Consider the following 72,089-nt stretch of genomic DNA (forward strand, 5'->3'; position numbering starts at 1 on the left):
AGACTGTCCAGTTTGACCAATGTACATGGCAGAGGGGTATTGCTGGCACATGATGGCATATATCACATTGGTAGATGTGCAGGTGAACGAGCCTCTAATATTGTGGCTGATGTGATTAGGCCCTATGATGGTGTCCCCTGAATAGATATGTGGACACAGTTGGCAACGGGCTTTGTTGCAAGGATAGGTTCCTGGATTAGTGGTTTTGTTGTGTGGTTGCTGGTAAGGAGTTGCTTCAGGTTGGGGGGGCTGTCTGTAAGCAAGGACTGGCCTATCTCCCAAGATCTGTGAGAGTGATGGGTCGTCCTTCAGGATAGGTTGTAGATCCTTGATGATGCATTGGAGAGGTTTTAGTTGGGGGCTGAAGGTGATGGCTAGTGGCGTTCTGTTATTTTCTTTTTGTTGGGCCTGTCCTGTAGTAGGTGACTTCTGGGTACTCTTCTGGCTCTGTCAATCTGTTTCTTCACTTCAGCAGGTGGGTACTGTAGTTGTAAGAATGCTTGATAGAGATCTTGTTGGTGTTTGTCTCTGTCTGAGGGGTTGGAGCAAATGCAGTTGTATCGTAGAGCTTGGCTGTAGACAATGGATCATGTGGTGTGGTCTGGATGAAAGCTGGAGGCATGTAGGTAAGTATAGCAGTCAGTAGGTTTCCGGTGTAGGGTGGTGCTTATGTGACCATCGCTTATTAGCATTGTAGTGTCCAGGAAGTGGATCTCTTGTGTAGACTGGTTCAGTTTGAGGTTGATGGTGGGATGGAAATTGTTGAAATCATGGTGGAATTCCTCAAGGGCTTCTTTTCCATGGATCCAGATGATGAAGATGTCATCAATATAGTGCAAGTAGACTAGGGGCATTGATGACATCTTCATCGTCTGGACCCATGGAAAAGAAGACCATGAGGAATTCCACCATGATTTCAACAATTTGGACAGTTTCTACATAAAAGAATAAATGGACACAAATCAGACATCAAGAATTATAACATTCAAAAACCAGTCGGAGAACACTTCAGTCTCTTTGGTCACTCGATTACAGACCTAAAAGTGGCAATTCTTCAACAAAAAACTTCAAAAACAGACTCCAACGAGAGACTGCTGAATTGGAATTAATTTGCAAACTGGATACAATTAACTTAGGCTTGAATAAAGACTGGGAGTGGATGGGTCATTACACAAAGTAAAACTAGTTCCCCATGTTTATTCTCCCCCCCCAAGCCCCCCGCTGTTCCTCGGACATTGTCAACTGCTGGAAATGGCCCACCTTGATTATCACTACAAAAGGGTTTTTGCCTCCCTGGTAATAGCTCACCTTACCTGATCACTCGCCTTATAGTGTGTATGGTAACACCCATTGTTTCATGTTCTCTGTATATATATAAATCTCCACACTGTATTTTCCACTAAATGCATCCGATGAAGTGAGCTATAGCTCACGAAAGCTTATGCTCAAATAAATTTGTTAGTCTCTAAGGTGCCATAAGTCTTCCTTTTCTTTTTATGTATATATTCATGTATCTCAAAATTGGTGGAAAAGATAATTATGAAAACACGTTGCCTGGTCCTGTAATTTTTATCATTTTTACATGAGCCACAGTATAATACGCAGTAGCTTGTGCTTAAGAAAAAAAATCTTTCTTTGAATTAAGTCTGCAATCATCACATTATCTACATATATTTCTACAGCTGGAAATCTGATTGTAATGGAAACTGCTGGTGGATTTACTCTCCTTTACTGCTACCTGCTGTCTCCCTTCTCTTGGAAAAAAACCCTGAGATCTGTAATTTACAGTTCCATTGCCCATGCTGACTAATATGTCCTGTGCTCTGGTTCCATAGCTCTTGCTCTCTGTGACTAAGTGACCACATATAACTATATTTGTTAATGAGTTCATAATATTTCCTTAATCGGTTAGCTAAACAAATACTCCATATCTTTGGAAGCAGGGATACACTTTATTACTTCCACATATGGCTCTAAAGGGATGTGATACAGAGGAACACAATGTGCTTAAGCTAACAGGAAGCTTAAAAAAAGAAACAGAAAAAGCTCTAACAAATTTGTTTGTCTTCCCACTGAGTCTCTTGTATAATTCACTTCAAAATCAGAACAGTGATTAAATACTGGATAAAGGAAGAAAAAAATGTGGAGAAGTATCAAAGGAAAATTGTGTGTCTTTTCATGTTGTCTTTGGATAATTAGATGGTGAAGACCAAACTCTGTCCTGGTCTAAGCTCACATCTGGGTCAAAGGGAGCTACTCCGGTCTTCCCTAGAGGTGAATTTAGCCTATTAAAAAGACAGGGAATTATTATATTTTTTAGATTAGCAAGGCAAACAAGCTGGACATTTTAAAGTACTGTCACTCTCCTGATGAAACACAAGGCCAGTCCTGGGACTTAGCCAGATTTACCATGTCCTTTCTCAGGTAAAACTCCCATTAGAGCCAGAGGTGCTGGGACAATTTGTATAGAGGGGTGCTGCGAGTCAATGAATCAAACTATAAACACTGCATATGATGGAAATCATTTTAAACTGGGGGTGCACCCTCAGCACCCCTAGTTCCAGCCCCTATGATTAGGTACAAATCCTTTACTTAGGGATCCTTACTTAGGGCCAGCTTGTGTCCTTGTAATTTGCATGTGAAAGGAGCCATCTATGCACAGATCTCAACTCTGGAACCCAAAGTGGAGAGGAATCAGGAGCTTCCATGGTAATTTACCTCCACCACCTACTTCCCACCCTGCCCTGCCTGCAGAAAGTTCCCTGAGGCACCCTAGGGAAGATCTATATTGGGGAAGAAGGGAATTGTATGTGCACTGCTCCTCCACACAGCTAGGAAATGCATGTGAGTCCCTGTGAGATAAGGAACTCAGTTACACACAAGCTGCCTGCACTCTTATGTGTGTCTTATAAGGAGGTTAGGCAGAGGCTAAGTGGCTTGGAGCCATATAAAGAGATCCTCCTGTGCTTAGCACCATGCATCTATGGAGGGGACAGCAAAGGGCCAACTCTCCTGCCATTCCACTGGAGCAGTGGATACAGAATAGCCCCTTTTATTTTTTACAGTGTAAGGAGGTTTATTTCATCTTTGTTCTTCCGCTACCTCCTTGGATTTTCCTAGCTGCTGAGGATATGGGCTATGGTTAGTTACCTCTTTAAGCTCTGAATTGCAGTATCCTGCCTGTTCTGACTCATTTGATTTGATCTTTCCTGGATACACTGATGCATTTGCTGTTTTATTTAATAAAAGAATTTCCTTTATAAATATGGGGGGACTGAAAAGACTGCTGAACATTTTCATCATCTTTCTGAATCACTGCAGACTGATTCATATAAGAAGCCTTACCACACTATATTATACTTAATAAAATATACAGAGAATTAATTTCATTATAAAATGTACCATATTGGGCCTCAAACATTTATTTTACTCATTTAACTTAATTGCAATATTAATAATACACAACATACAATGTATTTTACATTTTTGTGATCAACTGTGTGGCTTAGCAACCTGTGATATATGCGACCTAGGTTTGATTCCCAGGCCCCATATATCAGCATTGTTGGGGAGCAGTAGGCAGGGAAGCAGTTTCTTCTTTCTGGGAGGCAGCATGGTCCTATGTTAAGGCACCAGAATGGGCTTCAGGGTACCCGCATTTTGCTCCTGGCTCTGCCATTAATTTGTTCTGTGACATCAGGGAAATCAGTTAACTTCTCTGTGCTTCTGTTTCCTCTTCTGTAATATGGGGATGACAATGCTCATTTGACTTTGCAGAGCACTTTGACTTTGCAGAGCGGGAAAAGGTTGAGTATTAGCTTCCTTGAAATACAGATAGACTAGCCTCAATTTAAAGTGGCCTCTCTGACCAAATTGGGAATGGCAGTGAGGATTTCTAAATGATATTCCATCCAGCCTCACTCACACAAGGAAAGTGACTAGGATATAAAGGAGAAAGGATTTTCACCGATGACCAAAAAGTTACATTTTCTCAGTTCACTAGTATAAATCTGGAGTAATGTCCTTGAAATTAAAGGAGTTAATCTCAATGTAATTGAAAACTGCAAATGGCCCCTCCTATTTAGATATGAATAATATTCCATTTAGGGAAATGAATGAAAAGTTGACACTAGAAATCTTCTTAAGACTGTTCTGAGGTCTCAATAACAAAAAAGAAACAAACCAAGCCAATGGAGTTATACCCATGTAAAATCACTGAACATGAGATCAGAATCAGGCTAGTTTTTATAGTACGGAGGCATTTTTATTTCAAATTTAAACACTGCCTAGTATTTGTATCTATTTATTTTCTAGCTATAGAGCTAGAGAGAGAATGGAAATTCTGTTTTATGTAAGATTTTGAAATTTTCAAATTTGTTTTTGTTCTGATTCAGAATAAACCCCCAACATTGAAAAATTCTTTGTGAAAGATTCCCCCTCTCCCTATTTTGTTTTGGCAATCAAAATGTTTCATTTCCATTCTGACATTTTTATAAGAAAAGAGAAGAGAAAGCGTGTTTCTAAATTAAAAGTCATTTCAAAAGGAAAAAATAAAAATGTTTCAATCCAAAATGTCAAGATGGCATGTTTCGATGTTGTAAGAATATTTTTCCCTTTTTTCCTTTGAAACAAAATTTTGATGAAATCAACACAATTTCAGTGTCTGGGTTTTTACAGAACTCATTGTATTATGAAAGATAGTTCCCTTGAAGTTTACTGACCAGCTCTATGTAGTGCCTGTAGTGAGGTCATAAATTTTTCAGAAAATCTTCTGTGGTACTGAATAAAAATAGAGAGTGAATTTCAGCACTGTGCGGAGGGGCCAGTTCAATATCCACATACTATTTAAATGATCAAATAGTGCTCAAGTGGTACATAGGCTTTGAACTGACCTTCTACATAGGCTTGAATTTCACTCTACAATGGCTTTGTATATATCAAAACACTTGTGATGTGGAATATTTCACACGCTGGTTAGCTGGCATCAGATCCACCAGCAGATGGCATAAAAGTGCTTTAGTTAAGACAAAACACTAAGGAGATATTACAGTAGTAACATGAATACAGACTAACACAGCTGCTACTCTGAAACCTAACATTTTTTTAGAAACACATTGAAACCAAGCCCCAAAATACAGTTAGTAATCTCTGCTCATTAGCATCCAAGGGCTTCTGAATCAAATGGGAAGCATTTTGTTATTTATTAAGAGAAATGAATGCAAGCTTTCGAGGATAATAGAACTATGAGCAATAAATTATATCAGTTTGTAAAGGACTAGTTGTGCCAGACAAACCTGACTGCTTTATATGACACAATGACACAATGTAATGGATGCAGAGCATGCAGCAGATGTGAATGGACTTTAGTAAATCTTCCCCATCTGTAAATTGGGGAAAGTAATACTGACCTCCTTTGTAAAGAGCTGTGAGAGCTACTGATGAAAAGCTCTAAATTAGAGCTATGAGTTATTATTAAAGCATTTCATACAGTGCCTCACAAAATCTTGCTGAAAATGTAATTCAAATAGACTGGATGTGAACAGGGTCACATGGATGGAAACCTCTTGTATTGTGATCGAGGGACGTGATCGTTCCCCTCTATTCGACACTGGTGAGGCCTCATCTGGAGTACTGTGTCCAGTTTTGGGCCCCACACTACAGGAAGGATGTGGATAAATTGGAAAGAGTACAACGAAGGGCAACAAAAATGATTAGGGGTCTAGAGCACATGACTTATGAGGAGAGGCTGAGGGAGCTGGGATTGTTTAGTCTGCAGAAGAGAAGAATGAGGGGGGATTTGATAGCTGCTTTCAACTACCTGAAAGGGGGTTTCAAAGAGGATGGCTCTAGACTGTTCTCAATGGTAGCAGATGACAGAACGAGGAGTAATGGTCTCAAGTTGCAATGGGGGAGGTTTAGATTGGATATTAGGAAAAACTTTTTCACTAAGAGGGTGGTGAAACACTGGAATGCGTTACCTAGGGAGGTGGTAGAATCTCCTTCCTTAGAGGTTTTTAAGGTCAGGCTTGACAAAGCCCTGGCTGGGATGATTTAACTGGGAGATTCTATCTTGGTCCTGCTTTGAGCAGGGGGTTGGACTAGATGACCTTCTGGGGTCCCTTCCAACCCTGATATTCTATGATTCTATGATTCTATGATTCTATGTAGGGTTTTTTTTTTAAAATAGGGTTAATGATAAATGGAAATGAATCAGTTGTGGACAAATGTCTGTGTATATGTGAGGTCCAGTGAGGTGCTACCGACATAGAAGGTGGGCCAAGTGTTGTTGTATATCTTCTTTAAGAATCACTGGGGCTCTATGTAGATTCAAATCACTGGGGCTCTATGTTGTCTGCATAGATCTGATTGCAGGAGAGGAGTCTATAAATGTTTTGTTGTTGATTTGAGACAGACACAATTGTTCCTTGGAAGGTTGCACCCTGAAAACTGCTGATTAAGATAATACATTTGGGAGCACATCATATTTTGTGCACAACTTTGTTTACTGTATTCAGACAAATTACATGGTACACTTTTAAAATTTTGGAAGAAATTTTGAAATTCAAAACTAAACAGAAAAAATGTCAGTGCTTTTTTGTGAAAATGTTCCCCAGTTTTATAAAAAACTCTATTGGAGTCCAAATACTGCTCCCTCAGCTGCTCTTGGCTAAATGCAGAATATCTGCTTTTATGGGATATGAAGAACTGAGGTTTCCTTAAACTCAGAGAATGGCTTTGGAACCAAATGTGTGTCAGGAAGACAATTTGCTATTGTCATCTTCCACACCAGAGAGTTATACTAGATCTTTTAAAAGGTAAAAGAATTACACAAATCTGAAAAAGCAAATGATTTCTCTTTCTTCTAACTATTTTACAAATATTAAAGTTCATGTTGTTACAATTCTTGTGCTGACATTTTTTTAATTAACAATGGATGTGTGTGCATTACCAGAATTATTGAACACAGTAGAAACATATTACAAATATATTTCATTTTGTTGCATGCTGCTAAACAAATATTGTCTACAGTTTGGAGGTAGTTGCATTTCAGTTGTGGGCCAAAAGGTCCCTTTACCTTACCCAACTTCAAAGAGTGTTGTGAAGTGTAATTAGTATTTACACAATGCCTTGAAATTCCTGAGAAATAGTGTTATAATAAATGGAGCACACACTTTAAATATTCATTTTTGTTCTTATCAACATATGATATTTGAAAGCAAACTGTTTGCCTAATCCATCCAGTTTGTGCAACAGATTCTAAAAAGCCTTGGCAAATGCCAGTAACATCCATATTTTTATGATAAACTTGTAACAGGGATGCTTTATAATAAATTATCATGCTTTGTGACACAGAAGTGCTACTTGATTTTAATATACTACACCTCTTTTTTGGCAGTAGCTGAAAAAGCAGCTTAGTCCAGACATCATTTTGATACAGTAGCTTTTAGACCCCATGCTAGCAGGACAAAATATGGGTAGATTTAAAGATAAGTATGTTATTTATGAACTGGAAGCAACAGTTCAATAATTCAAGTCCATTAGTCATCTACTCAACTAAAAGTCAGTTTAAGGGAGAGTTACGCATGCAGTCATAACAAACAATAGTGACTTCCCACTTCCTAACTCTGCTCAATGTTTGTACAAGAGGTTTAAAAACAATGCAAATGTGCATACTCTTGGTTTCTGTGGGGTTTGAAATCTTTGTGTCCTTTAAGTAAATGTCAGAATTGTTGACATACGTTGTAAGAGAAAAGACCAGTAACAAACAACAGATGCCTTATTTGGACAAAGTTCAGAAGGTTTATAACTATGAGACAGATGCACCTAAATATTCTATTGGGAAAGTAACTTTTCTGACCTTGAATTTCGAAGACGTTCTAAAACCAAATAATTTTGTGATCTGTTCTAGAAATAATATGGAAAACACTTCTCCAGCTACCTGTATTCCACAGGTTTGAATCTCCTCTAACTCCATGGATCAGGACAGAAACAGGGATGGTTTTTAAATGGAAGGGCACAACTTTATTAAAAATCTGTATATTGGAGAGGGGCAATATCTCCTCAAACCAGGCGTTTTAGGTGGGCCCATTGGAGGCAGACACACACACACACTCCTTGATATTGCATGCCTACCTCAAAGCAGGGTTTAAATAAGTGATTTTGTGAAACAAAAGCCATTCTAGCTCACATCTCCCTAGCTGGCCAATGGGGAGCAGAACACTCAGGGAGTTGAGGGGCCTAACCCTGTACACACTCCCCCTTTTTCACTAAAGTCATCTGGCAACTTGCAGACCCAATCAATTTTCCCCATCCATTTAATCAATAGGTGGCATTGTCAGAGTGGTGTGACTATATTAGCTTCAGTGGAGTTCCTCCTGATTTATACAGGCGAAAGAATCAGGCAGACTTAAAATAGATTTGTACAGTATCTTTTACTTTTACACTATTCATAATTTCTTGGCAGGTTGAACAGCACCAGCACATCATTAGTTTGACAATTAGGGTGGTGGTGGTGGTAGTGGTGAGGATTTCTGGCCAGCCAAGAAATATGAATGATCATTGTCTTTACAGATGGAAGATTTGGCAGCATATGCAGAACTCTTAAAGTCTTTGGAAGCAAAGTGTAACAAGGAGATAATGTGGGTGGAAGGTATTGCTAATGCCGACATAATTTCTCTTACAGACATGGATGTAGAGCAGCATATATTTCAGATATAACAAAAGCCTCTTTTACATGGAATGTAGAAAAGTGCTAAAATGGCCTTGAGGGGGAAAAAAGAATCTAATGATTGTGGAAATGTCTTGCATGGGAAGGAGTAGAAGCCCCACCACTGGGGATATTTAATAGTAGACTTCTCTAGTTCAGGCCAATGCTGGTATAGACTTATCCATAGAATCAAGAAGCCACAATCAGTTCCCCGAAAATTCCCTTTGCACTCTTCTGTCTTCAGCACATCTCAGTTGCTGAAGAAAATCTAACCCACAAACTTTTTCAGAATAGAGAATGTAGCCAACAAATCGTATAAGCAAAGGTGAAGAGAGAATTTCCAACTCATCAGAATGGCTACCATCTTAGAAAGGCCCTCTTCTTCAATACATTCCTTTCCACTGGGTCGGAAAGGATTGGCTCCCTAATTCAGCACTTAAGCATATGTTTTAACTTTAAGCATCTGAGTAGTTTTATTGATGTCAGTAGAACGACTAATGTACTGAAAGTCAAGCATGTGCTTAAGTGCTTTTCTGGATCAGAACTCAGGAAAACCACTAGTCCTGAAGGTCACAAAATCTGGGCTCTTGTATCAGGGCAATGGTCGGATTAGTGTAATGACTAACAAAAAAGAAAGAAGGCTAGATCCTCAGCTGTGGTAAATCCAAGTAGCTCCACAATGGAGCTAGGATGATTCACATGAGCAGAGCCTCAGAAAGAAAGTCCATAGTCATTTATGATTTAAAGAGTTATTCTTTGGTTATGTCAGTGTAAAATCAGGCCCAGAAGATACAGTTAGTTGGAATAATCATCAAAACCTTCTGAAATTCACTAATCATTATCTCTTCCTGGTATTTTAATGTGAAAGACTAATATGTAGGTGTTCAAATAGGTTAATTATTGTGCCAACTTTGACAGATAAAAAATTCTCCTGAAAATTCTGGATAAAAACATAGAAAATCAAAGACTGCATTAAGAGCATAAGTATGAAACAGGATGCAGAACAGCAATTCTTGTCTGTCTTTTGAAATAAATTTCATACACTAAACAAATAGCTTATGAATAAACTTTGACCACTGGCATCTACAGAACCACATTAATTTAACTACTACCCATCTGTGTAAGTCAGAACATCTATCTTCTGCCAGCAAAAGACTTCAGACTAGACCTCTGAGGGCCTTAAGATTTCATAACTGTCTTGGCACAGGGACAGCTTTTGCAGAAGAAAAATTTGAGAAAAGATAAATGTCAGTTGTCCTGTGCATTTTTGACTGAGAGTCAATTGCAAATAAAACTACCAGCAGCACAGGAGCTCATGTTGCTAATGAGAAATCTGTTAATAAAAGAGTAAAAAATTGCATAATGACCTGAGTGAATAAACACATAAAAGCTAATAATAATAATGACAACTGTAATAATTAATAAAATATTATTTGTAATGTGATAGTATTTTCAGGGTTCAGCCAAGTTTCAGGCCCCATTGTGCTCGGTGCTGTCTAAACACAAGGGAAGATATCACAAACAGTTACAATTTCTAATTTGAAAACTTATAGAAATGAGTGCAATACAGAATAAGATCGAAGTAGGGGGGAAGGGCAAAGGTAATGACAATAAGATCATGAGGTTACATGGGTTAGGTATATGTCACAGTGTCACTGGCCCCTTTAAGGGGAGATGGGCCCAGCACTACCTGTGACCTAGCCAATTTTCCTCTCCAGGTGGGGAGAATGAAAGTCATGTGCCCACTAGAGTAAAATGACCCAGTCGGGCCTTTGGTATATAAGGTAGAGTCAAGGAGAGAGAAAGTGCAGAGGTGGATGTTGACAGATGCCTGAAAGACATTGCAGGAAATAAGAAGACACCTGCAGGGCCCTGAGTCTGCAGTGGGAAAGACACCAGTAGAAAAGGAGGCCTGTGAAGAAAGCAGAGAAGGCCAAACTGCAAGCAAGAAGAGCACAGACTTGCCCAGTTTGGGACTAGCGTAAAAGAAAGGAATGTTAAAGAGAGGACAGACCCTCAGGGAAGAGGAGCTGGGCACAACTGAAACTGGGGTGAAGACTTTGTAGGTTTGAATTCAATTTTGAAAGACTTCGTGCAGCATTAAATAAATTGGACCACAGAAGGGGAATGTTCTGAACATCTGAACTTGGGTGGACTTTTTAAGGGGCCCTGAACAGAACGGGAAACTGAAGCAGGGCATCACTGAGCCTAGGGTTGTCATCTTGCCGGTTGTTTTTGATACCGTCTTGCCTGTTTGATGGTGAAAAGATTTAATGTACCAAGTTTATTTTTCATGGGGGACTGATACTCCCTGTAAGCTGCATGTGTGCATGGTCATGCATTGATTGTGTAACTACTGAACATTATATGGCTGGGGGCACAGCCGGCATCTGTGTCCTGCTCTGTGAGCCGAAAACTTCAACCTTCCTCATAACCTGCTGAAATGATGGTGGCTGCTCTCTGCACCAGGGACCGGGAAGTGGAATGGACCCAAGACTTGTCAGCAGGGAGGGGCAAGAAACGAGTTGGAAGAGACAGGGCTCCTGGGAGACAACAGTAGAAGGGTTCCCTTGAGGTCTTAGGTGTGGGAGGGGGTTGGTCAGTTTTTTATGTCTCGTAGATGGCAACCTAGGAGACCCACCCTTCACCATGAGGGGGTGGAAGGTGGGAGGACAGTATATAATAAACGTAATGGTTCCTTGTGTGTTCTAGAGCAGTGGTTCTCAACCAGGGATCCAGGGCCCACTGGGGGGGGGAGAGGGGGGCTGTGAGCATGTTTCAGGGGGGCCACCAAGCAGGGCCAGCATTAGATCTGTTGGGGCCCAGGACAGAAAGCCCGGGGCTCCAAATCCCGCCACCCGAGGCTGAAGCCGAAGCCTGAGCAATTTAGCTTCACAGGGCCCCTGTGGTGTGGGGCACTGAGCAATTGCCCTGCTTGCTACCCCCTAATGCTGGTCCAGGCTTTTATATGTATAAAAACAGTTGTGGCACAGGTGGGCCGTGGAGTTTTTATAGCATGCTGTAGGGAGGGGTGTCCAGAAAGAAAAAGGTGGAGAACCCCTGTATAGAAGAATCATATAGTTCTCCTTTTAGTTTTATTGGTTTGTGTCTGGAGGTGAAAGAAAGTCTGAGTAGAAGGGCCTTCCCCAGCCACTGATTATTCCCACATATATCTTCTCTGCTATGAGCTCATCCCCCTATAAATCTGCCACTGATAGTATTATACTCCATTTTGTAATGGAGGGATTATTTCTCTAAAGCTTTAGCACTAGATTTAAGTCTAAAATTAGCTTTTAGGTTTGTTTTAATAAAGGATTTAGGGAAGGATTTTCAAAAGCATTCAGCACTGACCTAACTACAGTATTCCCTTTGAAGTCAATGAGAATTTTAACATTTACTTCAGTGGAAGCATAGTTGGGTCAAGCTCAGTGCTTTTGAAAAACATACCCTTCCTGCTTAAGTTGTAAAATCATTTTTCAGGTTTTCAGCACAATTGCCTGGAAGCCATGAAAAGCTTTTCTCTGAACAAATTAATTAATACATGTACAACTAGCTTGGTTGGTTCCACAACAAAAAGAAGTCTGCAATCTAATCCATTCATTGGATTTGTCTGTTCAGGACACATTTTTTGATCAGCATCAGGAAAGTTAATGATAGGACTGGAAAGGACTTTGAGAAGTCATCTAGTCTAGTTGCCTGCACTCATGGCAGTTCTGAATTTTATCTAAACGATTCCTGACAGTTGTTTGTCTAGCCTGCTCTTAAAAATCTCCAATGATGGAGATTCCACAACCTCCCCATGCAATTTATTCCAGTGCTTAACCACCCTGACAGGAAGTTTTTCCTAATGTCCAACTTAAACAATCCTTGCTCCAATTTAAGCCCATTGCTTCTTGTCCTATCCTCAGAGGTTTAGGAGAACATTTTTTTCCCTCCTCTTTGTAGCAACTTTTTACATATTTGAAAACTGTTATTATGTCCCCTCTCAATCTTCTCTTTTCCAGACTAAACAAACCTAATTTTTTCAATCTTCCCTCAGGCCATGTTTTTTAGACCTTTAATAATTTTTGTTGCTCTTCTCTACCTGACTTTCTCCAAAAAGAAAAGGAGTACTTGTGGCACCTTAGAGACTAACAAATTTATTAGATCCATCAGATGCATCCGATGAAGTGAGCTGTAGCTCACGAAAGCTTATGCTCTAATAAATTTGTTAGTCTCTAAGGTGCCACAAGTACTCCTTTTCTTTTTGCGAATACAGACTAACACGGCTGCTGCTCTGAAACCTGACTTTCTCCAGTTTGCCTACATCTTTCCTGAAATTTGGTGCTCAGAAATGGACATAATACTCCTATTCAGCATGGAGTAGAGTGGAAGAATTACTTCTTCTGTCTTGCTTACAACATTCCTGCTAATATATCCCAGACTGATATTTGCTTTTTTTTGCAACAGTGTTACACTGTTGACTCGTATTTAGCTTGTGATCCACTGTGACCCCCAGATCCCTTTCCGCAGTACTCCTTCCTAGGCAGTCATTTCCCATTTTGTATGTGTGCAACTGATTGTTCCTTCCTAAGTGGAGTATTTTGCATTTGTCCTTATTGAATTTCATCCTATTTACCTCAGACCATTTCTCCAGTTTGTCCAGACCATTTTGAATTTTAATCCTATCCTCCAAAGCACTTGCAACCCCTCCTAGCTTAGTATGGTCCGCAAACTTTATAATTGTACTCTCTATGCCATTATCTAAATCATTCATGATGATATTGAACAGAACTGGATCCAGAACTGATCCCTGCAGGACAGCACTTGATATGCCTTTCCAGCTTGACTATGAACCACTGAAAACTACTGTCTGGAGATGGGTGTCCAACCAGTTATGCACCCACCTTATAGTAGCTCCATCTAGGCTGTATTTTCCTAGTTTGTTTATGAGAAGCTGCCATATACTGAAAAGTCACACGTTGCTAAATAAGCAGTAGGTTGATAATATTGAAGAAAAGGACAAGCAAGAGAAAGGGATATGTTTTTCAAGAAGCCTTTTTTTAGAGATGCCACGGTATGTTTTGCAAAATCACTTAACTATAAAAGCATTTTGAAGATCAGTTCTTCCTCCCTCATAATTGCCAGCTGGCTCACAGCTGTGGAAGTGCTTCTGTGTAAAAGGTTTTAAGTGACGTTGTTTAAAAATGCATGTATTCCAACCTCATTTAAAAAGCCTTTTTTTAAAGAGCCGTCTTTCTGCTCTTCTCAACAGCAATGTGCATTCTGTGCCACCCGTCTGAAAGTGACAAGTAGCTCATGATTGCCAGGCATCTGTCACTGGCATGAATGGACAGTGAAAATGTACTATCCAGCTTTGGGGTTTAAAAAAGGCTGGCTCTGTATTTATGGAGAACTGTTCTACCTTGGTAAGAAATGTCTCTGAAGGATTTATGACCCCAAATCTCTCCGTGTTTGGTGACAGACTCACTGTTTTTGAAAGGGAAATTCTCAAAGAATGATATGAACAGCACAGTGGCTATAAAGGCTAAAAGGCAGGATTTGTCTTTAAATAATTTGGGCCACAAATTGAGGCCAGGCTCACAGAACAGAAAATGTATAGGAGGAATAATTTTTCCCTCTGACAAGCCAGCCAGGAAGAAATGCTGGAACTCGAATCACAGGCAGTGGAAAAGAAAGGCAGACCAAGTACATACTCACCTAGACATATGGGGCCAGAATGTGCCATCCTTGCTCAGAGTGACTAGTCTCACTACTTTCACATTTATCAGAAAGGTACTTTTTGTAGTTCAGTGGGAATATGGGTGGCAGAATCTGGAACTTAGTGCCTGATTTTCATGGGGCTGAGATCTCAGCCTCCAAAGACAGATGCACAACTTTATGTACGCACACGGCGGCCTGTGTGCCAAGTTGTGACAAACAGCAGAATGACTGTGTGATGGAAAGAGACAACACAAAGTGTCACACCCCACTACTCTTCTTACATGCACGACAAGCTGGGAATGGGTGACGGGGGATGGATCACTTGATGATTACCTGCTCTGTTCATTCACTCTGGAGCACCTGGCATTGGCCACTGTTGGAAGACAGGATACTGGGCTAGATGGACCTTTGGTCTGACCCCGTATGGCAGTTTTTATGTTCTTATGTACTGTAGCTCTCTGCCACAATTTAGTCCTCTTTGTGTACATCATCTGATAGATTCCATTACTTATGTGCACAGGTGTTTTAAATTCACATATACAAAGTCTGGTCAGTAGTTACTTATCCTACACATATGCCCTCAACTAAAGAGGTCATTGTTATTATATATTTTAAGTCTTTTAAGCCAAAATACATGTTAATTTCTTGAGTCGGGAAAGAATGTTTTTTTTAAATTGATTTCTAAGTAAATTTCCAAGCAACTATTTTGGAAAATGACTAGTGTAATTTCCATAGCATCTGCAAGTCTTTAATATGTTCTATAATGTCTCTTTTTACTAAAAGGAAAAGTAATTTTCTACTGATCATCACCATGGGATGTGGTGCTTTGTATAATCCTTGCCAGTGAAGCTGTAATATGCAGGCACTAGCAGCGCTGGCAGTTAGACCTGGAGAGACTGGTAAAGGTCATGCAATGGGTACTACTAGCCTTACCAGGAGTTTTCAGGAAAATCAACCCATACCAAAGAGGGATGGACTGAGTGCCACTGATTTTGTTTCTAAATGTTTCATTGTTAGTGTTGATTTTTATTTATTTAAATGAGTCTGATCCCACGAAGGCAAGTGCTCTAGTGGCAGCCCAGCTGGGAATTGGGTTGGTTTCTGCTAAAGCATGAAAAGCAGTAATTTACTCACAAAAGTTAGCATAGAAACATCTTGTTAAAGACAGAGGGCTAGATCCTCAGCTGGTTTAAGCCAAAATAGCAGTATTGGCTTCAATGGACCCATGCCAATTTATACAAGTTGAGAATCTGGCCTGAATATCTACTTGTTTCTCTCAAAGTGACAAATAGGCAATATCCAGCTTGATTTTATTTTATAAGGCTTAAGACACACCTTTGGTTTCCATATCTACAGCTGAAGCACAGCCACCATTCTGGAATGGAAGAACAATTTGAGACCCCCGCTATAAGTTCTCATTTCATATATATAGCACTCATAATACTAGCCAAAAATCAGTCTCAGGAATGTGCATTGTGACAGTGGAATTAGTACAATATTTCAAAAGACCTGGCATGGAGTAGAATTATTGATCAAAACAAATTCTGAATGATCAAACATATGCTTACATTAACAGAGGCCTTGCAAACAAAAACTGATTGCTATGTAGCTTTCTAACAACAAACAAACAAATAAATAAAAATCAACACACTAGCAAGCCAAATGGGCTTACCAGAAGATGGCAGTGATGCCTTGTTATAGCTGTATTTACTGTACCATTTACAAGAATAACCTAATTGCTCTATAATTATATCATAGTAAAAGGAGGACACAGATGTAGTCAAACTAATTACCATCTCTGCATCTTAAGTATCCTACCTAACTTGGTACAACTTTTCAGGAATCCTCAACTCAACCATCTTTCTTGTACTCTTATTTGCCTGGAAACATGCCAGGCATATGAATAATATTCTTGTTGTTACACTAGCATATAGCTTGATTCACCTAAGATTTGAATAGTGCCAAATTAGAAAAATTTATTTGGGAACCATTTTTCTCTTGCACTCTGGGTCTGAATTCTAAGGCCTGGACCCACAAAGAGACTGAAGCGTTGCAAGGCCGAGCATTGCAAAGTCTATATTTTAGATGCGTAGGAAGTCACAGGAACAACTCTATGATGTACCAGGCTAGTTAGGTGCCTACGTTCCCAATACAGTGAATGGGGTGAGATACCCAGCTAAGAATATAATACACAAAAGACAGCACTCGAGGCAGGCAATGGCCTAACCCAGCTAGCAGGAGATGCTGATGACAGGGGTGTGTCTTAAGCCCCTCCCCTCGTTTGGAGATAGGTGCCTAAGTATGGGCTACAGGGAGGTGCCTCTCTCTGTTAGTGATCCACAACTGGGAACCTCTCTCTGGGAGTCAGGTGGCTTAGGCTCCAAAGTCATTTCTTATGAGAATGAGTTAGGTTCCTGTGTCACACCACACAAAACAGTTGGAGGAGGAGGAGCTCATCTTATACATCTCAGCTCAGTGCTTAGAGCGCTTACCTGGGACATGGGAGAAGCAGTTTCAATTTCCTCCTTTTCCTGAAGGGGAGAAAGGTTTTGAATGGGTATGTGGGCTGGGGGGCATCCTCCCACCTCTCAGAAGAATGCTCTAATCACTGAGCTATAGGATATTCTAATGAGGGGCTCCCTCAGTTGGAGCTGTTTCACTGTGGATAAATAATGAAAGAGTCATTAGAGCAGGAGGACTGGACCATTGGTCTCCCAGCTCCTAGGTAGGTGCCCTAATGACTGGACAACAGAGTCAGCCACTCTCTCTATGGCCCTATCATTCTAAGTATGGATACATAGTGGAACAGCTTCAACAGGAGAGATTGAGGGAGGCCAGAGAGATTGGGAATCTGAGTGGAACCTGAAATTGGGACTTAGTCACCTAAGCACCTTTTTGGGTCTGACCCTAACATCTTATATATAGGGAGAGGTAGGATTTCATATTCCAGTCCACAAAGGAGAAGGGAATTCCCAAACTTCAGCAGAATGATGATACACAGACAAATTCACTTAACTTGATGTAACTATGAAAAACTGACAGTCACTCCCTGGCACAGCTGATGAAAGAAATGTTAAAGTTTCCACTTTTAACTTTCATGGGTTAGAGATCTACACTCTCCAAGGAGAGGCAAATTAGTCATTTGTTCAAAACATCATCTCATGATGCCATTTTCCATAAACTCTGTCACCCTTAAACACTGTCTCATTAGGAGTGAGTATGTTTTCTATTGCTAGTGCTGGCTTGAATAGAAAATCTTTTAGTTCAAAGGTGAGACTATCATCAGCTGTATAGTAATAATAATATAGTCTCCCTAGCTATTTTTTCTTAGATATTTTAATCTGAACTGTATAAATGGAATTAACTTTGACATTGATAATAATAATGACTTCAGCTCTTTTATTTTCCAGTTGTAAGTTCCATAAGCTTCCTATTGCTATGTAAATGTGAAAACCCGAAACCTTAATAATGGATTGCAAGCACTGATTCTCATAAAGTCCCCTAAGCAAGCAGAACACTGAGCAACCATGTCAAGCCTGTTAAGTCATTTGAAGGAATTTGGGAAGTCAGCACAATTGGGATAATTTCCTAGCAATTCATCCATAATGTCTACTGCCTGGTCCAAATTCTGACACACAGATATATTATACCCAACTGAGGTCAGCATGTATAAACACTAAACTGTCCTAAAAATGCAGAATGTGGAGAAATAGGCCTCATTAGTACTTTTAGAAAAGTAGATAAATCATACTGAACTTGAAATAACAGATGATCAAGATATGGACAGCTGATTAGCTGTTCTTTCTTTCCCCACCCGCCATTTATTTAAAAGAATTGACTGTAAAACATGTCAATGATGCACCAGTATTAATTCTTTACGTTCTTTTACCAGCTTGCCAACTACCTAAATACTTCAAGCTATTCTACTGAGCATGATTAATTTCATATTTGTTTATCACAGGCTTCTTCCATTTATTTACAGAAAATGACTTAAATTATTTCCTGTGTAGGTTTGAATTTCCTTGAACTTACAGACTCCTGGGGCATATTTTAAATCATGTAGGCTTGAAAGGAACATCTAAAGGGGTAAAAATGGTGTTTGAAAGATTTTAAAGGATCAAGGACAGTGTGAAATAATGCAAATATGTAGGTTAGTTGAAATACAAAGTTCATGGAGCACTTTTAAGACCATTGAATACACCTCAGCAGAAAATTTATGTGTGAATAGATATGTGGTCACAGTTGGCAATGGACTTTGTTGCAAGGATAGGTTCCTGGGTTAGTGGTTCTGTTGTGTGGTGTGTGGTTGCTGGTGAGTATTTGCTTCAGATTGGGGGGCTGTCTGTAAGCAAGGACTGGCCTGTCTCCCAAGATCTGTGAGAGTGATGGGTCGTCCTTCACGATGGGTTATAGATCCTTGATGATGCGTTGGAGAGGTTTTAGTTGGGGGCTGAAGGTGATGGGTAGTGGCGTTCTGTTATTTTCTTTGTTGGGCCTGTCCTGTAGTAGGTGACTTCTGGGTACTCTTCTGACTCTGTCAATCTGTTTCTTCACTTCAGCAGGTGGGTATTGTACTTGTAACCCCTCAGACAGAGACAAAAACCTACATGATCTCTATAAAGCATTCTTACAACTACCTGAAGCAAATACTCACCAGCAACCACACACCACACAACAGAGCCATTAACCCAGGAACCTATCCTTGCAACAAAGCCTGTTGCCAACACTTTCCACATATCTATTCAGGGGACACCATCATAGGGCCTAGTCACCTCAGCCATAGTATCAGAGGTTTGTTCACCATTTCCATCCCACCATCAACCTCAGCCTGGACCAGTCCACACAAGAGATCCACTTCCTGGACACTACGGTGCTAATAAGCGATGGTTACATAAACACCACCCTATATCGGAAACCTACTGACCGCTATTTCTACCCACATGCCTCTAGCTTTCATCCAGATCATACCACTCGATCCATTGTCTACAGCCAAGCGCTACGATATAACCGCATTTGCTCCAACCCTTCAGACAGAGACAAACACCTACAAGATCTCTATCATGCATTCCTACAACTACAATACCCACCTGCTGAAGTGAAGAAACAGATTGACAGAGTCAAAAGAGTACCCAGAAGTCACCTACTACAGGACAGGCCCAACAAAGAAAACAACAGAACGCCACTAGCCATCACCTTCAGCCCCCAACTAAAACCTCTCCAACGCATCATCAAGGATCTACAACCTATCCTGAAGGATGACCCATCACTCTCACAGATCTTGGGAGACAGACCAGTCCTTGCTTACAGACAGCCCCCCAATCTGAAGCAAATACTCACCAGCAACCACACACCACACAACAGAACCACTAACCCAGGAACCTATCCTTGCAACAAAGCCCGTTGCCAACTCTGTCCACATATCTATTCAGGGGATACCATCATAGGGCCTAATCACATCAGCCACACTATCAGAGGCTCATTCACCTGCGCATCTACCAATGTGATATATGCCATCATGTGCCAGCAATGCCCCTCTGCCATGTACATTGGCCAAACTGGACAGTCTCTACGTAAAAGAATGAATGGACACAAATCAGACGTCAAGAATTATAACATTCAAAAACCAGTTGGAGAACACTTCAATCTCTCTGGTCACTCGATCACAGACCTAAGAGTGGCTATACTTCAACAAAAAAGCTTCAAAAACAGACTCCAAGGAGAGACTGCTGAATTGGAATTAATTTGCAAACTGGATACAATTAACTTAGGCTTGAATAGAGACTGGGAATGGATGATTCATTACACAAAGTAAAACTATTTCCCCATGGCATTTCTCCCTCCCACCCCACCCCTCACTGTTCCTCTGATATTCTTGTTAACTGCTGGAATTAGCCTACCTTGCTTGTCACCATGAAAGGTTTTCCTCCTTTCCCCCCCCTGCTGCTGGTGATGGCTTATCTTAAGTGATCACTCTCCTTACAGTGTGTATGATAAACCCATTTTTTCATGTTCTCTGTGTGTGTGTGTGTATATAAATCTCTCCTCTGCTTTTTCCACCAAATGCATCCGATGAAGTGAGCTGTAGCTCACGAAAGCTTATGCTCTAATAAATTTGTTAGTCTCTAAGGTGCCACGGGTACTCCTTTTCTTCTTGCGAATACAGACTAACACGGCTGCTACTCTGAAACCTGTCAATGTGATATATGCCATCATGTGCCAGCAATACCCCTCTGCCATGTATATTGGTCAAACTGGACAGTCTCTAGTAAAAGAATAAATGGACACAAATCAGACATCAAGAATTATAACATTCAAAAACCAGTAGGAGAACACTTCAATCTCTCTGGTCACTTGATTACAGACCTAAAAGTGGCAATAATTCAACAAAAAACTTCAAAAACATACTCCAACGAGAGACTGCTGAATTGGAATTAATTTGCAAACTGGATAGAATTAACTTAGGCTTGAATAGAGACTGGGAGTGGATGGATCATTACACAAAATAAAACTATTTCCCCTTGTTTATCCCCCCCCCACTGTTCCTCAGACGTCCTTGTCAACTGCTGGAAATGGCTCACCTTGATTATCACTATAAAAGTTTCCCTCCTCCCGCTCTCCTGCTGGTAATAACTCACCTTAAGTGATCACTCTCTTTACAGTGTGTATGGTAACACCCATTGTTTCATGTTCTCTATGTATATAAATCTTCCCACTGTATTTTCCACTGAATGCATCCAATGAAGTGAGCTGTAGCTCACAATAGCTTATGCTCAAATAAATTTGTTAGTCTCTAAGATGCCATAAGTACTCCTTTTCTTCTTTCCATCATAATAATCTTTCATCTTAACTACTGTATCCTTCTCCTCTCTCAACTTCTTCCTTTTTTCTCTTTTGCTCCAGTCTCAGAACTGGTAATGATCATACTCTATGGTGATGGAGGCCATATAAGTACCTGGATAGACATACAGTTTGGCTTAAGTACTCCTGGAAAAGTCACCTTCCTTTCATGCTGCTTCATCCACCTCTTTAAAACCCTCCATTAGCCTTCTGTCTTTTACCACAGTGAGTTCTAGTTCCTTGTCCTCACTACATAATCTCACCCCCAATGCTTCCTCTCAATTTTCAGTTTTTCCTACTCCATTTGCTGCTATTACAGCTGGGAGAAAAATCCAATATTATTTTGTGGAAAATTTCAAATTTAATTCAGTTTTTCATGGAAAATTATGATTTTTTTGCAGAACATTTTGAAACAAAGCAAAATAAACACTTTTATTTAACTTCCTATTGAATTTTTCATTACATTTTGATTTTTTTTAAAGGTTTTGGATTTCCTTCTCCCCCGCTTTTTTTTTAAGTGGAAAAGAGAGAAAAAGTCAGAAAGGAGAAGAAAAGTGAGGAAAAACAGTTTGTTTTTCCCTTTCTTCTCTCTCTTTTTTTTCTTCTTCAAAATTTCAAATTCTTTCCATCTTGCAGGGTTCAAAACTGACACAAATTTTAGTTTTGTTCCTATTTTGGTATAAACATTTTTATCAAACTATTTACAAATTATGTTATTGAAACCATTACCCTAAGTTTATCAAAATGTTTTATTCACCAAAACCACATTTCAGTTAAAAATTTTTACAATGTTTTCAATAAAATGGTACAGTGAAAAAAAATCACAAAAATAAAAAAAATCAACAATTTTTGTGACATTTTTCATTTTTGAAAAAAGGCCATATTTCAACAAATGCATTTATTTATTTATTTTTAATTATAAAAAATTCCAGCTGCATCTATTTCCACTGGTACTGCCATTTTGAAGGGAAAGGGCTTAAAAGAAGCAATTTGGTGGCTCTTCATACAATATAAGAACAGAAAAACTTACGGTATTTTCACCTCTTTGACTTTCTCCAATAAAACACTGAAATGCAAAGTTCAGTCTCTGATGACTGAGAAATTGAATTGTGCAGAAAAAGAATTGGCAGAGCAAAACATCTCAGCTGTAGGCTGAAAAGGAAAAAGGGACATAGAAAAGGTCTCTGTTAAAAGAAAAACAGTTACTGGAGAATCATTTCTCCATTCTGCAGAACTCCTTTGAAAAAGGATGACCCTGGTAACTAGGCAGACAAAGAACACACTATTAGTGAGCATTAACTACAGGACTGCAGCCAAGGGACAGATATTAGAAAATGAATACGGAGTAAAATCTCTATCTCTCTTTCCCTCTCTAAAGATCTTGAAATGCAATGGCAAAATCATTAAGAATAACCATACAACCATGTGTTGCAATCCTGTCAATTCACAAGCTAACCAAGGTTATTCCAGGTCAGCAGTGGGATATAAACTCTCTAAACAGCATCTATCTCAGCGATTTCCAAACTTTTCAGCCAGAGGGCCAAATACATTAATTCAAAAATGTCAAGGGGAAACAATATTTTGAGGCAGATTCTCTGTCCTGTTCTTTTCCTTTACTCAGCTCGAGCAAAGAAAAGGGAACAAAAGCTGTATGTGAAGTCCCCTGTTGGGGATTCCTGTGGCGTAAGGAAAAATAACTACTTATCATAGTAAAAGGGGTTCTAAATGAAGAATAATGGAATGAAATTGGCTGAATAGCAGGAAACATTTCCTGACAATGACAGCTGCTGGATAATAGAACAGTCTCTCAAGGGAATGGATAGGATCCCTCAATTTAAACTCAAACTGTGCAAATCACTGTTAAATAAACTAGAAAATGGGCAAAAGGGACAGAAAGGAAGAATGGTCCAGTGGACTGGGTACTAGATTGAATTGCTGGAGGTTCATATGCAATTCCCTGCTTTGCCTCAGACTTCCCGTGTAATGCTAGGTAAGTCTCTCTTGGCCTTAGTTCTCCGTCTGTAAAATGGGGATACTATGGTGATTCTATGGTGATGGGGGCCATATACGCTCCATAGAGAGAACAATCCTGAACTTGCAGGGAGATGCAAATGGGGCCTGATCCAAACCCCATTGGGATCAATAGGAATCTATCCATTGACTTCAGTAGAGTTTGGATCCATTCCCAGGTTACCTAATAGATCTCTTCATCTCTAGATTCTATTATATGTGCCAAGGGCCAACCCAGGAGGCCAAGAGAACATGGACATGAGGTTGCTATTTCAAGCACTGCTCTGCCATTTGGTATGTTTGCCTTTCTATGGCAGCCTCAGTGGAGCACATGTGACATGAAAAACACTGACCAGTGATGTAAACAATAAAGAAGATGGTAAAAACAGTTGGATTTAACTGAATTCACAGTTGGATTTAATGGAGGGAATGCTGACATTGTCTGAATTGTAGCAAATGAAAATGTTAGAAAAAATGAGAACTCATTCACTTGGTGTCTCTTCACTTTAGACTCTGATGTTTTCTGGCACAGTGATAACAGTATGCAGTTTCCCTGACCTGTATAAGGAATGTAGGCTCCATGTTACTTTTTGGTTTGAAAATGTCAGGGATTCCAGTTGCTAATAGCAGCTTTTCTGCCCTTTGAAAGCAGAGATAACGGATAATACTGGATTCACAAAAGCCCAGCGACATTTATTAAATTTTAGAAGCCTTCCTTCTAAATACACAATATCCTTTAAAAACTTTATCTAAGGGGGATTATGAAAGATAGGGCACAAAAACAGAAGATATGCTGCTGCTTGGTGGAGTTCAGAAGCAGTAGAAAGTACTATAAGAGCACAGCTATTTTTTTCTTCAACCGATGATTCATTTGCTGCTTTGTGTCATTATTCATTTTTAGATATAAAGTTGGAGAGTGAGCAAGCTGCTAATCTGACAAGATTTAAGCACAGTATAGAATTGTTCTGTCATCTTGTGGTATTTGCCAAACTAACCCACCACCCTCCATCCTATACAATGAGATGTTTCTTTTATAAATGAGATGATAAAGAACATTCAAAGAGTGATATGAGGGGAAAAGAGAACCATTTGTTCTGAAAGGAGAAACACTGATTCTACAAGAAGAAATGCAGAGGGGACTATTCTGTTCTCATTTATACTGATGGAACTGAGAATGAAATTGGGCTCACACATTTTGGATGTATGTATGGAAACTATCCTCTGTTATAATTTTCATGACAATCACTTACATGGGTAATGTGCTTCCAATGAGATGATTGTCTGACAATACACATTAACATCACCCTCTGGTATTATTTCTATCACAACAGTTACATACCCAGAGCTAGATTGTCCCTTTCCATGAAACCATGAATATGGGGCACATGCAGCAATGTTACCTCAAAAAGAGCACATGGAAACAACTCTGCCTCAGAGAGCCATAATTCCTTTCCTGGTCTCTTACTCTTGAAAAAAAGTAGCCAGCTACCATTCCTGACTAGGTCCTGCTGTTCTGGCAGCTGCATTGAGGGGCTGGAGCCAAAGTTCTGCCCATTTTTTGCTTCACTCTGCTTACCTGTCAAGGGGAAATGAACTGGGGATGTGGACCCTGCTCTCTCTACGGCAACTGGAGATGTGGATAGGCCACACAGAGGAATGTTTGTGTGTGGCGGCTCTTTCTCTTTTTAAGACGCTATACCACCGGTCCTGTCATGATATATCCTTAAGTGACAACAGTGTTTTTGATGCTGATATGAGTCCAGAACTTGCACTATTCATGAATCCTTTGCAAAGTAGCCCTATAGCCAGCTTAACCAAGTTCTTGAGTATTCCTCCTTCCTAATAGTGGTTCCTTCACCCCTGTACATCCAAGCAAACCCTGTCTGTGAGGAGGCTGTTCCAGTTTACATTCAGAATTAGTCTGGTCTCTCACTTCCCCCAGAATCAGGAGAGCTATCTCTGCCCTCCCCCAGCTCTGGCCTTGTCCTGAGGGTCTGGGCCATATTCTCAGGTTTACAGATTGTTATTGTTTGAATGGAACAGAGAGCTGAGTGAACTGACGTTCAGGATCTTTGTAACCAAATGATCAAATTCAGGAAAACACAAAAGAGAGTGAGTAATTCAAGTCTAGTCACAGTATGTTAAGGTTTGATGTAAGAGAGGACAATTACTTCACTCCTAATCCAAACAAAATTCTTTCATTTTGCTATATCATCATAAACACAAGCACCTACATGAACATCCATATATTCCTTGCAGTCGTATTAGTCCTTATCCTATCATTTCCATCATATTCACAGGAAGTTACCTGGACATAAGAATGCAAATTTACCCAATCCTAATGAATAAGCACTGCTCACAAAGCTATTTTTTATTGCTCTGTTTATATCAGCTATGCGTCACCTACTGATGGCAAATCAACAGGGGCAATTGTGCATGAAACTATGTGACCTCTTGATTTATTATCCTACATCTGCCAATTCTACTCTACAGACCTTGACCCTGGCTTGAAATTAAATATCTTTAATCTAGTTTACAAGCGTCTTGACATCATTGCCATGCATTCCTCAACTTTCTGTTACATGCAAAGGACTCTATCATTACTAAATGTTTACAGCAGCTAGTATAACTGCACTAAATGGCAGCTTTAATTAGAACTAAAGTTATGTGGTCTTTAAAATACCTGCACTTGAATTTCAGAAAATGAATCAAATGTGAAGTAGGGAGTTATGTGCAATTTTCTTGCATGTCCTACTTTTTTTCAATACAGTCAACACAGCTGTTCCATTCGTCCTCTCTAGAATTACACAAGGCCTTTTCCTAAACAGGTGTCCGCTTTGCTTTCAAACTAAACTAGATCTAAAAATAAAATACAAAGCAGAAAACATAGTTTAGCATTTTTTTCTTTAAATCTTGGTTTAGAAGGCTCTGCTTCAGTCATGCTGCACAGCACACCTGGTTGTAACAGTCACGCCGTATTGAACTGAAGTAATGGCATGCAGTATGAAAGCTAATCTACATGGGAGATATTATATGCATGTGAATCCCATTATATATTATATTCCTGAGATTTGTCCATTTATCACTGACCATGTGTCACTTTGGAAATGTACACTAATATAACTAGGAGCAGAGTTGGGCAAATTATCCATGGGAAACAATGTATTCAATGAATGTCACCCCTTTGTTCATTCATGAACTATCTACTAATTCATCATGATTTTCCTGAATACATAAGTATTTGTTCATAAACTCATTTGTGCAATCAAATTGCACCCATGGATCACCTATGACAAAGTGTTATGATCATGCTTTGTGTTTGACTAGTTATCTAAGTCACATGATATTTTACCCCATTATCTCTGATTAAATCACATAAGCTTTGTAAACAGGAGGCAGGCCATTGTGACTTTCACTCAGGAACTTGGAGGGCAGGGAGCCAGAGATATAGAAAACTTAAAACATTTTTAATTTTGAAATTTTCTGACCAGAAAAGAAGACAACATTTTTACTATCCATGAAAAAAATGTTCCCATTTTTTGACCAGCTCTAATTTATTTCATGTCTTTTCCCTGGCCACTGTGCAGAAGAAAGAGAATTATATTTGGCTACACACATAGATCTTCCTCCCACTAGCTCAGCCCCCTCTCCTATTTCCCTACCCTTTCCTCAATGCCACTATCTAGACAGTGACTGACAATCATTTTTGCTAGAGTTTAGATCACTGATTTGCAAGCTCTCTTAGTTGCTCCCTGCGTTCTATCAGCTTACACTTTCGCTTCCAAGCACACAACATCATTCAAATGTTAATGGAAACCCAAACACAAAGGAACACAGATATGGTCAAATCTAGTCACAAATCAGAGTTTGCAAACATGCTCATGAAGACATTTTTTCATAATTCAACAAATTTTATCCAGAAGTAATTGGAAAAAAATAAGAAAGGAACATGTGGAACTTGCTTACCAAATGTACCTTCTATGTGTCATTGTACTTAATATAAAAATAGGCTGAACATCAGGGGAAATTTCCTAAGGAGTTTGACAGTGAAATAGTTTCCCAAGGAAAATTGAGGAGGAAGTTTTAAGAGATTTAAAGTTAGACTGGATAGAATAGAAGAAAATATACTATAGAAAATAATCCTGCACTGACAGAAAGAAGTAATATGTTTTAATAGGACTTTCCAATTCTCACCTCTATGTTTTTATAATTAATTTTCTGCCTCAGAAATTTTAAACAGACTATATATATACTGTATATATACATGTATATAGTATATATATGTACAGTTATATAAGCTTGAATCATTATGTTTTCCTGCGCTATATGATTTTAAATCACATGTAACCCAAGAGCACTCAATTAGTGCTTGGGTTTTCATTAACTACAGGTACTATTTGAATGATGAACATAATGGAACAGCAATTACAGAAATTTTAAAGATTGTAATTAAAATAAAAAACATGAGCAGTGATTTTAATTTGAAACACATTAATACCACTGTACCAAAGACATATTAATTTTGAAGAACATTATAAGTGTTCTGCCAAACCCATCTTTAGAAACAACACGAGAACCGGCAAAAGGCATTCAGTACCTTCCAGTGACCAAGAACCATGCATGGGAATGATGAGAAATAAAGAAGGGGCAAGAGATCCAGATTGCTGATGGCGTAGTGAGAGCTGTGGCTCAAAAGATGTGGGTCCCTGAAAAAGAAAACAGATAAGGTTGCCTTCCAGGTACAGGAATAACATATGTGACAATAAATGTTACAGGCTATACTTAAGAATAAGGTAGATTTTCCACTAATTGTGGAAATTCCATGTGTGAATGATAATTTGATAAAATAATGGATAACTTCAGAGAATTTGGAAGTTCTTGGAGATTCTTTTGGTATCAAGTAAAAGCAAAGAAGGGAGAAAATTAATTACTGGAAATCAACAAATTATCACATCAGTTATGCAAAGAGGAGGTCTTGTGAATCATAGAGTGGTGTAATGCCCTGTGTGGCCTTAACTAAACTAGAAAAGTTGCACTGATTTAATTAAGTTGATTTTAAATTGATCTAGTTTAATCCCTACAAACCCTTAATGTAGACGTTAAACCCCAAACCCGTTTAACTTGCTTAAATTAGTTTATCTTCTATTGCTGATTTACCAGATTAAGATAAACTGATTTAAGCAAAACTTAAACTGGTTTATTTGCATCTACATTAGGAGTTTGCACCAGTTTAACTAGATTGATTTAGTTGAACTTCTGCAACTCTTCTGGTATAGACAAGCCCTGAGATGAAAACTAGTGTTTAGATTAGAGGGTCTCCATTTAGGTAGATATAGAAACAACTCCCTGGATTCAAAAGATGCACAACTTGTTAGTTTTTTTTTAAACTACCTAAGAAAAGGGAGAGGGGATGTGTTCACTTAACTCAGATAATCTGGGATGTACTTCCAACATACAGAAGATGGAGGTATTCTGCAACAGAAGATAAAGAACCAAGAAAAGAAATGGGGGAGGAAACCAAGCAAAAAGATATGACTTGAAGGGAAAAGATAAGAACAGGAAAGAAGCATAATGTGTTAATGCTAGCCAAAGGTGCTAAAGGGAATGAGAAGAGCTTTTGAAACATATCAAGGGAAAAGAAGTACTAGAGAGAAAGCAAATCCAGTAATACACGAGGAGAATAAAATTAAGAATAATTCTAAAATGGCAGGAGATACTGAAATCCGCCCTCGCCATCTGACTTTAACAGGAAAAAAATGAAGAAATGTTGTTTGGAGAGTTAGGAAGAAGACTATTAAAACAATACTGGAAATAAACTTAACTGGGCTAAATTCTCATCTGGTGTAAATTAGCATAATTTCATTGACTTCAATAAAGATATACTGATGTATACTAGCTGAGGGTCTGGCCCACTTGCCTATAATTGTATGGGTCTCACAGAGCCATATTTTCTTAAAATTAGATACCTCTTTCTGTTCTTTTCCAGTCTGGCTCTGGGACCACCTCACTTGTCTTCCATCAATTCCAGTACAACTGCCAGTTTCTCTACTTTCTCCTGCCAGTTCCTATATCAAGGTAGGGGAAATTTAATTGAGCTCAGATGACTTGATTGCAGTCAGGTCCTCTTGGTATTTTATAACCTGACTCAGCTTGATTTTTGCCTTGCGAATAAAGAGGTGGGAGCAGTTAGCATTCTGAAAGTTCCATTTGGAGAAAAATCCTAAAACTGCCTTTTTTTGTTCTTAAAAGGTGCTGGAAATGTCAGGAGAGCTCTTCTTATTATGAAATTTCAAATAAAGCTTTCACCCTTAAAAGAGTGTCAATTGCCTCACACAACAAAACAATTTTACCTCAGCAGGGCATGATACTCCATTGTCTTTTGAGCAGAACTCTCCTTTTAAATCAGAGTGGACTTCTGTATTAAAAATGAAGCCACAGCAAATAAATAAGTATGACCCATTATTTTGAGTATTCAAGGTAATTGTTATAGTAAGTACAGGGAACTACAAGGGAATTCTGCAAATAGTGGCAAATCCAGAGCTCAGTGCCTGGCCCAAGTAGCCAAGTCAAAAACCGGGCAAATGCATTTGGGAGTGAGGGATAAGAGGGGCAGGATCTCCTAGACCACCTGAAGATCTGTGCAATGATAGACAGACCAATCCATCCCTCATCCCTTTCCCAGCAAACCCTTAAACTTCCTCTTAAATACAAGCAGAACGCACACCTGATCAGATTCCCCCACCTTCATCCCTTCCTGTAGTGAAACTGCATAGGGCTTGCTTTCCAGGGTTTGTTTTGTATGATTTGCAACCATGCAGGCAGGCTGAACTTGCCTGCTTAGAGAAGAAACTTTATGTATTTAACTAAATGTTGCTGAGAACATTTTCAAGGGTGACCACTGTACTCCCGCATATCTGCTGGGAGGGGATCATTGGTCATTGCTGTAGTAGAAACTATAGGCCATGTAGTTACCCTCCACTGATATTAAAGGGCACAAACTCCATTGACTGCAGTCCATCAGCTGAGGAACTGGCCCAGCACATTTTTCAAGTCTCAGGACAGATACATTCAGCAAAATGAGAATGATTTCAGCCCCACAGCCCAACAACGACACTGCTATAATACAGTGCCACTGGTCTGCTTTTGATAAAGTGTACCACTGTCTAGCCCCCTCTCGCCCCGTTGTTGTAAATCTATATACATTGAACTGATTGAACTGTAACACTACTAGTACAATATGCTACTGTATTAAGGGCATTCTGAATAAGGATGATTATTTTTTAAAATCTTTAAAATAGCATATTTTTCTGATAATCTCCAATAATAGTTTTGCTTCACCATCCGTCTGTCTAACTCCTGATTCTTTGTTTAAGGCAAGGAATATAAGCAGATGCAGATGGCATCAGAACCCAGGATGTCTGCAAAAATTTGCATGAATAGGAAAGGCAGAGCATGGATAAGGTTACCACAAAATGGTTTTGCATACCAAATAGCAAAAACAAAAAAGAAAAGCATATTGAACAGTGCATTCAGTATTAACCAAGCTAAGCTATATTGTGTCATGTGCTATTAGGGAATGTATTTCATATAATATATTCAATATCTGTAAAAGCAACAGAAAGTACAAAAGACCTTTGTTTCCTGGAGTTCTGCAGATCCCCACAGCGTCCGGAAGAACAACAAAAATCTGTTATATTGATAACATCATTAGAACAAAGATAATATGTGTTTGCCATAAGCTGGGAATGGGCAACAGCAATGCATCACTTTATGATTATCACTGTTCATTCCCTCTGAAGCACCTGGCATTGGCCACTGTCAGAAGACAGAATGCTGGGCTAGATAGACCTTTGGTCTGACCCAGTATGGCTGTGGTAGGCAACCTGAGGCCCATAGGCCGCATGCGGCCCATCAGGGTAATCTGATTGCAGGCCATGAAACATTTTGCTGATGTTGACTGTCCAAAGGCACAGCCCCCCTCAGCTCCAATTTGCCGGGAATGGTGAACGACAGCCACTGGGAGCTGTTGGGGACTGTGCCTGCGGACAGTCAATGTCAGCAAAATGTCTCGCGGCCTGCAATCAGATTACCCTGATGGGCTGCCAACCACTGCAGCATGGTCTTTCTTATGTTCTTAATACATACATAATATACAATTTATTATGTTCATAGGATTTAATCTTGTAGGACTTCATGGCTTCCCTGTTTTATGAAAAATAATTTGGTTGGGTGCACAGGAAATGTTGTCATCTAATAAATAATAATAAATTAATTAAAATAATATCAACTATTTGATAGGACAGTTTCAATATATAGCCCTGTCTACACTAGGCGTTGAGGTCGAATTTAGCAGCGTTAAATCAATGTAACCCTGCACCCGTCCACATGACGAAGCCCTTTTTTCGACTTAAAGGGCTCTTAAAATCGATTTCCTTACTCCACCCCTGACAAGGGATTAGTGCTGAAATCGGTTTTGCTGGGTCAAATTTGGGGTACTGTGGATGCAATTATCTGCTATTGGCCTCCGGGAGCTATCCCAGAGTGCTTTATTGTGACTGCTCTGGACAGCACTCTCAACTCAGATGCACTGACCAGGTAGACAGAAAAAGGCCCGTGAACTTTTGAATTTCAATTTACTGTTTGGCCAGTGTGGCATACTGTAGGTGTCCATGCAGAGCTCATCAGCAGATGTGACCATGACGGAGTCCCAGAATCGCAAAAGAGCTCCAGCATGGACCGAATGGGAGGTATGGGATCTGATTGCTGTATGGGGAGAGGAATCCGTGCTATCAGAACTACGTTCCAGTTTTCGAAATGCCAAAACATTTGTGAAAATCTCCCAGGGCATGAAGGACAGAGGCCATAACAGGGACCCGAAGCAGTGCCACGTGAAACTTAAGGAGCTGAGGCAAGCCTACCAGAAAACCAGAGAGACCAACGGCCGCTCCAGGTCAGAGTCCCAAACATGCCGCTTCTATGATGAGCTGCATGCCATTTTAGGGGGTTCAACCACCACTATCCAAGCCGTGTTGTTTGACTCCTTCAATGGAGATGGAGGCAACACGGAAGCAGGTTTTGGGGACGAGGAAGACAATGATGAGGCGGCTGTAGATAGCTCACAGCAAACAAGTGGAGAAACCGGTTTTCCCGATAGCCAGGAACTGTTTCTCACCCTGGACCTGGAGCCAGTACCCCCCGAACCCACCCAAGGCTGCCTCCCGGACCCACCACGTGGAGAAGGGACCTCTGGTGAGTGTATCTTTTAAAATATTATAAAAGGTTTTAAAGCCAGCATGTTTAATGATTAACTTGCCCTGGCATTCGTGGCTCTCCTGGATATACTCCCAAAGCCTTTGCAAAAGGTTTCTGGGGAGGACAGCCTTATTCCATCACCATGGTAGGACACTTTACCACTCCAGGCCAGTAGCACGTACTCGGGAATCATTGTAGAACAAAGCATTGAAGTGTATGTTTCCTGGCATTCAAACAACATCCGTTCTTTATCTCTCTGTGTTATCCTCAGGAGAGTTTCAGAGTAGCAGCCGTGTTAGTCTGTATTCGCAAAAAGAAAAGGAGTACTTGTGGCACCTTAGAGACTAACAAATTTATTAGAGCATAAGCTTTCGTGAGCTACAGCTCACTTCATCGGATGCATTTGGTGGAAAAAGCAGAGGAGAGATTTATATACACACACACACACACAGAGAACATGAAACAATGGGTTTATCATACACACTGTAAGGAGAGTGATCACTTAAGATAAGCCATCACCAGCAGCGGGGGGGGGGGGGGGGGGGGGGAGGGGGGAAGGAGGAAAGCCTTTCATGGTGACAAGCAAGGTAGGCTAATTCCAGCAGTTAACAAGAATATCAGAGGAACAGTGGGGGGTGGGGTGGGAGGGAGAAATACCATGGGGAAATAGTTTTACTTTGTGTAATGAATCATCCATTCCCAGTCTCTATTCAAGCCTAAGTTAATTGTATCCAGTTTGCAAATTAATTCCAATTCAGCAGTCTCTCCTTGGAGTCTGTTTTTGAAGCTTTTTTGTTGAAGTATAGCCACTCTTAGGTCTGTGATCGAGTGACCAGAGAGATTGAAGTGTTCTCCAACTGGTTTTTGAATGTTATAATTCTTGACGTCTGATTTGTGTCCATTCATTCTTTTACGTAGAGACTGTCCAGTTTGGCCAATGTACATGGCAGAGGGGCATTGCTGGCACATGATGGCATATATCACATTGGTAGATGTGCAGGTGAACGAGCCTCTGATAGTGTGGCTGATGTGATTAGGCCCTATGATGGTATCCCCTGAATAGATATGTGGACAGAGTTGGCAACGGGCTTTGTTGCAAGGATAGGTTCCTGGGTTAGTGGTTCTGTTGTGTGGTGTGTGGTTGCTGGTGAGTATTTGCTTCAGATTGGGGGGCTGTCTGTAAGCAAGGACTGGTCTGTCTCCCAAGATCTGTGAGAGTGATGGGTCGTCCTTCAGGATAGGTTGTAGATCCTTCATGATGCGTTGGAGAGGTTTTAGTTGGGGGCTGAAGGTGATATCATTCATGGTCACCTGGTTGAAATAGGATGCTTTTCTTAAGGGGACATTCAGAGGTGTCCATTCCTTCTGGGCTGTTTGCCTATGGCTGAATAGAAATGTTCCCCGCTGTTAGCCACGCGGGGGGGGGGGGGGGAAGGCAAAATGTGACCTTGTAACAAAAGCACATGTGCTATGTATGTAATGTTAACAGCAAGGTTTACCGTGAAAGAAAGTGTACCCATTGTTCTATAAAAATGTGTCTTTTTAAATACCACTGTCCCTTTTTTTTTCTCCACCAGCTGCATGTGTTTCAAGGATCACAGGATCTTCTCCTTCCCAGAGGCTAGCGAAGATTAGAAGGCGAAAAAAACGCACTCACGATGAAATGTTCTCTGAGCTCATGCTGTCCTCCCACACAGAAAAAAGGCACGGAACGATTGTCTGCTGTTGCCCTGACGGAGGGAGGGGCGACTGACGACATGGCTTACAGGGTTGGCTTACAGGGAATTAAAATCAACAAGGGAGGTGGCTTTGCGAGAAACTGAATGGCTGCCTCAAGGATAGAACTCAAAACCTCAAGGATAGAACTCAAAACTGGGTTGAGCAGGCCGTCGATTTCACAGAGGGAGGGAGGAGAAAATGAATACAAAACAAATCTGGTCTACTTCTTGTTTTGAGCCACTTCATCTATCTTTATACATCATTCTGGCAGCAGACTGGGCAGTATGACTGCTAGCCATCGTCACCTCCTGGGTGCTTGGCAGAAGACGGTGCAGTATGACTACTGGCCATCGTCTTCTGCTGGCTGCAAATTAAAAGACAGTGCACTCTCGGTAGGACTCAATCGCCATGAAACAAAACAAGGGAAATGACCTGGCTGAATCACTCCCATGTTTGCCCAGACGCCTGGTTAAAAGAGCACCCAGAACTACGTCGATGACGGCTACCAGTCATACTGCACTGTCTACTGCCAAAAGGCAATAAACTGCTGCTGTGTAGCAATGCAGTACCATGTCCGCCAGCACCCAGGAGACATACGTTGACGATTAGCTGAGCGGGCTCCATGCTTGCCGTGGTATGGTGTCTGCACAGGTAACTCAAAAAAAAAGGTGCAAAACGATTGTCTGCCCTTGCTTTTACGGAGGGAGGGAGGGAACGGGGGCCTGACGATATGTACACAGAACCACCTGCGACAATGTTTTAGCCCCATCAGGCACTGGGATTTCTACCCAGAATTCACATGGGCGGTGGAGACTGTGGGAACTGTGGGATAGCTACCCAAGTGCAAAGCTCCGGAAGTTGACTGTTGCCTCGGTACTGTGGACACAGTCCACCGACTACATGCACTTAGAGAATTTGTGTGGGGACACACACACTCGACTGTATAAAAACGCTTTCTACAAAACCAACTTCTATAAATTCAACCTAATTTCGTAGTGTAGACATACCCTTAGTTGCATTAAGTGGCCGCCTCTATTACATTACCATAAAGCAAACAATCTGATTTAAAGGTACAGGTCATTTTCCCACTATACCAAGCCTGGAAGGAAAAAAGGAACAGTTGATCATGACTGGAAACCACAACTGACAACCCTTCAGTTTCTTTCACTTTTGGAGCCCATCTTCTAGGTTGGAAGAGAACAGAACTATTATTGCCACTATTTGTCCCACAATCTCAGGCAGAAGATAATTAACTTATATAAACTGATGCTTCCAAAGATGTGCTTTGAGATTGTAGTGGAAATGCCTTGATACATATACAAATATATAATGCAGTCTTCTCTCCAGGTTTCAGAGTAGCAGCCGTGTTAGTCTGTATCCGCAAAAAGAACAGGAGTACTTGTGGCACCTTAGAGACTAACAAATTTATTAGAGCATAAACTTTCATGAGCTCACTTCATCAGATGCATAGAATGGAACATATAGTAATATATATATACACATAAAGATAAGTTGGAAGTTACCTTACAAACTGTGATAAGCTAATTAGTTAAGGTGAGCTATTATCAGCAGGAGAGAAAAAACTTTTGTAGTGATAATCAAGATGGCCCATTTAGACAGTTGACAAGAAGGTGTGATGATACTTAGCTTAAGGAAATAGATTCAATATGTGTAATGTCCCAGCCACTCCCAGTCTCTATTCAAACCCAAGTTAATGGTATCTAGTTTGCATATTAATTTAAGCTCAGCAGTTTCTCATTGGAGTCTGTTTTTGAACCTTTTCTGTTGCAAAATTGCCACCTTTAAATTTTACTGAGTGGCCAGAGAGGTAGAAATGTTCTCCTACTGGTTTTTGAATGTTATGATCCCTGATGTCAGATTTGTGTCCATTTATTCTTTTACATAGAGACTGTCCGGTTTGGCCAATGTACATGGCAGAGAGGCATTGTTGGCACATGATGGCATATGTCACATTGGTAGATGTGCAGGTGAATGAGCCCCTGATGGTGTGGCTAATGTGATTAGGTCCTATGATGGTGTCACTTGAATAAATATGTGGACAGAGTTGGCATAGGGCTTTGTTGCAAGGATAGGTTTCTGGATTAGTATTTTTGTTGTGTGGTGTGTGGTTGCTGGTGAGTATTTGCTTCAGGTTGGGGGGCTGTCTGTAAGCAAGGACTGGTCTGTCTCCCAAGATCTGTGAGAGTGAGGTATCATTTTTCAGAATAGGTTGTTTGATGATGTGTTGGAGAGGTTTTAGTTGGCACTGAAGGTGACAGCTAGTGGTGTTTTGTTATTTTCTTTGTTGGGCCAGTCCTGTAGTAGGTGACTTCTGGTACTCTTCTTCTCTCCAGGCTAGTCGCTTGAGTCATGATGTATAATATCAGCTTTTCTTAAACAAGATACACCTATTGTTCACAACAGCTATACACTACAGACAAATAAAGTGTTTTCCACACAGCTCAAATTTCAGATTGATCTTGCTTGTTTACCTGAGACTTCACTCTCTCTGGTTTCAGAGTAGCAGCCATGTTAGTCTGTATTCATAAAAAGAAAAGGAGTACTTGTGGCACCTTAGAGACTAACAAATTTATTTGAGCATAAGCTACAGCTCACTTCATCCGATGGAATACATGAATCCGACGAAGTGAGCTGTAGCTCACGAAAGTTTGTGCTCAAATATATTTGTTAGTCTCTAAGGTGCCACAAGTACTCCTTTTCTTTTCACTCTCTCTGATACACTCTATAGCACATAGTGAGATCTAGTGAATGAACGGAATACTGCAAGGAAACATTTCAGACCTCCAACATCCTCCGGGAGGCTCAAGAACAATATTCACCTGCTTAATTCTCTGTTCTTGCTTCTCTTAGTATCTATCCTCTTGACCAGGAAGGGTTGGCTGTAGCTTTTTCTGGAGGATACCAAGGGAGTAAATTGAAACAAATTATTTATTTGACAAATTTGGCTTCTTTTTCTATTCACTTTTACATGGATCCTTGGAACTTTCCATTGGGAGGGATGGATGCTAAGGCCTACAGCAATTCCACAAACTTGTCCTAGTGGAATAACCCAAAACCCAGCCAGTTACTCAGGCTGGATGCTGAGGAAAGGATTTGCCCATTCTTCTGCTGGGTTTTTTACATCTTAATAGCTGATTACTGAGGGCCAAGTCCTGGTCCCAGTAAAGCTACAGGTGTTTAACCTCCTTGATTTTAGGCCTTTTCACTTTTTTTGCTGCAAATTTCATGGTAGCTATATAAAGTCTATTCTTTTTTTTCTTCTGTAAGATTCTTCTCTTCTATTCCACAGCCATGAAACAGTTAAATTGTCTGTTTGGTAACTGAATTACTGTGGCATTACCATTCCAGCATTGTGTGCAAGTCAAATGTGCCAAATGTATTAAGGCAATTCAATCACATTGATGTGAACTTTGAATGTTTACCAGTTCATGAGCACTTGACCTATCTGTGACACTCCAGTTCTGTTTTTTGTCCCTGTTTGGCTCTATCCTGATATATACCAGCATTTGAATCAAGAGCAGCTTTTCAGCTGAATAGGAATACACAGTTCAATTTGCTGCATTTTCATCACAGAACTATAGTGTCTTCATCAACCTGTTGTGGAACAGCATGCAAAGTTGCTATTTTCATCACAGTTCATAAGATACATGCAAATAAAACATACACTGTCCAACCCCATTTTTTTCCAGCTTTGAAAGATCCAAAGTTACATTGCATGCATATCTACAAACTCCTACTCCCTGCATTTGTCAAAGTCAAAATTTTAAACAGATTTCCTGGAGTTTATGCACCCTAAATAATACTCTCATGCACATTTTATTATTTTCTTGCCAGTAATGCCAATCAAATAAAATTACTTACACACTCCTCTACATATTGAACTAAATTCTACTCATTTATATGCATGTCCCACAATGAAATCAAATCATATAATATTTAAGTTAAAGGCTAAATCCTCAGCATTTGTAAATCACTATAGGTCCATTGACCTTGGTGGACCCACTTTAGTCTATAGCTGCTGAGGATCTGGCCCGTAGATATTAATAGAATTGTGAAAAATTAAGTAACCTGGGACTTATAAAGATCAAATCATGCCAGACAAAGCTAATTGTTTTTTTTAAGAGAACTGAAAAATTAATGGCTGCTGACAATACAATATATATACATAGTGACGGGGCAAGGCCAGATGGCTATAGAAAAGTAGTCTTATTGGGATCTGGGCAAAGCCCGTCCACCGCTAAAGGATCCCCCCCAGCCTAAAAGGGGGATCCACAGGACCTAGATACCAAATACCCTTCAAGGACCAGGCACTCATGAGGATCCAAGGTGCTGAGGAAGGCGGACACCTGCTGATAGAATTGCAGCCGCTCCGGACTCGCTGCCTGGGCAGAGATGTTAACGAGGTTGACTAGGAGCCCCTCAATGCGGACCCAGAGGTGCAGCAGGAGCCCGGCACAGCCTCGGCAACCCCCAACGCCTCGGGCCGTAGGTCGGGGGAGAACAGGGTCGCCACTCCAGCCGTACGAACTGTAAGATGGCTAAAGTAGACCCTGTCCCCCCAATCCAGCCGCCAGCTGTCTTCGGCGGTCGGATCCGTATGGGTCTCCTGCAGGAAAACCATAGAGTACCCCCCCTCCCGAAGAAAGGAGAGCACCTGGGACCTGCGGAGACCCATCCTATAGCCGCGAGTGTTCAATGTTGCGATGGTAAGAGGTGCCATGAGGAGGGCTAGGGGGGATTCTCGCCAGCAGGGATGCTCGCGGCTCCCGACGGGCTGCACAGCTGTCTGTGACCTACCCCGTAGGTGAGTAAGGAGTCATGGAAGAGGCGAACCCGCTGGAAGGCCACGGAGCCCTGCCTCCCGGTCCTTTTACTCTCCCCCATGAGGCACCTTGCAGCCCAGAAGATTTGATGAAAGTCCCCCTATCGCTGGAGACCAAGCTGTACTTTATTGCGGGAGCCACGGACGTCTTCTAAAAATTCCCGCAACTCCTCTCACAGCGCATAGGGGGCTGGGGTTACGGTCTCCTGGTTACTCCCCGACGGGGCCCTTGGTACAGCCCTGTGGCCCACTGAGAAGGGCAGACAGGGTGCAGACCCCCGATGGGGTCCCTGATGGGTTGGTGTCACTAGGCCCGCCTGGAACCCTGGGGCGATAGGGGGCGGCGGAGGGAGGATAGCAGTCACTGGTGGGTCGGAATGGGTAAACACAAAGGCCGCTTCCTGAGGCTCATCTATTGGAAAAGGGAAGGAGAAAGCCCCAGGGGTGGCAATAACAGCTCGGGAAGTGGACGGGCTATGGACAGGGGCAGGGGCAGGGTTAGAGGATCTGGTGGAGCCCTCAGAAGCGGTGCAGGAAGGCGTGCGCCAGTATGCTCCACGCCGGACTACCTGCACCATAAAGGAGCCTCTGCAGGGTCTGGAGGCGGAAGACATGGACATGAGTAAGCAGACATTTTAGGCCCTGCCATCCCTCCTCCAGAGGTAGATGGAGAATGCCTGCAGAGACCCAGTGCAGTCCTAACCAAAAGAACTCCAGAACTGATGTCTGGAGGTTGGCCAGGAAACCCAGGGCCGGAACCAGGGTGTTGAGCTGGTACCAGAGCATGGACAGAACTAGTTGTTTAAGCACCAGCGCTCTCCCTCGAAGGGAGAGGCACCGGAGTAGTCCTGTCCATTTCCAGAGCTGTTCTATCACCCCGCCCTCTAAATTCTGCCAGTTCTCCGGCGGAGAGGGATGTGTGGCAGAAAGGTAAACGCCCAGATAGAGCAGCGGACCCATGCTCCACCGGATGGCCTGAAGCGTGGGTGGGAGGGAGCTTGCCTGCCGCCAGTCCCCTACCACCAAGCCAGAGCTCTTGACCCAGTTGACACGCACGGAGGAGGCTCCCAAATAGATGGCCTGGCAAGCCTCCACCCGCACCAAGTCGCCCGGGTCCTAGAACACGAGGAGCACGTCATCAGCGTACGCCGACAGGACCAGCCGCAGCTCCGGCTCCTGCAGCACCAACCCTGTGAACCTCCTTCAGAGGAGAAAGAGGAAGGGCTCAATCGCCAGAGCGTACAACTGGCCCGAGAGGGGGCACCCCTGCCATACTTCTCGCCCGAAGCTGACCGGTTCGGTCAGGGTCCAGTTGAGCCTGACCAAACACTCTGCGGAGGCGTACAGCGCCCGGAGAAAACCCACAAACTGGGGTCCGAATCCAAATGCCTGCAGAGTGCTAAGGAGATACCCGTGATCCACCCTGTCGAACGCCTTCTCCTGATCTAAGGACAAGAGGGTGAACAACACACCATCCCTACACCCGAGTTTCAAAAGGTCCCAGACCAGATATAAGTTGTCGAAGATGCTGTGGCCCAGGGACGGTGTAGGTCTGGTCTAGGTGGACCACTTCTGCCAGCACGGAACCTAGCCGCAGTGAGATTGCTTTTGCCACGAATTTGTAGTCCGTGCTGAGGAGGGAAACGGGACGCCAATTTCGTAAATCGCGGAGGTCCCCCTTCTTCGGCAATAAGGCGAGCATGGCTCCACTGCATAAAAGAGGGAGGACCCCACTCTGCAAAGACTCGGCCCAGATGGTGATTAGGTCTGGACCGAGGACGTCCCAGAACATGCGGTAGAACTCCACGGTCAGCCCGTCCAAGCCCAGAGATTTATTGGTGGGCATGCGACGGAGGGCTTCCGAGAACTCGGCCAAAGTGAGAGGCAGCTCTAGCCGGTCTAGGTTGCCCGTGCTGACCATCGGGAGCTCCTCCCACAGCACTCTGCAAGCGTTAGGATCGGTCGGATCCGTGGAGAAAAGACTTGCGTAGAAGGCTCTCGCCCTCCCACACATCTCCACCGGATCCGTGAGGGGGGTGCCATCTTCTGCCAAAAGGCAGATGACATGTTTTTTAGCCCCCCTCTTTTTCTCCAGGGTGTAGAGGAAGTGGGAGCCATGATCCATCTCCCGAAGGAGATGGATGCGGGATCGAACAAAGGCACCCCAGGCCCGATGGTCCTCCAGGGTCCAGAGCTCCTCCCGCTTCTCCCGGCATGCTCCGCAGAGGGGTGGATCCTCGGGGCTGGCGGCCAGATGCCTCTCCAGCTCTAAGACCTCCCGTTCCAACTGCTCTATCGCCGCATCCCTCCATCGGCTGGCGCCAGGTGTAGTCACGGCAGAAGAGCTGGGCGCGCACCTTCCCTAGGTCCCACCACTGCCGTGCCCTCGCCAGGCCAGCCAGAACTCCCGGAAGGATGCCACGAAGCGTACATCCTCCAGCAAGCTGTTGTTAAAATGCCAATAGGCCGGCCCCGGCCTCTCCGCGCAGAGGGAGGTTGTCACGGTGGCTATGTGATGGTCAGAAAATGGGGCCGGCTCGATGCTGGAGGAGTGGGCTCGTGAAAGATGAAAGCGTGATAAATAAATGCGGTCCAACCGGGAGTGGTGCGAACGATGGGCCTCCACCCGGACAAAAGTGAACGTGGTGGTGTCATCCGGGTGGTGGTCGCGCCAGACGTCCACCAGGGAGTGGTGTTCGACTATCTCCTGGAGGACGGCGACGGCGGCCGGGCTCTGCTCGGTCCCCGAGTGGTCCCGCTCCTCAAGGGTGACGATAAAATCTCCTCCCAGGACCTGGCACTCATGAGGATCCAAGGTGCCGAGGAAGGCAGACGCCTGCTGATAGAATTGCAGCCGCTCCGGGCTCGCTGCCGGGGCATAAATGTTGACGAGGTTGACTAGGACACCCTCCATGCGGACCCGGAGGTGCAGCAGGCGGCCCGGCAGAGCCTCGGCGACCCCCAGCACCTCGGACCGTATGTTGGGGGAGAACAGGGTCACCACTCCAGCCGTACGAACTGTGAGATGGCTAAAGTAGACCCTGTCCCCCTAGTCCAGGCGCCAGCTGCCTTCGGCGGTCAGATCCGTATGGGTCTCCTGCAGGAAAATCACAGAGTACCTCCCCTCCTGAAGGAAGGAGAGCACCTGGGACCTGCGGAGACCCATCCTACAGCCGCGGGTGTTCAATGTTGCGATGGTAAAAGGTGCCATGAGGAGGGCTGGGGGGGATTCTCGCCGGCAGGGACGCTTGCGGTTCCCGACGGGCCACCTAGCAGTCCGTGACCCACCCCGTAGGTGAGTAAGGAGTCATGGAAGAGGCGGATCCGCTGGTAGGCTGCGGCGCCCTGCCTCCCGGTCCTTTTACCCTCCCCCATGAGGGCCCTTGCGGCCCGGAGGATTTGATGAAAGTCCCCCCATCCCTGGAGGGCAAGCTGTACTTTGTTGCGGGAGCCACGGACGTATTCTAGAAACTCCCACAACTCCTCTCACAGAGCATGGGGGGGCTGGGGTTACGGTTTTGTTACTCCCCAACGGAGGCCCTTGGTACAGCCCCGTGGCCCACCGAGACGGGCAGACAGGTTGCGGACCCCCGATGGGGCTCCTGATGGTGTGGCCTGAACACTGGGGCGATAGGGGGCGGCGGAGGGAGGATAGAAGCCCCTGGTGGGTCGGAACGGGTAAACACAAAGGCCGCTCCCTCGGAGTCATCTATTCGAAAAGGAAAGGAGACAGCCCCAGGGGCGGCAATAACATCTCGGGATATGGATGGGATGGGGCAGGGGCAGGGTTAGAGGTGAGAGTCTGGGCCGGGAGAGGGCTCTCACTGATGCCAGGCACAAGCTGTCTGGTAAATTTGGCAGCCACGGCATCAGGAGGGGGACTATCTTCTGTAGGGCTCTCTCCTGGAAAGGAGGTCGAATGCTCCTCATCAACGAGGGGTTCCTCTGGTGGCTCAGGTCCTGGCTGCGTAGCACTGGCCGTCGCCTCAACTGGCTCGGCGGCTCTCAGCGGGGTGCCCTCTGCAGCTGGATGGATGGAGGACTCCAGAGGCTCCTCGGAGGTGGGAACAGAAGCAACGGTTAGGGGGAGGGAACATGGGGAAAGGGGGGCTGGAATGAAGTCGCCCAGATCGAGGTCCACTGGGATAGGATCGTCCTCCCCCTGGGTGACCAGGGTCAGACCCAGGGCCTCGATCTCCTCATATATAGACGGGAAAATGTTTTCCGCTACCCCAGAATTCTCCCCGCCGGCACCTGACGCGACGGTTACTTCGGGGCACAATGGGGTTTCAGATAGTGCCTCGGGGGTCTTGGAGGGGAGGGACTCCCGTGGAGATAGATACTGCCTTCCAGTGCTGCCACGTCTTCCCCAGCCGGCTCTGGTGGATGGAACACACCCGTGGGTAGAGCGGAAGGCTCGGCATCAGTGCCCCCCTTCCTGGTCTTCCGGGGGGTCCTCCGCGTCAGATGGGAGGAGCGGAGCTCGAGCCTTCCGCTTGCCCCGCTTCCCCTGGACTAGGGCCCAGCCCTCCATGGCATCATACAGGGGCTGGCTAGCAGGGGTTGGGTCAGGGGGCAGAGGCGATGGCTCAGGGACTCGAGGGGGTAACAGTGGGGCAGCACAAGGGAGGGAAGATTCCTCTTGGGGTGGGCCCTCTCCCATGCCCGGCGGTATCCCTGCCGCACCCTCCTCCACTGGCCCCGCCAGATTGCAAGCAGCGGGGGCGGGGCTCTCCCGCTCATCTGGGCATAGTTGGGGAGGTGCCCCTTAGGCCTGAGCGGGAGCAATGGTGGACTGGGAAGGAGGAGGGGTGGTTTCAGGCACTGGGCAGCCAGGGGTGTCGGTGATGACGGGGCCGGTACCCTGCCGGGGCTCAGGGATCTCGGATGCCCCTCCTTGCCGGGCCAAGGGGCAGTCCATCTGGACGTGCCCCATTGCCCGGCAGAGGTAGCACCTCCCCCATGGAATAATGCACCTAGTAACGGGCCCCCTGGTAGGGGACTAGGAAGGACCCCTCCAGTGTCTCTCCGTCACGCGCCGCCGGCAGCACTTGAAGCTGCACTTGCTGGTGGAACGAGAGGACGTGACGGAGGCCGGGTTCTTTGCAGCCCAACGGGAGAGGGCTGATGACAGAGATTGACTTCCCCAAGGTAGAAAGGGCGGGTAACAGGGCAGCATTGGGGAGAAAGGGAGGGACGGAGGTCAGGACCAGGCGGACGCCCAGGTCCTCTAGCGGCTCTAAGGGGACGAACACGCCCCCAACTGCCAGGCCCTTCTCCACCGCCTCCTGGGCGGCGGCCTCCGATGCTAAGATGAAGACGACCTTGCCATACATTTTGGAGGCTGCCAAAATGGCCGTGCGCCCCACCACCCTTGCCAACGCCTGCACTTAGGTCTCCACGTCGGGTGAGGCACCAGGAGGCAACGGACGCAGTGCTTCCTGGTCATGGTGGGAAAGGGGCCCCGACCGCTATAGATGGTAGCGGAGGCGGTGGGCTGGAGAAATGATGTAGTGGCAGGCGGGGGAGCTGCCGCCACCTGGGCAAATGCTCTGGGGGCAAGGGGAGGGACACCTGTAGAGCTGGTGGAGGGAACAGCAGGGAGGGATGCCCCAGCTGGAGATGGGGCCGGGGCATTGGGGGCAGCCCCTGCCATGGAGGGCCTGGTCTTTTTAGCAGGGCCCTTCCCCTTCTTCTTTTCCTGGCCCTTCCCGCCAGCTGGGGGGACTCCCCCCGAATCTGAGGGGGTGAGAGACGTGGCAGCAGTGGAGGTCACCCCGGTGCCCGTCGCTGCTGGTGCCCCAGCGGGGGCGGTGGCAGATGGTTCGGCAGCGGAGGTAGAAGCTTGGGGGGGTGACAGAGGGGCAGGCAGGGGAGGGGGAGCTCGGGCTACTGGAGGGGTCTCACCCGTCTCAGCCCCCGCCATCATGAGCAAGGAGGGAAGGGGGGACACCAAAAGGAGGAGGGGAGAGGGGAAGCAGGTCTACCACTCCTCCCCGCTAGGCTGCAGGCAGGGGAGGAGGGTGCCAAAAGGGGTGGGTTGGACGGGGGGCAATCAGGGGTTAGGGGTCAGTCACCGATACAAGGTGGAAATTCCGGCTCCTCTTGGTGCACTACGGCGGGGGGGATTCAACAACATTGAGGGTGCAGTGAAGAGGGTTGCAACTAGAATGGGGAATTGCACAAGCGCATGGGAGGGGGCATGGGCACACGGAGCGAGGGGCTAAGCGGTCTGGGGGTAGAACAGGGAAACCAAGGGGCTAGCTTCAGAGGCTGGGTCGGGGTAAAGAAACAAAGGCTGCAGAAGGATATGGGCGGGGCATGCAAACAAACTGAAGCTAGTAAGGGGGGCTGGAGCAAAAGAGGAGGCAAAGCAAGTGGCAAATGGGGCAGGTAGTAAAGGGCAAAGCTGGGGGGTAGGCAGTCCGGGGGGGCACATGTGCCCATGTGCACTTGCACAAGTCTTTTTTAGCTGGCTGCTGCTTCTGGCCCAAAGGGTGGAAATAGGGAGTGGCAAGCCAAGCAAGCAGCTGAGTCCAGAGGCAGGAGCTGAAGCAGATGGTATACAGCCAGTGGGGTTGGTGGTGTAGGGGGCAGCGGTGGTGGTAATAGTGGTGGGGGTTGGGGGGGACACACAGATGGATCGGGGGGCAGCTCCACGCCACACCCCCCGTGTCCCTACAAACACAGTCAAGACCCCCACCACAAGAGCACAGTTTGAAAATTACTCAGTCTTAGGGCCCCCTCCACGGTGGTCTGCAAAGTCTCTAGGTGCTGCCCCACTGGCAGATGATCCTCTTCGTCTCCTTCTCGGGCTTCAGCACTCCAGGCAGCGGCCTCTGCAGCAGCAGCAGCTCCAGGAACTCCAGGTTGTAGTCCAGGCAGGCAGAATGGACCCCTCTCAGGTGGTGGTGCTGGTGGTGGTATCCACAACTGCAGTGGTTGGGGTCCCTCACTCCTCCTCTCTGGGGAGTGGGCTAGCAGCCCCCCCCCCTCAGGGCTGCAGTTGGAGCAGTAGCAGTACCCAAGAGTGGGGGGTCCAGCAGCCAAGTAGCAGAGAATGGGGGTGTCTGGCCCAGCCAGGGGAGCAGCTGGAGCATTAGGGAGAGCTTAGAGCCTAGCAGCAGCAGGAGTAGCAGCTTCCCACCTCCCTCCAAGCTAGAACGCTATGGGAGAGCAGTCTTATTGGGATCCGGGAAGTGGGCGGGCGAGGCCCATCCACAGCTAAATGATCCCCCCCAGCCTAAAAGGGGGATCCACAGGACCTAGATGCCCAAAAAATTCCGGGGGACAACTAATAAAATAACAGGGACAGGTGTGCGGTCAAAGGGTCAAAAGAAGGCAACCGGATGGGGACACCGAGCAGAGAACCCCGGACAGCGCCCACTGCTCCTCAAAGGCGTCAAGGGAGTCAGAGGATGCCGCCCAGAGGAACTCTGCCTGGATACGTGAACGGACCGAGGATCGGAAATAGGCCCTACAGTCACAGGAGACTCCATCGGCCAACCTCCTCACTCTGGTTTTGTAGATGGCCATTTTAGCTAGGGCCAGGAGGAGGTTGACCAGGAGATCCCGGGACTTTGTGGGGCCACGGATAGGGAGTGCATAAATGAGAAGGTGAGGGGAGAAGTGCAACCAAAAACGTAATAAGATATTGGTGAGGAGCCGGAATAGGGGCTGCAGCCTGGCACACTCCAGGTAGACATGTGCCAGGGTATCCTTCATGCCGCAAAAGGGGCAGGTATCTGGGATTGTGGTGAACCGCGCCAAGTACACGCCCGTGCTCACGGCTCCGTGAAGGAGCCGCCAACTGACATCCCCGGCGGGCTTTGGGACTAAGATGGAATATAGGCTGGCCCACCGGGGCTCTTCACCCTCCAAAGGTGGCAGGAGGTCCCGCCATTTTGTATCGGGGCGGGACACGAGGGTGCGGGCGTGAAGGGTGTGAAGCACGAGTGTGTAGAGATGTTTTCTTGGCGCGGTTTGAAAACAGACCGGCTGCATCTCGTGCAGCCGGCTTCTAGTGAAGGGGTGAAGGGATCGGTTGGGTCCATGGGGCAGGGGTCCAATTAAAAGGTCCGGCGGGCCTGGGGTAGTGGGTGGGCGGGGCGTGCCCTCGTGCAGGACCCGGTCGAGATAAACCCGAGCAGCGGGCGGCAAAGCGGCCTTCACCTCCTGAAGTATGCGTCGGGGAGTACAAGGTCTGGAAAGCCCCATGAGCTGAGCGAAGGTTAGGGGATCCAGCCAGTCTCCCCGGTCATAGTCCAGGAGGTCTCCGACTCTTGTGACCTCTGCCAGGACCAACCTCTGGCGCACCGAGCGGGACTCCGCCACCTGCAAACGGAGCTGGGGGTTGTGTAGCAGGGGCTCCGCGAGGAGATCTGCCCCCTCGGTGGCCGCCACGGACCTGCTCGTTGTAAAGAGTTTCCAGGTCCGGAGGAGGTCCTGGTAGAAGACCGGCAGCCCCGAGAGGTCTTCCGCGAGACCTCTCCGATGGAGATAAAGGAGCTGCCGGTCGTATCGGAGCCCTCGGAAGCGGCGCAGGAAGGCGTGCGCCAGTATGCTCCACGCCGGACTACCTGCACCATAAAGGAGCCTCTGCAGGGTCTGGAGGCGGAAGACATGGACCTGAGTAAGCAGACATTTGAGGCCCTGCCCTCCCTCCTCCACAGGTAGATGGAGAACCCCTGCAGGGACCCAGTGCAGTCCTGACCAAAAGAACTCCAGAATCGATGTCCGCAGGTTGGTCAGGAAAGCCGGGGCCGGGACCAGGGTGTTGAGCCGGTACCAAAGCATGGAGAGGACTAGTTGATTAAGCACTAACGCTCTCCCTCGAAGGGAGAGGCACCGGAGTAGTCCTGTCCATTTCCGGAGCCGCTCTATCACCCCGCCCTCTAAATTCTGCCAGTTCTCCGGCGGAGAGGGATGCGTGGCAGAAAGGTAAACGCCCAGATAGAGCAGTGGACCCGTGCTCCACCGGATGGCTTGAAGCGTGGGTGGGCGGGGGCTCGCCTGCCGCCAGTCCCCTACCACCAAGCCAGAGCTCTTGACCCAGTTGACCCGCGCAGAGGAGGCTGCTGAATAGATGGCCTGGCAAGCCTCCACTCGCACCAAGTCGCCCGGGTCCTGGACCATGAGGAGCACGTCATCAGCGTACGCCGACAGCATACGGACCAGCCGCAGCTCTGGCTCCCTCAGCACCAACCCTGTCAACCTCCTTCGGAGGAGACAGAGGAAGGGCTCGATCGCCAGAGCGTATAGCTGGCCTGAGATCGGGCACCCCTGCCGTACTCCTCGCCCGAAGTTGACCGGTTCGGTCAGGGTCCAGTTGAGCCTTACCAGACACTCTGCGGAAGCGTACAGCACCCGGAGAAAGTTCACAAACCTGGGTCCGAAGCCAAACGCCTGCAGAGTGCTCAGGAGATACCCGTGATCCATCCTGTCGAACGCCTTCTCCTGATCTAAGGACAGGAGGGCGAACGACAGACCATCCCTACACCCAAGTTCCAATAGGTCCCGGACCAGATATAGGTTATCGAAGATGCTGCGGCCCGGGACGGTGTAGGTCTGGTCTGGGTGGACCACGTCCGCCAGCACGGACCCTAGCCTCAGGGAGATGGCTTTTGCCACGATTTTGTAGTCCGTGCTGAGGAGCGAGACGGGACGCCAATTTCGTAAATCGCGGAGGTCCCCCTTCTTCGGCAATAAGGCGAGCACGGCTCGCCTGCACGAAAGAGGGAGGACCCCGCTCTGCAAAGACTCGGCCCAGACGGTGACTAGGTCTGGGCCCAGGATGTCCCAGAACTCGCGGTAGAACTCCACGGTCAGCCCGTCCATGCCCGGAGATTTATTGGTGGGCATGCGACGGAGGGCTTCCGAGAACTCGGCCAGAGTGAGAGGCAGCTCTAGCCGGTCTCGGTCGCCCACGCTGACCGTCGGTAGCTCCTCCCACAGCACTCTGCAAGCGTTAGGATCGGTCGGCTCCGGGTAGAAAAGGCTTGCGTAGAAGGCTCTCGCCCTCTCGCACATCTCCACCGGATCCGTGAGGGGGTGCCATCTTCTGCCAGTAGGCAGATGATATGTTTCTTAGCCCCCCTCTTTTTTTCCAGGGCGTAGAAGAAGCGGGAGCCGCAATCCATCTCCCGAAGGAGACGGATGCGGGATCGAACAAAAGCACCCCAGGCCCGATGGTCCTCGAGGCTCCGGAGCTCCTCCCGCTTCTCCCGGCACGCTCCGCAGAGGGGTGGATCCTCGGGGCTGGCGGCCAGACGCCTCTCCAGCTCTAAAACCTCCCGTTCCAACTGCTCTATCGCTGCATCCCTCCGTCGGCTGGTGCCCCGGGTGTAGTCACGGCAGAAGAGCCGGGCGCGCACCTTCCCTACGTCCCACCATCGCCGTGCCGAGGGAAAGGCACGCCGCTGCCCTCGCCAGGCCAGGCAGAACTCCCGGAAGGACGCCACGAAGCCCGCATCCTCCAGCAAGCTGTTGTTAAAATGCCAATAGGCCGGCCCCGGCCTCTCCGCGCAGAGGGAGGCTGTCACGGTGGCTATGTGATGGTCAGAAAATGGGGCCGGCCGGATGTTGGAGGAGTGGGATCGTGTAAGATGAAAGCGTGATAAATAAATGCGGTCCAACCGGGAGTGGTGCGACCGATGGGCCTCCACCCGGACAAAGGTGAACGTGGAAGTGTCATCCGGGTGGTGGTCGCGCCAGACGTCCACCAGGGAGTGGTGTTCGACTATCTCCTGGAGGACGGCGACGGCGGCCGGGCTTTGCTCGGTTCCCGAGAGGTCCCGTTCCTCAAGGGTGATGTTAAAGTCCCCTCCCAGGACCAGGCACTCCTGAGGATCCAAAGTGCCGAGGAAGGCGGATGCCTGCTGATAGAATTGCAGCCGCTCCGGGCTCGCTGCTGGGGCATAGATGTTGACGAGGTTGACTACGAGCCCCTCCATGTGGACCCGGAGGTGCAGCAGGCGACCCGGCACAGCCTCGGCGACCCCCAGCACCTCGGGCCGTAGGTCGGGGGAGAACAGGGTCGCCACTCCACCCGTATGAACTGTGAGGTGGCTAAAGTAGACCCTGTCCCCCCAATCCAGCCGCCAGCTGTCTTCCGCGGTCGGATCCATATGGGTCTCCTGCAGGAAAACCACAGAGTACCTCCCCTCTCGAAGGAAGGAGAGCACCTGGGACCTGCGGAGACCCATCTTACAGCCACAGGTGTTCAATGTTGCGATGGTAAAGGGTGCCATGAGGAGGGCTGGGGGGGATCCTCGCCGGCAGGGATGCTGGTGGCTCCCGGCGGGCCGCGCAGCAGTCCGTGACCCACCCCGTAGGTGAGTAAGGAGTCACGGAAGTGGCGGACCCGCTGGTAGGCCGCGGCGCCCTGTCTCCCGGTCCTTTTCCCCTCCCCCAGGAGGGCCCTTGCGGCCCGGAGGATTTGATTAAAGTCCCCCCATCGCTGGAGGGCAAGCTGGACTTTGTTGCGGGAGCCACGGACGTCTTCTAGGAACTCCCGCAAGTCCTCTCGCAGCACATGGGGGGCTGGGGTTATGGTCTGGTTGCTTCCCGATGGGGCCCTTGGTACAGCCCCCTGGCCCAGCGAGACAGGCAGACAGGGTGCGGACCCCCGACGGGGCTCTTGATGGGTTGACCTGAATGCTGGGGCGATAGGGGGCGGCGGAGGGAGGATAGCAGCCCCTGGTGGGTCGGGACGGGCAAACACAAAGGCCATTCCCTGGGAGTCATCTGTTGGAAAGGGGGTGGCAATAATATCTCGGGAGGTGGGCGGGAGAAGGGCAGGGGCAGGGGTAGAGGTAAGAGTCTGGGTCGGGAGAGGGCTCTCACCGATGCCGGGCGCAAGCTCTCTGGTGGATTTGGCAGCCACGGCATCAGGGGGTGGACTTTCTTCTGTAGGGTCCTCTCCCGGAAAGGAGGTCGAATGCTCCTCACCAGCGAGGGATGCCCCTGGTGGCTCAGGTTCCAGCCGCGTGGCACTGGCCGTCGCCTCAACTGGCTCGGTGGCTCTCAGCAGGGTGCCTTCTGCAGCCGGGTTGATGGAGGAGTCCAGGGGCTCCTCGGAGGTGGGAGCAGAAGCAACGGTTATGGGGAGGGAGTATGGGGAAAGGGGGGCTGGAAAGAAGTCGCCCAGATCGAGGCCCGCTGGCATAGGATCGTCCTCCCCTTGGGTGACTGGGGTCAGACCCAGGGCCTCGATCTCCTCATATATAGAGGGGAAATTGTTTTCCGCTACCCCGGGATTCTCCCCGCCGGCACGTGATGCGACGGTTACTTCGGGGCACACTGGGGTTTCAGATGGTGCCTCGGGGGTCTTGGAGGGGAGGGACTCCCGTGGAGGGGAGATACCCCCTTCCAGTGCTGCCACGTCTTCCCCAGCCGGCTCTAGTGGGTGGAACACACCCGTGGGTAGAGCGGAAGGCTCGGCATCGGTGCCCCCCTTCCTGGTCTTCCGGGGGGCCTCCGCGTCAGATGGGAGGAGCGGAGCTCGAGCCTTCCGCTTGCCCCGCTTCCCCTTGACTAGGGCCCAGCCCTCCATGGCATCATCCGGGGGCTGGCTAGCAGGGGTTGTGTCAGGGGGCAGAGGCGATGGCTCAGGGACTCGAGGGGGTAACGGTGGGGCAGCACAAGGGAGGGAAGATTCCCCTTGGGGCGGGCCCTCTCCCATTCTTGGCGCTGTCCCTGCCGCACCCTCCTCCACAGGCCCCGCCAGATTGCAAGCAGCGGAGGCGGGGTTCTCCCGCTCGTCTGGGCATAGTGGGGGAGTTGCCCCTTGGGCCTGAGCGGGAGCAGTGGTGGATTGTGAAGGAGGAGGGGCGGTTTCAGGTGCCGGGCAGCCAGGGGCGTCGGCGATGACGGGGCCGGTGTCCTGCCGGGGCTCGGGTGTCGGGGATGCCCCTCCTTCCCGGGCCAGGGGGCAGTCCCTCCGGACGTGCCCCATCGCCCGGCAGAGGTAGCACCGGGCCTCCCCCGTGGAATAATGCACCCTGTAATGGGTCCCCTGGTAGGGGACTAGGAAGGACCCCTCGAGTGCCTCTCCGTCACGCGCCGCCGGCGGCAGTTGAAGCTGCACTTGCCGGCGGAAGGAGAGGACGTGACGGAGGGCGGGGTCTTTGCAGCCCAACGGGAGGGGGCTGATGACAGAGATGGGCTTCCCCAAGGTAGAAAGGGCGGGTAACAGGGCGGCATTGGGGAGAAAGGGAGGGACGGAGGTCAGGACCAGGCGGACGCCCAGGTCCTCTAGCGGCTCTAAGGGGACGAACACGCCCCCCACCGCCAGGCCCTTCTCCACCGCCTCCTGGGCAGCGGCCTCCGATGCTAAGAAGAAGACGACCTTGCCATACATTTTGGAGGCCGCCACAATGGCCGTGGGCCCCACCACCCTCGCCAATGCCCGCACATAGGTCTCCACGTGGGGTGAGGCGGGCACCAGGAGGCAACGGACGCCTTGCTTCCTGGTCATGGTGGGAAAGGGGCCCCGGCCGCTATAGATGGTAGCGGAGGCGGTGGGCTGGAGAAATGATGTAGCGGCAGGCGGGGGGGCTGCCGCCACCTGGGCGTATGCTCTGGGGGCCTGGGGAGGGACACCTGCAGAGCTGGTGGAGGGAACAGCGGGGAGGGGCGCCCCAGCTGGAGATGGGGCCGGGTTATCGGGGGCAGCCCCTGCCATGGAGGGCCTGGTCTTTTTAGCGGGGCCCTTCCCCTTCTTCTTCCCCTGGCCCTTCCCGCCGGCTGGGAGGACTCCCCGCAAATCTGAGGGGGTGAGAGACGTGGCAGCAGTGGAGGTCACCCCGGTGCCCGTCGCTGCTGGTGCCCCAGCGGGGGCGATGGCAGATGGTTTGGCAGTGGACGTAGAAGCTTGGGGGGGTGACAGAGGGGCAGGCGGGGGAGGGAGAGCTCGGGCTACTGGAGAGGTCTCACCCGTCTCATCCCCCGCCATCATGAGCAAGGAGGAAAGGGGGACACCAAAAGGAGGAGGGGAGAGGGGAAGCAGGTCGACCACTCCTCCCCGCTAGGCTGCAGGCAGGGGAGGAGGGCGCCAAAAGGGGTGGGCTGGACGGGGGGCAATCAGGGGTTAGGGGTCAGTCACCGACACAAGGTGGAAATTCCGGCTCCTCTTGGTGCACTATGGGGGGGGGGGATTCAACAACATTGAAGGTGCAGTGAAGAGGGTTGCAACTGAAATGGGGAGTTGCACAAGCGCATGGGAGGGGGCACGGGCACACGGAGCGAGTGGCTAAGCGGTCTGGGGGTAGAACAGGGAAACCAAGGGGCTAGCTTCAGAGACTGGGGCGGGGCAAACAAACAAAGGCTGCAGAAGGAAATGGGCGGGGCAGGCAAACAAACTGAAGCTAGTAAGGGGGGCTGGAGCAAAAGAGGAGGCAAAGCAAGCGGCAAATGGGGCAGGTAGTAAAGGGCAAAGCTGGGGTTTAGGCAGTCCGGGGGGGCACATGTGCCCATGTGCACTTGCACAAGTCTTTTTTAGCTGGCTGCTGCTTCTGGCCCAAAGGGTGGAAATAGGGCGTGGCAAGCCAAGAAAGCAGCTGAGTCCAGAGGCAGGAGCTGAGGCAGATGGTATACAGCCCATGGGGGTGGTGGAGGGGGCAGCGGTGGTGGTAATAGTGGTGGGGGTTGGGGGGGACACACAGATGGATCGGGGGGCAGCTCCACACCACACCCCCTGTGTCCCTACAAACACAGTCAAAACCCCCACCACAAGAGCACAGTTTGGAAATTACTCAGTCTTATGGTCCCCTCCACGGTGGTCTGCAAAGTCTCTAGGTGCTGCCCCACTGGCAGATGATTCTCTTCTTCTCCTCCTCGGGCTTCAGCAGCTCCAGGCAGCGGCCTCTGCAGCAGCAGCAGCTCCAGGAACTCCAGGTGGTGATCCAGGCAGGCAGAGAGGACCCCTCTCAGGTGGTGGTATCCACAACAGCAGTGGCTGGGGTCCCTCACTCCTCCTCTCTGGGGAGTGGGCTAGCAGCCCCCCCCCCGGGGCTGCAGTTGCAGCAGTAGCAGCACCTAAGAGTGGGGGGTCCAGCAGCCAAGTAGCAGAGAATGGGGGGTGTCTGGCTCAGCCAGGGGAGCAGCTGGAGTAGCAGGGAGAGCTTAGGACCTAGCAGCAGCAGGAGTAGCAGCTTCCCACCTCCCTCCAAGCTAGAGGGCTATGGGAGAGCAGTGAGAGGGAGAGAGGGATTCTCTCCAGGCTAAACTAATCCCTGGTACCAGGATAAGTGAAATGGCAGCTGCTCCAGGTCAATTAAGACACCTGAGGACAATTAAGAACTTTCCAGAAGGCAGGGAGAAGGCTAGGTTGATTGAGACACCTGAAGCCAATCAGGGACTGGCTGAAACTAGTTAAAAGCCTTCCAGTCAGTCAGGTGGGTGTGCATGTCAGGAGCTGTGGGAGGAAGTTGTGCTGTTGGAGAGGCTGAGTAGTACACACCATATCAGGCACAAGGAAGGAGGCCCTGAGGTAAGGGTGAAGTGGAGCTTGAGGAAGTGAGGGCTGCGATGGGGGAAGTGGCCCAGGGAATTGTACATGTCATGTTTCTAAAAGGTCAGCTACCATAGCTGATACTATTAGGATCCCTGGGCTGGAGCCCGGAGTAGAGAGTGGGCCCAGCCTTCCTCCTGGCACACACACTTTTGCCCCCCTGATTAATCACTGAGACTGGGAGACAACAGAGACTGTGCAAGGAAGCATAACTTCTCCTCACCTCCCTCGCTGGCTTATGATGAAAGTGGCTCAGTAGACTATGACCCTTGTCTCTAGAGAGAGAAGGGTTAAGTGGAGGGTCACAGTGAGCCTCTGAGGCTAGCGAAATCTGCCAGAAAACACGGGACCCACGGAGGCAAGGACAGAGCTTTGTCACAATATATATTACAGTGTTTCCAGATTTTAGTAAAGCATTTGATCTGTCTGAAATAACAAGAAAAATGGAAATATATCATGACTTGTTTCATAAGAAAAGAAAGATCCACATAGACTACTGTTTGGACTCTATTCTGGTTTGAGAGCCAAGAGCAATTTTAGGGTAGTCTGAAGCAGCAATGCAGTGCATGAACAACAGTGTCTAGGTGGATTCAGCCTGTAGTGTGCAGCTGCAGATGTCATTAGTGCTGCATAGAGTGCACCCAGAACTGGCATCCACGCTTCTTTTTTAGAGGAGTAGCTTGCATCACCTTCAGTTCGAGCCTCAAAGCACTGTCTGACGATTGGAGGAACAATACTTTTACCGTGCTCAACTACACCCATCACTGTGTGACTACAGCCCTGGCCCTCAAGGAGTATAAGTGTTGTCATGGCTGCCCATGCAAGTTTGTGGGAAATAGCTCCATTTGCCTTCTTCCTTTTATTGTAAAGTCACACATAAGCTGCCAAGATCCTAACCTTGTGTCAATGCTTCCATGGCCTAGGGCTAAGGGAAATGGCTGGGTTACATTGAAATCACCCCTGCACTGAGATGAAACATGGAACATTTCAGCCAAAGAATGGAATTTATTTGATAAAGTTATAAGGATATTAAAAAGGGCAGACTTAAAATGCATGTTGTAATTCAACACTGAGCCAGAAACTGGCCTCTGGCTCAGGCTGCATTGGTGTTACAGAGACGTCTTAAAGCTAGCATAACTGACTACCTGGGAATTCTATTGGCATAAGGATATCCCCCAGTAGCTATGTCACTGCATCACAGCCCCTAGTATGAAAAGTGTCCCACAGCCATACTGCACTTTAGCGATACCCATGTGAGGGCCATCACAGCCAGCCCGAGGCTGCTAGAAGTTGTGCTGCGTTCTAGCTCCAGGACTGAAGATGGGGACAAAAATGTGGCCTGACGTTACCTATGCCTTCTAGTTGTACTTGACACAGTGGAATATTTGTCCTGCTAGGGTGACCAGGTGTCTAGCTTTAGACCCTGGTGGCTCCGGTCAGCACCACTGACTGGGCCATTAAAATTCCAGTCAGCGATGCTGCAGAGCTAAAGCAGGCTAGTCCCTACCTTTCCTGGCTGGCACCACACTGCACCCCAGAAGTGGCTCCTAGGCGTGGGGGAGAGGGGCATGGGGCTCCACACACTGCCCCTACCCCAAGCACCGGCTCCGCACTCCCATTGGCTGGGTACCGCAGCATGTGTGGGTGAGAGTAGCACGCAGAGCCAGCTGCCCACACCTCTGCCTAGGAGCTGGACCTGCTGGTCACTTCCAGGGTACAGCACAAAGTCAGGACAAGCAGGAAGCCTGCCTTAGCCCCCCTGCTGCGCCAGTGACCAGGAGCTGCTGGAGGTAAGCCCACACCCCAATCCCCTGCCCCAGCCCTGAGTCCCCACAAACCCAGATCCCCCTCCTGCACCCCAATCCTCTCATCCCTGGCCCCACCCTAGAGCACGCACCCACAGATGGAGCTCTCATCCCTCCTGCACCCAACCCTCTGCTTCAACCAGCAGCCCCAGCCCCACCCAAGAGCCCGCACCCCCAGACAGAGCCCTCACCGCCTCCTGCAACCCAACCCCCTGCCGCAGCCCAGAGCCCCCTCCTGGCCCCCAAACCCCTCATCCTGGCCTCACTCCACAGTGCTCACTCCCCCCTGCACTCTGACCCCCTGCCTCAACCCACAGCCTCCCTCACCCTGAACCCCTCATCTCCAACCCCACCCCAGAGCCGACATCCCCAGACAGAACACGTGCACCATCCCAAACCCCAACCCCCTGCCCCAGCCCAGTGAAAGTGAGTGAGGGTGGGGGAGAACAAGCCACCGAGGGAGGGAGAATGTAGTGAGTGGGGTGCAGGGCCTCAGGGCGGGGGCAAGGCTAACGTGTTTGGTTTTGTGCGATTAGAAAGTGGGCAACCCGCCCTGCTATATGTACCAAGTACAATATCTACTGTTAGCTTAGTTCTTCATTATGAGGAGTTATTCGGGATACATCTCAATTTTTCTGTACCTTCCTTAATCACAGGCTATATCAAAAGATTCAGATCTATGACACAACGAAAAACACACACTTGGGGTATGTATTCTGTTTCTCCTAGATTTCCCATTAGAAACCAGAAACATTATATATTACTTGTTGATGTCATATCTAGGACACGAAGAGCAAATGCAATTTATTCCTGGAGAGCTGTAGTAGCATAGTTACATTTCTGCTGGTTTTTGTGGATTTTAGTCATGTAAATTATGTGGCTCCCTTTAGCTATAATCAAAGAAGTCTGAAATGCAATCCAGTTATTTCATCGAGGTTACAAACTGGGAGGAGAGGGGAAGAAAAATTGCCTGTGTGTCTTCCAAAAACAATCAAATAAATTTTGCAAAACTATGCAAACAAACTATGCAAAACTTCACCATAGCACAAGTACATTTACCTAAGCACAAGAAATTGAAAATGCCCACATGCATGCACTGCAATCTCATTCCTTGTCACAGATGTTTTTGGTGAAAGAATACTGAATGACTTAACTGGGAATTTACTAACCCCTTGACTCCTCTCCAAACTATATAGTAGATGACTTGCTAGTCCTACCGTGGCTTAAATTTCCTTCCACTTAATCTATTTCTCTAGTAGACTGCAGCTGTACATACGTGACAGAAGAGTTATATTTGAGTGTGATATCAGCCCATATCAGCCCAGATGTTTTGGGTAATAGCAATAAGCAGCTTGCCAGGAAACTCAACCCTGTGCTAGTTTGTTGCTATCCATTCACTGATTCCTTATCATAATGCTGCATAGATAAATATGGGTTTAAAAAATAAACATTACAATGACTTTCTTTGCAAGCCCCTGCAGTGAGTTCTACAATAATCATATTTTAGTTGAAGGTTTAAACATTAGCAATTTCAAAGACAGGAATTGTTTCTGATTTATGTCTTCCAACACTCAGTGTGCTTTCACATTTAGTAATAAAAAGATCAGGAGCTCCCCAAATACTGAACTCTAACTAGCTGCTAATAAATAAGTATTCCAAAGACAGGCATCCTTTCAATTAATTTTTCCTGCCCTCTTTGGAGGAGTTAATAGATAGGAATGTTTGGGAAATGTATGGTAGGGAGAGAGGAACAAGAGGTGGGACCATGGGATTGTTCTAGGTATTACCGTTCAGATTGAAATGTGGACATTGTACAGAGGGCAATGCATTTATGATGGGAATTGTTATAGTCAACCACAGAAAGTGGCTACGTGACCAATGGTGAGATTCTGTGCTGCAGCTCCGAGAGGCACAGTGCAGGCCTCACAGCCTGGGGGAGGCGGGGACTAAAGTGACTGTAAGGCATCATTGTTTCCGCCTGATTCTGAGCTTCCCATGAGGCTGGCTACATTAAAGCTGCCTTCCTGGGCTACCGGCATAGGTGCTGGGACTAGGGGTGCTGGGGCAGGGGCGCCGAAACAGGGGGGAGCCAGGATGCCATGGCCCCATCATTTCTAAAAGTTGGAGGGCTAGGCCCTCCCACTTTTTACTGGCTGTAAGGGTGAATGATGGGGAAGGGGTAGAGAGGAGCGAGCAGGGGGTGGGGTTTTGGGGGGGAAGAGGCAGCATGGGAGCAGGGTCTCAGGAAAGAGGCATTGCAGGAGCGGGGCCTCGGGGAAAGAGGTGGTGTGAGGGTGGATGTTCAGGGGAAGGGATGGGGGATCGGGAAGAAGGGGTGGCACAAGGGCGGGGCCTCAGGAAGAAGAGGTGGAGGAAGGGTGGGGCCTCGGGGGAAGGAGTGGTGCGAGGGTGGATGCTCAGGGAAGAGGGGGCTCAGGAATAAGGGATGGAGTGAGGGGGGCCTCAGGGGAAGGAGTGGTGCAGGGGTGGATTCTCCAGGGAAGGGGGGCTCAGGAATAAGGGATAGAGTGAGGGGGGGGCCTCAGGGGAAGGAGTGGTGCGAGCGTGGATGCTCAGGGGAAGGGATGGGGGCTTGGGAAGAAGGGTAGGGAAGGAGGTGGGGCCATGGTTCAGGATCTGGTGGCCCCCACTTTTAGGGAGCTTCCACCATTCCTGGATGGGAGTTCTGCTGCACTGCCTAGCTTGAAGTGGTTTCCATCATACACAGGATTTACAGTTTGGTTCAATGGTTCTCAGCATCCCCACTATACAAACTCTTCCAGCACCGCTGGCTGCCGAAGCATAAAGTGCTGCCCAGCATCTGCACAGAGCTAAATGCTGCATCTCTGTCCCTGAGACTTCCATCCTGATCCATCTTCACCCTCAGGCTGCTCCCAGAATACAACAGGGCCTGTGAGAGGATCCTCAGAGGAAAATCTGCAGCTGACTGGGAGAATTCTGCATGGGAAGAATTCCCACCCAGAAGAATTCCCAGCTGATCCAGGGCTTTTAGAGTCCCTTTTCACTGCCTTGTTTCATTCATTTGTCTTAGAGAGAACTGAATGGGGGTGAGAATCTCACTGATGGAATGGCCACATTTTAAGAAATTATATAGGCAGCATTTTGACATGTTTAGTTAATTCTTTTCTACCTTTATTCCTAGGAATAGGAATGGTGAGAACAGTGAGACTGAAATAACAGATTAGTTCTCCACTCTGCCGGTCAAGCTCTGATCTGTGATTCTAAGGATAAGGGATTAAAGCAATAGTTTCCTGCAACTTGTACCTAGTTACAACAGTCTGCTCAAGTGGGAGGAAATAAATTGTATACTGGCTTTGTCTACACTTGCCCAGCATGAGGCAATGTAAAAGAGTGGAAGCTCAGACATTTGTGAGAATCTCTGACATACAGAATACCTCAGCAACACAAATACATTACAGTAGTTTCCCAATGGCCTCATTATGAATGTAAGATTGTGAATTTTAAACCATGTTACCAAAAAGATGTTCAGCTAACTGGACTCATATGGCTGGACACAGCAGCTCATTGCCTGATTGTGATTTATGCCACTTTCTCTAGGTAACACAAAAGTAATGGCAAATTCTAAAACTGGGGTTTAAATAGGATCAGTTGGGTGTGTTTATGTAGTGCAGTGAGAAATGGACATTAAACATGGTATAAGCTGTCTCTGGAAAGGCACTGAGAAGGATATTAAATTCAAAAAAGCCTCAAAGGCAATCAGCAATGAGGGTTAAAACTGATGTAACAATTACCTTTCAAAATCTGTGGTTTCAGCCTTTCAGAAGATGTCTGAAGAGTCAGTGCCCTGAAATGTGAACTGCCCACTGCAGTATGTGCCTGCTCCTGCTCCTGCCAAGGTTAATGACAAAACTCTCATTGACTTCAGAGGTGCAGGAGTATGCCCCAGACTAGAAGAAATTCTTTGCAAAGCAAAATGTTTTTAAAATCTTTGGTATTTGCATGGCTAACTATACAGGCAAAATCCAACAGGTGCGAACCAATAGTCTGTTTACATATGATTTGTCATTGTACACTTGAATATGATTGTGTCTGTGCTACTTCCATGAAGGGAGGGGAGGAAGTGCCAATTTTCAATAGAGCCAATGACAAATTTTACAGGACAACATTATGTTTCATAAAGAGATTCTTTAGTGGCCAGTATCCAACAGATACCATTTAGACTGATGCCTTTCTCTCCTGTCAGAGCCCTTTTTCCTGTACCCTCATTGCTACTCCAGAAAGTAGCAGAAAGACCAAGGACTTGAACATATTCACACCTCCCAGGCTTTCCTCTGCACATGCCCAGTAAGTGAAAGAACTGGTGAGAAATATGTGATATTCGCGACTGAGGTTTGTGGCAAATGATCACTTTTTTATTTACTAAGACACTTGTGTCAACTCTGAAAAGAACCCATTTACTGGCAATAAATTCATTTAGAAAACAATCTTAATTGAAGGATTGGAAAGGAAAAGGAGAGAAACAGCGCAGCAGTAGAAAATTAGGGTAGCACAGGAACAAAAATAATGTACCTAATGGCAATATTTTAATGAACATTTGGTTTGCTCAGATATACTCTGATTCCACTAAGCATGTGCTAAACTTTGAGCATGTTCTCCTTGCTGTCCTTCATAGCTGTTCCTAGGAAACCATCTATTAGGGATACCTTCCAAGACATCACCATTTTATTTCATTGTGAAAGATTGTTGTAATTGAAGGAAGGAATGAGAAAAGACTCTTATAAGATTGTATATATGTTGGCCTGTGTCATGGATGGAGTTCTAGACCTTGTGGAAAGGAACTGACAATGAATTGGGCATTTGTAATGGTGGTGTCTGGAGATGTGCTGGCATGAAGGAGTTTGGGCCATTGTTTCTTTGGCTACTTCCATACTTCCACATTTCCTTGGGTACTTATCAAGGTACTGCTAACACATATACCCCATACTCGCACTGAACATCCACACATGCTGTGCTGGGCACAGGTATACTCTGTGCACAGACATGTACCCATGTCCATACTGTCCCTTTTTGGTACACAATAGTAGAGCTACCATTTCAGGGAAGGTATCCAAGAGTCCTTTGCATCACAGAAGACACCCTGGGAGCCTTCTTGTTGAGTGTTGTTGGTTCGGTTTGCTGCCTTCACATATTTGGTGACAGCGGCTTCTGGTCATCTCTCCCTTCTGCCATGTGGAAAACACGGAGCAAATCTACAATGATGTGGTTCTGCTCCTCCTCCTTCTTGCAGGACAAATGTTCCTGTGCTACAGTACCAGATACTGGATGGAATGGGTCCAGAAAAATTTGAAGACAGCTGACTGAGAGGGTGAATGAGAATCTATTGTGATCCATTGTGGAATAGATGTCTTCATTGCTGGGATTGCAATGGTATACCCAGGAGTAGACTACTGTTCTGGTCCTGGACAACCAGTATTGCATGGTAAGACCATGTCTTAGAAAGCTGGGATGACAACCAGTGGCTGCAGAACATCTCAGTGAGGAAGCAGACCTTTATTGAATTGTGCGAGCAACCTGAAGCAACCATTCAGCACCAGACCACCAATTCTCGGAAACCCATATCAGTACAGAATCGGGTTGCTATTGCTCTTTGAAAACTGGCAGCAGCTGATAGCTACCCATCTATTGCAAACTGGTTCAGGGTTGAGAAATCAACTATAGGGGTTGAGGTTGTACAGGTTTGCCATGCTATCAATCTATGCATGGATGGTGGCCATAACCAAAGTCCCTGAAATTATAGCAGGATTTCAGAGGATGGGATTTTCTGCAGGGGCCATTGATGGAACACACATCCCTATACTTTGGCCACTGAAAGGGCCCAGTAAATACATGAATCAGAGGTTAGTATTCACTCTCCTCCAAGGCTTAATGGACTATAGAGGTCAGTTCATGAACACCAAAATTGCACAAACATGAAAAGTCCATAACTCTTGGGGGCTCAGGACATTGAGATCTTAATGCAGGGGGGGAAGAAGGGACTTTATTTCCCAGAAATGACGTGGTTATGAATGGCCAACATTTACATGGGAAGACCCCTCATACCTGAGAGGACACAGGACCGATCTGATTTTCAAAGCCGGATCCCACCTATGTGCACACATTTTCTGGTTCCCGGCAAGCAAGGGAAATTCATGATCCTATTTGCATACATACAGTGGATCAGCGTGGAGCCAGAAGATGAGCTGGGACTGTACAGAAGGACATTACTGTGATGCTCTGGTGCTGCTGGAAAAGCTCAATAGAGCATTGCCGCACACATATTTGTTGCAAAATACTTTGTTGGGTTTCAATCCTCTGCAGCCAATGCTAATGTACTGACTGAGAGCAGACAGTTGGGTGAGGGCCCTCAGGGGCCATGGTTTTGTGCTGCAGTTGGTGTATACATACTTTAATGCTATCATTGATCAATGTTTTTGTTATATGTTAACTCTGCTTTATGAGGAGCACTTGGGCATTGTTAAATTAATTTTAAAAGAGTTCTGTAAGGGTTTGGGAGGGGCTTCACACATCCAGTCTTCACAATATTTTCTGACACCATTGCTAACAGCATTTAACAGGTGCTACGCATGGCTACTCCCATGCTTGCTCCTGGTGACTTTTAATTGGAGATAGGGGAGGAGGGACTGTAAAACTACCATTCAGTGTCAGATATTTTTACTTTTAATTTACTCTCATTTTCTTTGTCTGTACTGCCAATTTAAGTTGTTAAAGCCACAAAGATGTTTCAGTTAGTTTCTCTTTTGGTAGAATGAAAACCAGAATGAAAAAGTTATTGTCATGAACCCCCTTTTGTTTCATTTTTTTACAGCAGGAAATTTATGGTTTGGAGTGGGGAAAGAATTCATTGCATTTCTTTGGCACAACTCATTTACAGAATGTGCTGTGAACCTTGCTGGCCCATCCCAAACATGGGAAATTTCATGTTGATCATATTTGGAAAGCAAGGTGCACAAAGTGATGTGATCAGTAACTTTTCATTACAGGCATGCATTGAACATAGCGCTAAAACAGTTTGTAATAGGAACACTGAACAAAAAATCCAGTCAAATTCACTGAGAAGGGGGCAAATTACTGTCTGTGGACACATCTCCTTGCCATTCTCCTCACTCTGATAAGTGGACTATGGCTGCAGGATAGTGTGCAGGGGGACAAGTGGGGATGTGTGATGTGTGGGTTTTGGGTGCCAAACACAGGCTGGGCTACAGGGACTGGATCAGGCTCATCATTCCCCTCCTGTATGCCCGGGAGAGGGGTTCCCCTGTGAGAGGTTTTGGGTGCCGGTGGAGGCTGTTGTTAGGTTGCCAACTTTCTAATTTCTGAAAACCGGACACTACAGCAGGAGCGCCAAAACCTTCCCCTGACTCTATCTTCCCCCTGAGGCCACACCCCAGCTCTTCCTTGTCGCTCGATCCTCTCCACCTCTCCTCTCCTCCCTATCTGGGCTCCCTCTGTTCCAGGGACAGGAGCTGCAGCCCCTGACACGGAGCCTGCCTGTCCATCAGATGCAGGTAGGAGACAGCCCCGGCTGAACAGGGGCTGGCATGAGTTGATGACCCAGTTCTCTCCCACCCCCTCCCCCCACCCACAGTTAGTGGACTTTTGGTGTCGGGTCAGTACATGTGACTGGACACTGTACAGGTCCCCTTTTTGACTGGACTTTCTGTTAAACAAACCAGATACCTGGCAACCCTAGATGTTGTGCCAGATGTCCAGCACGCTCCTCCCCAGTGGGAATGGAGGTGGGGTGAGACTCACCATCTTGGCATCCACCTGGGTAGCTGCTGAAGGAGTAGTGAGAGGAGAAAGAGGAGGAGATGCTGCATGTTGCCAGAGAAGACCAATGGCCACAGCAGCAGATAGGCCCTAAATGTGTTCTGCCACCAGTTGCATGAGTGACTGCGTAGTCCTGTTCTCTCTGGGCATACTCCTACTCCATGAAACAGTTCATCAGTGCCTCCTCCCGTATAAGAGCCTGATCTTCCCTTGCCCTAAGGAACTTGAATTGCTCCTGGCTCCTTCTGTCAGTGCCAATGAGCAGGCCTCCAGGATCCTTCTCCTATGCCTCTGCTATCTCTGCAGTGCAGCTCCTGCTGTACAAGTGGAATGGTTTCCCTGTCCGAATCGGAATGTCCTGGCAAGTCAAAGGCAAGGCTAGTATTATATTTCATTTATCCTTTGAAGAAGCCGAAGAAATCCCCCCACATAACGTAACTGTGCCGCTGAAGAGCAAGTACTGATACTTTATAGCATCCCAAGAATGCTGCTGTTACAGCCTTCAGACAACTCTTCTAGGAAAGAGCTGAGATACCTGCAGTGCTGTTATCAAACTGTTGCACTGTTTATAGTGCAACAAGGGGCCAATTGAGATAGGGTGCAGTTCCTTTCAGGGATTATGTTACTAGTTCCCTATTTCTGCTTTAAAAGCTGGTCATCAATTTGGGGAAAATAGCAGTATTCAAAGTGCCAGAATGGAAAAGGGAAGTGGCTTTCCAGTCCTGTGGAGGACACCTGACCATCTGTGCCAGAGAGATATTTCTGCTAATGATGACCCCTCTGCGTATTGTTGATTGGAGCGGTATGGTGAACTATGAAGGTGGACTAAGACCAAGCATATCTGGCTGCTGTTAAACCTGAAGAACCAGCCTGAACTTCTGCAACACCAACAATTTGCTGACTTATGCTGACAGGACTGGGAGGCAAGTCAAGAGGAATTTGTCTGTATTCTAAGCTAGCATGTGGAATTCCAATGGAAGAGGAAAAGAGAACCATAGAAAACATCCACACCCCTACAATTCTCCCTCCACCCTGCCAGAAAATCCAAGCCCTGTTTCCAGCGAACAGCATTGAAAGGGACAGAGACACAGAAGTCCCACTGCAAGTGTATTTTCTTCCCTGAACTTTTGGATGAACACCACTCCATTGTTAAGGGACACAGCATTGTGTTTGTGCAACCACCAGAGTGGATGCTTCAACAACCCCACACTCTTCTAGGTTTCTGCAGAATGGCTCAGCTCAGTGCAGGGAAAGGACAGAAACCCAGGACAGGGTAAGGTGATAAACATCTGAAAAGGTCACAGGGAGAATTGTCTGCAATCACATTCCTCAGACAATCAAATGGCCCCCTTTCTCTTCCCAGACCTCGGCAGGCTCACACATATACAACAAACCCACTGCCACCCCTCTTCTGCATGGCTCCTGTTCATGAGGGAAAGGAAAGGGGTGGTGTTGGGACTTTGCACAACCCTAGGAGTCATAAAACTGTTCTTTCCCCACCTGGGCCCTTTAGAACCTGCCCTCTCTCTGTCCCCCCTGTGTGCACTGCCTGGGAACTATCACTGCCGGAGCTCTGGCTGAGAAATACACAGACATTAGTAATCTGTTTTAGCGTCCAATATATATTTTAGTATGGTTCAGGGGATTTAAATAAAATCATTGTTTTATAGCCATGTCTTGCTTATGGACCATGGGGTGGAGTGGGGAGGGGGAGGGATGGGCAGTTTCAGGCATGTATTACTGCAGCAGGAGAGGATATTTCCATGGAGCTTAGGGGTGTATTGTAACTTACTAACCTTGAGTTCTGGTTACTCCAGTGGCTCGAGGTCCTCCTCAGGCTCCTCAAAGGGGGTGCCCTCAACTGGGTCCTCTGGGCAGAGGTGCAGAATCACAGGATCCTCTTCTTGCAGACCTTCTGGGGCTTCCTCCAAGCTCCCTGCTGCTTCCTTACCCTGCCCCTCATCGGCATCCTGTCATATGATGAGGCCGGCAGGGTTGAGGAGGGGGTTGTGAGTCAGTTATGCAAGGCACTTATGCAAGGCACCATACTTGCAGCCCTGGAGAGCACTGAGTCCAGCTCATAGTGCCATGGGCATGTGCTAGGTCCTCTCCTGGAGTAATTGTTGGAGTCCTTCACCCTCAGGTACAGAAAAGTACTGGCACAGAGTCCAGTGAATGACTCCCTCCTCCAGCCCCGTGAAATCTCCCAGTACAGGTGTATGTTTCTGCTGCTCTGAATGAAGTTATGGAGAAGGGTATACGCCAACCATTGATCAGCACCTGGATGTGCCCCAGAGACCAGGGATAGCTCCTGGCACATGATCCATGATTGCCTGTGCTGATCAACAGAGGTTAGGGGAGAATTGATCTGAAGTGCTCAGTGCAGATCACTACTGGCCATGATGGGTCAGGACCTTTATACCTTTGAGTAAGGGTCAGGCAGCAAAGGGATAAGTGCACAGTGGGAACGACCCTGGAGGACTATCAATACCGTCATCCTTATCCCTGTCCACACTGCACTATAGAAAGGGTCCAGGGCCATGCCACAGTAGAGGCATGTACATAGCCACACCTCTCATGCATGCTAGCTTTCACACAGTGCAGTCTCCTTCAGGAACATGCCTCATGGCTTCAGATGTGGACAACAGAGGGGTTATGGCACAAAAATGCACATATAACCACGTATAGTCACAAGTGTAGACACGGTCTATGTATATTATGGTAAACTTAGAGACCCCAACCAAAATCCAGACCCCACAGTATACAAACACATAATCAAAGACAGTCCTTATCCCCAAAAGCTTACAATCTACACAGACAAGGGTTGGTGAAGGGGGAGCAGAGGCACAGGGAGGTGATTTGCCAAAAATTGCACAGCAGGTGAGTAGCAAAGCTGGGGCTAGCACCTATGTCTTGTGACTCCCACACCTCTGCCTTATCCACTAGGTCATGCTAATAAGCAAGCCAAAAAGCAGCATGCCCTTGACAGTTAACCAGGCAGCAGCATCCAGACCTACCAGCACAAGCAAACACTCAACGTTTGCTCACTGTTTCCCCACTATTACTCCTGACTTCCAGGAAACAGGGTCAGTGACAGAATAAAGGAGCTGGAAATAAACTGGAATGGAAGGAAGGGGCAGAAGAGGAGGGAGAAGGGAAGAACAGAGAGGAAAGGCATTAAAGACTGCATTGAATAGAGCTGTGGGATCTCCTCGGGGTAGATTTTATCTGCCTTACTTTGAATCAAACACAATAAGATGTTTTACCTGCTTCTTTAATACTAACAGTATTTTGCAATTTTGTAGCTCTTTCCATCTCAGGATTTCAAATCACTTTGCAAACATTAATGAATTAAGACTCAGAATTCTCCTCTCAGGTAGATGTACTGTCTTTGAGTGCTTCCCTTTATAAGTCAATTTTAGCTACCCTCTTTCAAATGTCACCAGCCTCTACTGGAATGAGGGAACAGGAGTAACAGGGCAGACTATATTTTGAATTTATTATATGAAAGCAAAGATTTTTCAGTAGGTAGTTTTCCCATTCTGACATTTAATGGAAACACAGTGACATGCATACATTCAAAATGGGGCTGCTGTACTAAAAAATACATGAAGGTCTTTATTTAAAATCAACAGATGACTTCAAAAGAAAAAACCTGAGAAATATTTGTGTAATGTGAGTATTGCCACAGTGTCTTATTAATATGGCACATAATCATATTGCACACACATTTTAACACATGATTACTTTGAAGTCATGCTTCAAAGTAGACAAGGGGGGCTGAAGGGTTTGCTGTAAACTCCATAGTGGGAAGCCTTCAGTGTTTCTGCCTATTCATCTGCCATTCTCCTTACTTATTTATAAGGTATAAGAAATCAAATATCCCACCCCATCATGTTACTTCATAAAACACTGACATATTTATTTTTATAGAAAACGTGCAGAGATGAATGCACTGTGATGAATAAATATAGTTAGATGGATTAAATGCCAATAATAAATCTCTTTATCATGGACCGTTTTAAATCAAGATCACTCTCTGAAACTATAACATCAAGTGTCACCTATATCATTGATAGTGGAAACACTGCCTTGCAGAAATTCATGTCAGCCTAGCTTTCTTTTCAAAGATGACTACCACTAATTTTCATTATCTCTCTTCCTTCCATTTATACCGTGTAGATAACTGGTACCCCTTTGGCATCTTAGTTGAAACCGAGTGAACTCAGCATTTGTTTTTTTAATACTGCTGATCCAGGGATTGTAATTAGACAGATGACAATGCTAATATCAGTGTACTGAGCTGTAGCACGTAGCTTTACCAGAAAGCTCCACCCTATGAATCACTAATGTGTCCTGCTATAATTTACCGCTGGGGACTGACAGCCATCTGTGTGTGCTGTGTGAATCATCCCCCTGCTATCCAGTGTCAGTTGCTGGCTCATAAAGCAGTATTGAGTTAATTATCAGGCTGCCTATGCTCCCTTTTTTTGTTGTTTATTTTTAAATGAGTGGCATTCAGACAGACAATCCAGAACAAGGCAATAGCATTAGCCATGTTCCAAGATTACTGCCGGTTCCCATTAATTAGAAGATTTTACAACTATGGACGAGAATTATGATGTGTCTACCACTAGACAACAAAAGGAGTGTTAGCCAAAATCCTGCTCACTTTACTAAAGTAGTCTTTGTCACACAAATAATTCCACTGAAATCAATGACATATGACAATAAGAATTACTCACATAAGCAAAGTGAGCTGGACTTGTCTCTCTTTCTTTTCAGAAGAATGCAATTAGCATTGCATTATTAGTATGCTATAGTTAATCTTGGAGGGATTCAATTTTTATTGGTAAATGTTGGGAAAATGTCGATTTCACCATATGCACGCAAACCAATAAAAAAAGTGTTTCCATCAATAATAATCAAAATTTGCAGATAGGCAAAGTAAGAAAAATGCTATTTGAGAAGCTATTAGATTTAAGGATATTTCCTTTGTATATTTTGACATGTGCTGTTGACAATAAATCTATAACTTTATAAAGCTTTAACTTTATGAATCTCAATGTCTTCTGTCATTAAATAATTATTGTCTGGCCCTCCATTGTCCAACACCCCCCCATAATATTCCATAACTGTGAACATTTAAAGTCCACAAAAATAAAAAGTGCTTAAAATAAACATTATTATCCATTAAAATGATAAAAATATTAAAATTAAATTCTGCCAAGCCTACCTATAGTTCATGGACAAGATCATAAAAACTTCAGCCCTACAGTTAAGCTGCTTGAAAAGTTGGCATTGTAGAGGGGAGCTAAGAGATACCTGATGAGAGCTGTATTTTAAACCTCTCATCTCATTTACTTTCTTTTTGAATTCTATTTAATGCAACATTTGTTTGTGAAAAAAATGGCACCTAAAGTGATTGCACTCATTTGTGCTTTGAGGGACTGATTTGTTTCAGATGTATGCACCAGGATGCTGGAATTAACAAGGTCTGTTTTGTTTTATAGAACAAGCAAGTGTCATTGTATGATTATATAAACAGCTCTTTTCTGCCTACATTACACAATGGCAATGCATAGAGCACTATATGCTGGCTTACTTTGCTTTGAAGCCATCTTTGGTACAATGCCAAAAGCCAGAAAATTGAGTGGCTACCCACACCCTCTACCCCCAGATTAAACTATGCTTTAACATTAAATTTGTTAAAATATGGTATATGCTGAAAGCACAAAGACAGTTGCATCCTTGTGGAAATATTGTAGCTGAATTCCTCTGTCTAAGCTGAAATGCTTTAATGTGCATTGGCAAATAAAGTGGACAAGGCAGATAAAATATGTGACAGCAAGAAACAGATAAGAAAAATGGGAATTGTCTAGCTGAAAATGGGGCAGTTGGCATATATGAGGGTAGAGATGGAGAGCATTGTTATAAAAGCGCATTGCAGTAATGAAAACACCAGTAAGTGTAGAAAAAATTCAATGGTTTTGATCATGCAGAGTCTGTGAACCACACACTTTCAGTCAAAAGGCTATAAGCTATTTCTTTGGGATTTGACCCAAATTGACTTTAATTTGCTCTTGCTGCTTCTGCAAGAATAGTGCTGAGGAAGTGGTATATCTAAAGAAAAGAAGGAAATCAACATGTCCTATAGAAATACCTCAAGAGTAGTGTGTTCTGTTAAGTAAGCAACTAATTCTTTCTCTGTTTTCAAACTTGCTTATTCATAGAGGCTTTGAGTAGAGAATTTTCTATTGTCATCAGTTCATTCTTCAAAATTTGGAAAGCAGAAAAGAACTGGAACACATCAGTAGCATAAGTAATCAAGGCTTAGTTACAACAGCTGTTTTCACAAAGGAATTACACAAGTCTTTGTAACAGATATGCTACTGATTAGGAAAGTGTGCTGAAAACATATTCCCCGTAAACATAAATGCCAAGAACATAAGGGTTTAAGGCCCAAATTCAGAGGTGATATGTAAAGCACATGCAGCTACATGCAGAACAGAGTGGTCATAAAGCTTCCCTAAAAGGCCAGTTGAGGATTTCCTTGTTGTAGGGGCATCCTCAGGTGGCAGACAGCCAATATAGGTAGCCCTATTCCACTGTCTCACAGCTCCCATTATGGGATGTGCTTAACAGAAAGGTGTGTGCAGAGTACTACTGTAGTACAGCAAGGCCTAGATGGCATAATGTCACCTTGGAGGCCATTACTAGCTGGTGAAAGTAAGGCTGCTCTAAGTTCTACTGGGGCTGAACCCTGCCCCTGATTGGCTTCAGGATCAAAGGACTACAAATCTGGAATGAAGCCACATTTGCCCCCACAGTCCAAATCCTACAATGAACATAGCTGGACCAGGGAAGCAGCTTGCAAAGTTTATATATGTTGCAAGAACAAACCATAGTGCTAACAAGTGCCACTGACTCTGCCACTGTCCATAAGTTAGGCTATCATTCTGTCACAAACTTAATGGAAACGGTGAATTTGAATAAAGTTAGTAAATTGCCTCTGAACTGAGTAAAATGCCTCCAAACTGAGTGGTGTTGTGACTTAGAGCACAGGCCATACCGCCATTCAGCTTGGTGCATCCACCTTTCCATAGACAGAGATGGAGGTTGGAAGGGTAAATTGATAGGAATTTCTGTCCAACTAAAACTGTTGCTAGGAAAATTTTTTTTGACATGCTTTAATTGTTAAATGTATGGCTCTGAAATAGATAACTAACATAAAACATGCAGAATGAGCAACATTGTCAAGGTAAACATTACTAAGAGAATCTTAACCTTTTTGTTTCCTTACTTTTTAGCTTTTAAATCTCTAACTTGACGTACATTTCATGATTTTAACATGTAACCTTGCAACTAAAATGTGACACAAGAAATCAATCCTGCGACATTTGAATGAGTGTAGCATGAAAAAAGATAACACTTGGAAAGAAAGAATAACAGAGATCAGGGAAAGAGTAATACCAAGGAATACTGACCGTTGATATTACTGTATCATTTCAGGCCATCTGACCAATATATGAAGCTCTAAGGACCCCTCTTCCCTGAGTAATGCACTGCAGTTGTGAATCAAAAATATCTTTAATAAAGAATATGGAGTTTTGGCATTGTCCTGATGTTGAGTGCAAAAAAAGATAAAGCCCAGAAAGGCCTCATATTTCATTGTGCTTTATCTAAGAAAACCTTCATGCTCTTGCAATAACAGTATTCAGCTAAAATGCATATTTAAATGACATGGACTAATGATTCCAGGCCATAATTTTAAGGGGGACTAGGTCAAGCTATTCCCAGGTGGTGTATGTTCCCTTGGGCTCATAAGCAACTGCAGCAAGTTAGGCCCAGTTTCCCCAGCGCTAGAGAGGGGAACAAAGAACTGAGCGA

General features: G+C 46.1%; 1 long non-coding RNA gene across 1 annotated transcript; it reads right to left on the reverse strand.

Moving 5' to 3' along the window:
• Positions 1-1,943: 1,943 nt before the first annotated feature.
• Positions 1,944-21,466, reverse strand: LOC122458545. The gene is made up of 4 exons (XR_006278589.1): positions 21,363-21,466; positions 18,439-18,488; positions 3,471-3,787; positions 1,944-2,285 (listed from the first exon to the last, which is right to left on the reverse strand). It is a non-coding gene; the product is annotated as an uncharacterized LOC122458545 (long non-coding RNA).
• Between the last annotated feature and the right edge of the window lie 50,623 nt (positions 21,467-72,089).

This window comes from Dermochelys coriacea, chromosome 2, assembly GCF_009764565.3.
Source record: "Dermochelys coriacea isolate rDerCor1 chromosome 2, rDerCor1.pri.v4, whole genome shotgun sequence".
NCBI lineage: Eukaryota > Metazoa > Chordata > Testudines > Dermochelyidae > Dermochelys > Dermochelys coriacea.